This window comes from Pongo pygmaeus, chromosome 6 (assembly GCF_028885625.2).
Source record: "Pongo pygmaeus isolate AG05252 chromosome 6, NHGRI_mPonPyg2-v2.0_pri, whole genome shotgun sequence".
In the NCBI taxonomy this organism is placed as follows: Eukaryota; Metazoa; Chordata; class Mammalia; order Primates; family Hominidae; genus Pongo; species Pongo pygmaeus.
In genome coordinates this window covers 83,622,809-83,694,897 of record NC_072379.2, presented here as the reverse complement: position 1 = coordinate 83,694,897, position 72,089 = coordinate 83,622,809, and the positions used below count along the sequence as shown (strand labels likewise).

The 72,089-nt window shown below is 38.0% G+C and overlaps 1 long non-coding RNA gene across 1 annotated transcript; it reads right to left on the bottom strand.

The window, feature by feature from the left end:
- Window positions 1-39,025: 39,025 nt before the first annotated feature.
- LOC134739935 (uncharacterized) lies at window positions 39,026-70,203 on the bottom strand. Its single transcript, XR_010127107.1, has 3 exons — window positions 70,123-70,203; window positions 41,297-41,358; window positions 39,026-40,973 (listed from the first exon to the last, which is right to left on the bottom strand). It is a non-coding gene; the product is annotated as an uncharacterized LOC134739935 (long non-coding RNA).
- Between the last annotated feature and the right edge of the window lie 1,886 nt (window positions 70,204-72,089).

Genomic DNA, 72,089 nt, shown 5'->3' with positions numbered 1-72,089 from the left:
AAGTCATATTGAACCACTCACAGGCAGCCAACCATGCAAACCTTGTTAAAATAAGGCAAACCCAGAGCTGTAACCAGTCCAGCGTTTCTGTACCTCACTTCTGTTTTCTGTACATCACTCTCCTTTTTCTGTCCATAAATCTTTTCTGACCATGCCACAGCCTTGGAGTCTCTCCAAATCTGTCTTAATTCTTAGAGCAGCCCAAATCATAAACTTTCCTTTTCCTTGCTTAGATAAACTGTTAAATTCAATTTGTCTAAAGTTTTTATTTTAACCAATGCCTCCACAAAATCAATATTCCATCTGCATGTCTAGGTAGAAAATGGAAAGAACAGAAATAGTTTTAACCAGAAATCATTTGATTTTTAAAAAGGTCTAATAAACATGGCCATAGAACAGTATCTATAAATTATAAGGGATGGTTTTACATAACAGAAAATTATATAAGGTTGGCTTGATGCAAGCAATTTGGCAGACTGGTTCAAATTCGTCATCTGCACTTTCTAGTTTTAGTGGTTCTCGAATGTATATTCTTATATCCACAATCAAATAAATATTAAGGGTCATCAACAGCTTCTTTGTAATCTACAGTATTTTTTCTTTAGCTTAAGAACAGGGTCTGAAGATTCAGCAAAATCCTAACTATTAACTAACCGATACCATATCGATATCTCACAGCTCTTTTACTCAAGTGACAATCTTTTCATTTCAATTCAATATCTAGTGTCTGAAACAATTATCTATGAAAACTCAGAAGTGGTGTGTCCAAAAATTAAACAATACTTTTTAAAAGCTCTCAGGTTAAAAGGAAATTAATTCATTGCACTTTTTATGGAGTTTGAATCCACATTCCCAAGAAAGGGCAGGGATTCCTTTGGAGTCCTCAGCAAATACATTTCTTCCAGCCTCTGGCTATAGAGAGCAGTTGTGATTCCCAAGGCAACTCAGCATTGCCAAGAAAAACCTGTGCCTCTCACAAACATACGAGCCCTCATTCGCAACTCAATAATAAATAAGCAACTTTGCCTTGGCTGGGAGAAAGCAAGGCAAATATAGGTGGAATTGAATATCGGAAACAAAAGCTATAAATTTTCATTGTTCTTATTTAAATTATTCAACAATTGATCTTCTTTCACACACTTAATAGAAAAACTATGTTGATAAGGCATAAAACAAAAATTGTTTAAACTTAATACAGTCTTACCAAACATACAAACTCCTATTAGCAGGTATTTTTTCACACTCAATGTATCACACTCCCCCAAGTTTGTTTGAAGAAACTATGTGGCAACAAAGCACTTTTTTTTCTTTTGACAAATCAGTAAATACAATATAACCCAACAATTATAATGTACATGTATATGTTGGATATAAAAGGTTCATGCATATTTTTATTGGCTTTTTTCTTGTCTTCATCTTTTTTTTAATTCATTCTATTTCTTTTAAATTCTATTAACAGGACTGGAGCTCCATTCAACTGGAACTTTGGACCTGGGGTTCCATTTAATTGGGCACCAGCTCTGCACCAAAACACATATGGAACAAATTATTCTACCTTTTAAATCACAGCAATGTATAAATCTGGAAGAAAATGCTGCATTTTCTGACCTAGGAATCCTTTCCCAGAGCTTTAAAAAAAAAAAAAAAAAAAAGCTGCTTTTAAAAAAATTATTATTGAAGAAAATGTTCTAATATGTCTTCAGAATTTTTGAAAACTTATTTCCATAGAATGACAGCTCAATCACATATGGAGATTTCATTAAACTGGTTTAACAAGAATTCCTGTTCAGAAGAGTTTAGTACTGAGCAAGCTGGTTACCAACCTCAAGAGTCTTACACTTTAAAGATACAATAAAATATATTCAAACATATATTCTCTTTTCTGAAATGTGTTGGTAGTATATTAATACAACCAATTATATCTCTAGGATGCCAAGTAATGTCAAGAAAAAATTGCTCTGGACAAAGTTAAATGAGCAAGGAAGACTTTATTCAAGCTATTTTAATAGGGGACAGAGACAATTGTCAAGAAGACAATAACTCTTCTTGAAAGTCTAAAATGTAGCAAAGCTGAGGGGAACTTTAAGGCTGTCTGGGTCGATAAACAAGAAAAGGGAAACTCTAACACTGAAAAAGTTACTTTTGAGCAATATTTTAATAAAAGAAAAGCACACAACTTCCTCGAAAGGAAGGGGAAGCTGTCTGAGGCTGAGGTGGTGCTCTGCCAGGAGCAAGCTGACAAGTCTTACTCAAGTGCTGGCAAACAGAGCTTGGGGGCTGGAGCAGAAGCCTGAGCTGGGAGGAGGCTGGCCATTCATTCCAGGAAACTAGTGGGTGGAGGGCCTTGATGCCTGTGATTAAGAGTGTTAATTTGGATTGAGAGGTAATTGGGCATTGGCACAGGACTCAGAAAGGGGAAATAATGCAATCAAAGAGAGGCCTGAGGAAGATGATTGTGACACCTGTGAGTGAATTGAGGCTACAGAGGCTGAGGCGGGAAGACCAATAAGGAGGTCATTATCCTGCTGCCTGGACTGTTAGAGTGCTCCATCTCCGCACTAATGCCCACTCTGTCCCTTTTTCTTCAGTGAAGCACTTCTCCTGTCTCTCTCCTTAATTATCTTTTCACAATACAGTCCCTATGACCACCTTTTAAAAAATCAAACTGTCCTTCTTATTTCTTTGAAATCTCTCCAGAAAGTACACTTGAACCATAAGATTTAAGATGTAATTAAATCATCAGATCTTCCAGGCAGAAGATGTGAAGCGATAATTAAGACAGTTTCCTAAGTTTGCCTGATCATAAGACCCAAGTAGGGATGTTTAAAACATGTGTTTAATTTTTTTTTTTTTTTTCTGGAGACAGTTTTGCTCTTTGTTGTCCAGGCTGGGGTGCAATGGCATGATCTCAGCTCATTGCAACCTCTGCCTCCGGGGTTCAAGCAATTCTCTTGCCTCAGCCTCCCGAGTAGCTGGGATTACAGGCATGTGCCACCATGCCCAGCTAATTTTGTATTTTTAGTAGAGTCGGGGTTTTGACATGTTGGTCAGGCTGGTCTTGAACTCCTGACCTCAGATGATCCACCCACCTCAGCCTCACAAAGTGCTGAGATTACAGGCATGAGCCCCCGTGCCCGGCCTGAGGTTTCCTTTAAGCATAACTTCCTAGGTTCCATTTCACACTCACTGAAACAGTATTGTCCACTGGAAGGGTATAGCAACTTGTCTTTTCAGGAGAGTACCCCAAATGATAGCTATGATCTGACAGTTAGGCAATGAGTTATGAGGGACAGTTAGTAGCTGGCAATGTCATGAGACTTCATGAACGAGATGAGTTTTTAATGAGTTGATTTTAAACTACTTTCCTCTCCATTTTTGTTCCTGATGGCACTAGCATATCAGGCTAATGGTGAATGCCTAATGAATGACATTGCCTGGAAAACTGGTAAAACCAGATTAAAGTATGCTCCTGCCAACCACTGGCTTAGTTAAATGAATGTAATCGGAGAAGAGGAATCCGCGGAAATGTGAGAAAACTACAAAAAACAATCACATTGGGGGATGAGCCAGAAGCTGACCGTGAAAATGAGGCGCTAGATACATAGTCACTCAAGTGCTTTTTCAAAACTGAACTTCCATATCTCTTTGGCCCTATCCCAATATGGAAGGACTATAGTAGATAAACATCTGAATGAGAAAATGAATATTATGCCATACTGATTCTACCAGGTTTATACAGCTGTGGACCAAGTGAGTCAACAGTGATGTGCCTCTAAAAATTGAACAAACATGAAACAAAATGTCTTCGGGAAATAAGATTTAACCTGAAGGTTTAACTAGCCACATTTTCCCCATGAAAAAGAGCCATTAAAATATGTATCTGGAACCTTCGTGGAAGCAAGTCAAAGGAATTTGAAGGAAAAGCTGAAGGAATTACATGGAGTCATGCATGAAACGATGGGACCACCTAGTGTCATCTGAACTTTTCCACTAAAGGGCTTATCACCCAGTTTCCTCTTGCCTATGATGTACGACTAGTGACTGAGCAGAGGGCTGGGTAGGAAAAAACATCCATTTCTATTTGGGATTTGGAGTTTGGGTGGAAGTAGAACAAGATAACAACTGACACCAGGATCTATTATCTTCTAGTAAGCTCTGGAAGGACCTGGTGCTCATCTGACTGTTCATAGATGCTTTTTATCAAGACTGTTATTCAGCTAATGCACATGTCCTGCTGAAACTGATTATTTTTTTCAACCTAGTGTCTTCTTTTGGTCAAAACCCTTACCGAATTTTCAAACAGAACCAAAATAATAACCAGTCTCTGCAAAACTTTTTGTGTCAAAAGTTCTTATTCTTTAAGCACTTGGGGGAATTATTTACGCAAGGCTTGTGTACAGATCTACATGCCCTAGGCTAACAACAGCTAGAGAGCCTTTAAGATATTTAATTTGCTTTTCAAATGCAATGAAAATAACGTTTTTTAAATATATTTTCTTCTTTTATTGAAAGTATTATTCTGAAAAGAAGACAAAGGAAACTTATAGGTAGAAAAAGCAAACAGTACAGAAAAAAAGAAATGCTAGAGAAGACAGGGTTTCAATACTACAGTCCAGTTAAGACAGTTTGAATATGGATACACCAGAAAGAGAAAAAAACAATAGAATTAGCAAGAATGGTGAAAGAAGAAAAAAAAGTGCATAATATGCTAATTTATCACAATAACTTCTGATCCCTTGTAAGGATTCCATGTCCTCTTTCTTCAATGCCTTGATGCTAATAGATCCTAAATACTAACCTAGATGACTGACTTTACTCAAACCTTTCCTTTTGCTAGTATAATTCTCTATTAAAGCAAATGTAATGTTTGATTATATTTTTAATAAGCCACTATATACCTTGATTTTGAAACATGAAAATGTCACAAGCAAAATTAAAATGCAAGTGACAAACTTGAAAAAATATTTTTTAAATTAATAAATACAGATATCCTTAATATAGAAAGAGTTGATACAAATTACTAAGAAATGTTATTAAGATTCTGGTCAAAATGTGGACATGAGCAGATAATACTCAGAAGAAAACTACCAGTGGCCTGTTCAATCTCATAGTAATTTGCAAATTAAAAAGTGAAATACAATTCTTTACTGATAATGTTCAAGACTGGTCATAATATTCAAGGTGCAGAGATAGGCTATTTCATACCTAGTAAAAGTTTAAATAAGTATAACTTTTGTGAAAAATTATTTGTAATATGCCCTGAAATGTAGAGCTTTCAGCTTAGTAGTTAAACTACTACTAGAATATTATTAAGGACAATAAGGGATATGAAATAATACACTCACAGGTGTAGTTATTAAAGAATTATTTGTAATAATGAAAAACAGAAATAATCTGTTTTTCTTGAGGAAAGTTTTTAAAATGAGTTTGTAGAAGATTTAATAAAATGAGGAAATACATATGATATTGTTTACATAAGTAAATACAATTTTAAATATATGCCCCCATATGGTTATGAATCTAATTATGTGTTTTAAACTGTATTTACCAGGGTCTGTTTCCTTGTAAATATGTACTTTGGAAATCGCCAAGTGTTTGAATATTTCAATGGCATTTAATTTTCCCCCAAATTCAGTTTTTACAGTGCCTGGAACTTATTACGCTGATGTCTGCATAATGTGTGTCTTTGTTTTTGTATTTTTTTTTAACTCATTTAATCACAGGGCCAAGTCACTGCCAGATTCCCCGATCTATTTTTAATTGGTCTAAAACGTTGATTTTCAAATAAACAAGCATTACTTTACCATACCCTTTGAGACAGCCAGGTGGGAGGGGGTCTCAGAAAACCTCCAACCAGCCTGGGCACTGGGTTGGAGCCTCGGGAAGTTCACACCATTTTCAGCCAGGAGGAGTCAGGCCTCTCCTCTTGTCTATGTGGACCTGGGATTCGAATAGCCAGGCAGGAAGCGCTCTACCAGGGACTCTGGCCTAGCAAGAATCCCTGTTTCCCCTTTTTCTTCCTTTTCACCCAATAAAACCCTGTCTTACTCACCATTCAAATTCTCTGCGAGCCTGCATTTTCGTCGGTGTGGGACAAAGAACCCCGTCTTTAACTGAACTAAGGAGAAGTTCTTCAACACCTTCACAATCCCTTCATCTTCCTAGCACCAGATGCTGGTTTTCTTTTCAGGATGACTTACAAATAAACTGAAGTGCTTGTTACTTTATAAGAGTAAGAGATTTGGAGAAAAAAATAGAAAAAAAACTTCTCTCACATGCAGCAAACTTTAAATTATTCCAGAAAAGTGAAATCCTGAGTCTTAAATCAAATGCAGAAGGTCTTCTGAATAGAAATATTCATCAAAAGGGGCTGGGAGGTGCAAATTATGCAGTGGTTATCTGGGTCAAAGGAATACGGAAGATTTAATTATTTATACATTTTTTTAAATTTGATTAACATAATGTTGTATTTATAATTATAATGTAATTAAATTAATTATAATCATAAACCAACCTTTGTTTCTGATTCTAGAGGCAGTAGAGCTTAATGGTCAGACCACTCATTCTAAAGCCCAGTGGGCTGGTTCATATCCTGCCTCCATTGTGACTTCTTGAACAAGTTATTTATCCTCTCTGTGCCTCAATTTTCTCATCTGTAAAACAGGGATAATCACATTACCTACATCAGTGGGTTGTTGTGACAATTACATGAGTAAGTTATGTGAAGCACACAGAACAGTGCTTGCCAAATAACACTGTATAACCAAGTGTGCACTATAATTATTTTGTTCTAAATAAATGTGTTCTAGAATGTTCTAAAAACTAAAACTAAATGATCTAACATTTTAAAGTTAGAACTAATTTTGGAAGATAGACGTTTTCAAGGATTGGTTAAAACTTGTACCACTGTCATTTACGTGGATTTTACATTGTGCTGGAGACTACCCTAATCATTTTATGGACATTTGTTCATTTAATTCTCACAGAAAATTTTGAGTTATATTTTATTACCATCATTTTATAGACAAGGAAACTGGATAAACAGAGGTTTAGAAATCTGCCTAACTAGGTCACAGAAGATGGAAGAAGAATGCCAGAATTCAAACCCAGGTCTTCCTGCCCCCAAGATTAATGTTCCTAATTATTCTGGGCAATTAAGATTTGTGATAAGTATACTACACTAGTCCTAGCTATAACTAAAATGTGTATTCTTCAAAATTTTGTCTGAATATTAGTAATTAGAGATCAATTGATATTCATGCTTTGTTATTTCAATAAAGAGGTCATCTATTAAAATCACTGAATGTGAGTCATGCCTATGAAAAATCTAGTTGTTTACACAATACTGCATAATCCTATCACCACTATTTCCATGGCAACTTTTACCAAAAGGCAATGCCAGGAGAAAATAAACAGTCTCTCATGGCTTAGTTTCACAAGCTTAAACCTATAAAATCATGAGAGGATATAAAAAATCCAGTGATAGAGTTGCTGCTGCAGGTGTGCAAGTTTGTTGCTGTTGCTCCTATATTCTGATGTAACATTTGAAGTATAGTACAGACAATAAACTTGGTTCAGTGACTTGAATACTTAGGCAGTCTGACTCTAGTAAACTGAATGTCTATTGAGTGAGCCCACTGATAAGTGTTCAAGATGAAAAATATTTGAGGGCCTGTTTCTTATTCTGGCAACTGATGAATGGGAAGCTCCACTCCCCATCCCCAAATATGTGTGGATTGATGGGGCTTCAGAATTAAGACGTAGAGAAGGAAAAGTCACCATATACTACTTTAAAGGGTTAACGAGCAGTCCGGGAAAAGATGCTCACCTTAGATGTCAGCAGCACCTCTCAAGGATGTTCCGTGTATTCTAACGAAGATGTTCTTGGAAAACTCTTTACTAAGAAAAGAACTAGCAAAGAATTGACAAAGCCTTGAAATTATCTTGTCCCTCCTACAAATCGCAAGCTCTTCGTTAAAGGCATCAGAACACGTTCTAACAAGGAGTTTTCAGCTTAGAGTGGTTGTTCTGCCATTCTGCCACTCTCCATGTTAAGGCCATTCCAGGGAGGGTAGATTCTATGATTAAGGTGATTAAGGTAATCAGCCAGGCTGACTCAGACACTCAATCTAGCTGCTGTCAGTGGACCTGCTGGTAATCACCAGAAGAGTATGCGCTGGAGGAGAATTTCTCTCTACAAGTACCCTTGTGTTTGTTAAAGTTGAAACTAAGTTGGACAAAGAACTGTGCTTGAAAGTTTCCAGCTCTATAAAATGTAACTTCCATAAAATGTATCCTTAACAGTCCCCTGACCATATACCAGGGGTTATGCTTCTGGAGTCTGTACCCCTTTCTAATAAACTGCTCTGGACACAATGAACCCTGAATTAATTGTTGTAACAGGTTAATGGATAAGGTAACAAAAAAAACTCCATCTTTAACTAATGAAGGTTACTTAAATCTTATTTTTCTATCACCAAGGCCACCATCTTGGTGATATAACTCGAGGGTCGATTAAAGCTACCACCCCTTGAATTTTTTTTTTTTTTTTTTTTTGGTACCAAGTACTGTGCTATTCACTAGCCATATTGAAAAGGTCCCTCTTACTCAAAATTGTTAGTTCTTGTACCCTGCTCTTTTCCTGTCTACCCAGACATTCCTACCTGTGGGAATCCTACAGGTTTGATTTTTAAATTTTAGAGTTGGAAAAAACCTGAGAAATAATTTGATAATTTAGTTTAATTGCCTCACAATGTAGGTCCTTGTTTCCCAGTAGACATGACATGTGGCTATTTACATTTACATTGATTAAATTAATTAAATTTCAAATTCAGTTTTTCAGATGCACCAGCCACATTTCAGGTGCTCAATACTCACCTGCAGCTATTGTCTGCCCTATTGGACAATACAGATATGCAACATTTCCATTATCAGAGAAAGTTCTATTGCATGGCAACTGACACAGACTAGTGAGGGTGCCACTGATGCTATCTAAGATGATTTACATGGACTTTTTAATAGCTATATATTACTTTAATATGTATTAGGTATTATATAATTTACAGGTCAAAGTTCTTGTTTCATAGATATTATTGCTTAGGATAAGGATTGAAGTTTAAAATGAGAGATGGTTCAAAGAAAAATCTGCCAGGGCTACTAAGATATGACAAAATTGTGAAGGTGGCAGGTGAATGAATGAGGCTTGAGAAACTGGAGGTTTTATTTTTAAAATAAAAATGGGAACGAATGAATGGAGCTTCCAGAAGGCCACAAGTGTTATCCTGGAACATTTATCTCCTAACAAAGATTATGAAAAAGTGATGAACATTTAGACAAAGAAGGCATTCGGGGGGTTGGGGCAGAGGAATGCATACAGGGAGAGTAGCCTAAATAAGCTGTGCAGGCCAGGCAGCATGAGGGCAAGGAGTCAGAAAGGCCAAGTGCAGGCATGTCAGGCACTGGGGAAAGCACACACAAAGAGAGACAGTGCACCTCTCCAGCTGGGAAAGTCCAGAGTCTCAGGAAATCATCATATTTATTTACAGAGTTTGAGTAGTCGTGTGTATAGTGAATTTCCAGCAAGAACACATTTCAAAAACTCTTGAAACTGTAATCTTCCTCTCTATTTTCACTGGCTGCAGTAGAAATTTTATTAGAGAAGATTTGGGTGGGAAAGTAGAAGCAGTCACAATAAAAGATTATTTAATCTTCTAAGTAAATTTTCAAGCCTACTGAACCTTGAGTTATTTCGATAAGATGTTCCCATCTTGCCAACACATGTTGGGAAGCTACAGGTGCTGATGGTGCTGCTCCAGTGATCTTTCAAGCAATCACAAGTGTTCATTACAAGGTCAGCATGGTGATAGGAGAGGCTGGAACTCATTCGTTTTATTTCACTTTCCAAATCTAACATCCCTGATAGAATATTCAGTACTTTTTAAGCCAGATTCAAGAGTCCAAAGAGCCCAAGGATCAAACTGATAATGTATACCTAGAGGCAGAAACAGCATCTTCACACAGCAGACGAGAGCCAAAGTGGCAGAGGGGGAGGCATCATCCTGGGGAAACAGACAAATGCCAAAAGCAAGGTAGTCCATGCAGAAGAGGCTGGCAAAGCTGTTTTGAGTTCTGAGAGGACTCCTTGGGAATTTTAGAAATACTTGGGTGGATTACAGGAGGAGAGAAAGTGAAATGTGAGGTATAGCAGTTGTAAAGAAGGAGGTAGCTGGCCAGTAAAATCTGGTTATAAATGCTAATATGACCTCACTTGTCACCAAAGACTATACATTCTTGAGTTGCTTAAGTTGCACTTGACATACGTATCTGCTGTTAATCTCACACAAACCCTGTGCAAATATTATTGCCTGGGAGATACTGTTGCTATTTCACACTGGAGAATCTGGATATTCAGAGGGAGTATTTTATTTGATTTGGTCCACCCAAAGATCTTCCTCACAGATCCAAGTGATTCTGAAGCCCATATCCTGTCCACTGTATTGCACTGCTACTTAAGAAGATGAGCTAGAACTTTCAGTTTCAGGAAGAATATGGAAGGTAAATTAGCCAGCACAGCAGGTAAAAAACCTTGGGTGTTGGGCTTAGGGAGCACTCAGATTGCCTTTTACCTAGAATTGGTTCTGCTTTCTGTGTGCAAGCACATGAAGGCCCCTCTAGGTCTGAGGATTGGTATGAAAGGGCAAACATCCGAAGAACTAGAAGATCTTAATGCTTGCTTCTCCCCTCTGATACTTCCAGGAAATCCTCATCCCTAAAAATGTACATAAACGGAGCTCCTTCAAAGTTGATAGTACCTATTTTAAAGGGACATCAAGCAAGTAGAAGGGCATTCTGTAATATAATCAAAGGGCTTCCCAAAGTTCCAACTTATATCTGCCTAGAAATATTTCCAGACTTGGTCAAGGAAAGGTGTAACCTTCACACCAGAAGGAAACCATTCCTCTTGAGGTAACTTTCTCTTTAAAAAAATAAAATAAAGGATTTTGGCTACAACCACCCATTTGCCTTCTCTAACATTCCCAGATCCCAGATCTCTTTGGGGAAATCCTTTCACTCACTATGGAAACCAAACAGGGTCCTCCTGCCAAAACTTGCTCTCACCATCATACCGCCATTCCTTGCAGCCAAAGAGTAGGCATGTGACCCAAGCTTGGCTATTGAACTTGAGTTGTTTAAGGATGAAAGAAATAGAGTCCATTCTTCCCAGCCACAGTGCCTGGAAAGGACTCTCAAGCAGTTCTAATCACTGGGATCTTTCAAAAACTACCTTTCACCTTTTCAATGAATTCCATTTTTCACTTATGTTGAAGTTTCTCCAATTTGTAACTATAATAGGTTGAATTATGACCTTCCCCTAAATTCTTATGTTGATATTGTAGACCTCAGAATGTGACTTATTTGAAAATAGGATTGTTGCAGATATCATGATTTAAGTTAAGAGGAAGTCATACTACAATAGAGTGAGCCTGTAATCCAATATGTTTGGGATCTTTATGATCAAAGGGATTTTGGGCACAGACACACACAGAACAGCATGTGAAAATGAAGGCAGAGATTTAAGTGATGCTCCTACAAGCCACGGAATGCCAAAGACTGCCAGCAAACCACTAGAGGCTAGGAGATGGGCAGGGAACAGATTCTCCCTCACAGCCCATAGATGGGAACCAACCCCGCTGACACCTTGATCTTGGACTTCTAGCCTCCAGAACTGTAATACAAATTTCTGTTGTTTAAAACATGCAGTTTGTGAAGCTTTGTTACAGTAGCCCTAGCTAATTAACACAGCAATCAAAACACCCAATCTGACTTTTTATTAAGGGTGGATACTCTTGGTGAGTTTAAGGGATCAAATTCTCATAAAGTGATTGTGGTAAGAAAGGTCTGAGCAGCCTGAGGAGAGGAGGAAATCTGTAGAGAAAGTTCACAGGCTGGCTTCTCAATATAGAGTATTAGTCTGTTCTCATACTGCTATGAAGAAATACCCGAGACTGGGTAATTTATCAAGGAAAGAAGCTTAATTGACTCACAGTTCCACATGGCTGGGGAGGCCTCGGGAAAATTACAATCATGGTAGATGGCAAAGGAGAAGCAGGCACCTTCTTCACAGCACGGCAGGATGGAGTAGGTGCAAGCAGGGGAAATGCCAGATGCTTATAAAACCATCAGATCTCGTGAGAACTTAGTCACTATTACGAGAACAGCATGGGGGAAATTGCCCCCATGATCCAATTACCTCCACCTGGCCCCACCCTTGACACATGGGGCTTATGGGGATTACAATTTGAGGTGGGATTTAGGTGGGAACACAGCTAATCCATATCAGTATAACTGAATACTTCACAATTTTGCCTAAGCCTTCCTTGGGTTCACACACACACACATAAAATTGATTAGACCAAGAAGATGATTTTTCAGGTAGCAGACCAAGAAAAGGCTGGGATAAACAATATATAGTTTGGGCAGTTTGAGACTAGGAGAAAGTGTGTGATTCATGGTCATTAGAATAAACTCTGCTGTAAGCACCATTTTTTTTTTTTTTTTGCCTCTGCTTGTTGTCTAAAAAATGATTGATTATATTCACTATTCTCTAGTTGATACCTTGATGTAATGTTAGCATCTGGTCTGAGTCAGAAGTTAATATGGTGTGGGCAGAGGGCCCAGTTTTGATCTCTTTAAGGTAACTAATCTGATCTTTTTAGTGCCCAAGGATTAAATGGTCTCTAATTAACTCTTATTCTTTCAGCAAATATCTATTAAGTATGAACTCTGGGCCAGAAGAGTGCCGTGAGTAAGACAGGCAGGTTTTCACCCCCACACTGGAGGGAGCAGCAAATGTTACAGGAACTAATGGTCAGGTGTATCGTGGGAAGCAACATTTAATCTGCTAAATAAAAGTCAAGTGAGAACTAGCAGGTCCAAAGCAGGCGGGAGGTAAAGGGGACAGTGTTTGAGGAAAGAGCATTCCCAGCAGAGTTGAAGATACTATGAGATCTTAGAAATCAAAGAGAACACTTTGGCAAGGCAGAAGCATTGAAAGCAGCTCATTATGGTCAAGAGATGAGGCTAGAAAGACCAGGAAAGCAGAATTAAAGAGTCTGAATTATCCTAAAGGTAACATGCAGAACTATCAAAGAGTTTTAATCTGGGAAGTGAGATGGCCAGATTCGCCCTCCTTAAGATCATTCTAGTGGCTGTTTGGAGAATGGCTGGGGGAAAACCAGGCTAGACACACAGAAAGCTGTTAAAAATCTATTGGCATGGTAACAGAGATGAAGATAGATTAAACTAGGATAGTGGCCATGTAAAAGGAGAGAATATCATGTCTGGAAGAGGGGAAATGCCATGTCTTCTGACCGGGGAGGCTGCCTTTCCTTACCAGTTGGGCCAAGACTATCATTCTTGCTTGTTGTCTGTGGTTCAGTGAAAATGTGTGGCAGGTCCAACATGCCCCACTGCAGAAGAGCAGTGAGCCCCCAGCAGATTTCCCAGACAGGGTCCATACCCTTGAGATTTGGATGAGAACCCTGTGAATTCTAGCAGATGCCCAACAGATTGCCCATGATAGCTACTTTTCACTGCTTGTGACACAGCAGGTCTTGCAAGACTACAGCACCTCATCTCATCTGCTTATTCCAGACAACTCTGGGAACCAAGAAAATTTGGATTGGGAACAACTAGGGTGTGTGCCTCAGCCCCAGCCATCCCTTTACCTGGAAGGTTTGTCACCTCTCTCTTAAATTGCCTTTTCCTTTTCAGTAGTACAGGGGCATGTGGCAATCAACTGTCTAAGCAGATATCCAACTGGAAAACAAAATGTATGTGGCATGTAGCCATATTCTGTAACATGAACTCCCCAAAATGGAACTCTTTTTCTCTCCCCCAAAGTCCTCTCCTATTGATTGGGAGGGAGAGGACTGTATTTGCAGGGCTTACTTTCTGCAGAAAGTTATTTGGTCCTAGCAACTGTTAGTTCACTGCATTTAGAATTCTAGATACCTAGCACCTTTCCACCACAGATTTGGGACTTACAACTCAGAGAGAGAAAAAAATAAAATCCTGCTCCACTTCTTATTACAGTAACCTAAACATTTTTCTCCTCAAATTCTTTGGGGCACCTGAATATGGGAAAACAAAATTTTAGCAGAATATTTTTTAAATGGAAGAATGAGTTAACAATCTACATTTGAAAGCATTTGACTGAGCCATGTATTCTTAAGTATTGAAATGCTTATTGGTATGGACTTGGTAAGAAGGCACTGTTTTAGGTACTATATTTACAGATTCAGTGATTATTATAGGTACTATATTTATAGATTCTTTTAAAACATATATTTAGAGCTTTCTTGGTAAGATTGACAAAGCAGCAGCAAAATTAATTGAAAGAGTTTTTTTAAAACAATTTCTAATGTCATTTAGGGTACAATCAGGCAGAAAAAAAAATGTTTGATTGCTGTTTCAACCCTCAAATCATCAATCTTAGTATTTTTTAATTGAGTTGCTTATAAGACTAAGCCTGTAGAAAGACAAATTTTAAAGCAATCTTCTAGCTATTCCACACATGATGGCCTTAAATTCACTGAACTTTAAGTTCCAAAACTTTCCACCAGTCAAAGGTAGTTTTTCATTTGTGTGGACACTGAATTCTTAATACATTTAAGGCTGATGCTTCTGGCTGTCTCTCTGAAGTCACCATCCTTACGTGGCTGATTAAATTCCACTCCTGAGAATGGATGCTGAACACATTTCCAGTGACAGCAATTACTTTAAACTCCTTAAAGCCTTCAAACTAGAGAATGTTTAATTTAGAGCTCTTAGTAAAAATAATTAGCAACTAAGACTCAAGGAAATTACATTTAAATCTCTCCTGTAGATTCCTTAAAAACTTAAACACCAATTCAAATTTCCTACATGACAAAAGAGTAAATTGCTCATTGTGAAAAGTGTTTGTACCACCTTTTCCTCTACCTTTTTCTTTATATATATATATATTTTTTTATTATTATACTTTAAGTTCTAGGGTACATGTGCACAACGTGCAGGTTTGTTACATATGTATACATGTGCCATGTTGGTGTGCTGCACCCATTAACTCATTTACATTAGGTATATTTCCTAATGCTATCCCTCCCCACTCCCCCCACCCCACAACAGGCCCTGATGTGTGATGTTCCCCTTCCTGTGCCCAAGTGTTCTCTTTGTTCAGTTCCCACATATGAGAGAGAACATGTGGTGTTTGGTTTTTTGTCCTTGCTTCCTCTACCTTTTTCATGTAACCCTAACATAACTCTAACAGAGGCACAAGGCTTAGGGTAGTTAGGATCCTGTAGTTACAGGATTACTGAAGTGATGAAGGATCACACCTGCTGGGGCATTTCCTTTGGCAGTTTGACAGATGCCTCCTCTTCGATTTCAGCCTAAGATGAGAATACCATCCCTATCACAGATCCAAGGATTTTAAAAATACCCTTTCTAATTACAGAAAAAACATCTAGACACCTTCTGTGTCCAAGCAACTGCTTCATTAACTGAAATGTAAGAGGTGACTCTGGGAGCTGCCCTCATGGAGTGGTGCAGTGCTTGCTTGTCTTTGCTTTTGCACCATATCCCTCTCCACACCCTTTCTCCCTATTCAGGATCCATATTTCCAAGCACACAGTACCCTATGTATCTTTCTTAGAAGTACCGCGCGCTAACCGATTGCGCCACTGGAGCCACTACCCCATGTATCTTTCTAAATGGCGAGGACCCCACTAAGGCAGTGCTTTCCTCTTTCTAACCCCTTCCTACCTCACCTTCTGACCAAAACACACCTTTCCTATTTCCCATAATCGTTCAAGAAGCATGCTAATCTGACCTGCTTATTTTAAAATCCATTTCTGCCAAGACATTAATGAACAATAATGGCGTATCTTTCTCAGAAAACATTGGCTTTCAAATTTTCAGCCTTCATTACCTTAATCCAAAAACAGTGACACTCTGGCAAAGACAGAGGAAGAGATATTGTGAGACTGAGGAGCCCTTTGGCTTCTCCTCAATTCATATATTTCAGTCGCACTTAGTTTTATGACTGACTTCACCTACACACTTCATAAAATTACAAAACCTGAGACCTGGAAAGGATTTAGAGGTAAGTCAACATTTCCATTTTAAAGATAAAGGAACTGCAACACTGAAGAGTTCAGAAAACAGTCATGCCATTAGTAAATAGAGAGAGAAGCCAGGACTCCTGGTTCTAATAACTCTTATTCTCTTACCTCATCAACTCCCTGTTAATGAACTTTTCAAAAAAAAAATGTGTACTACTAATTTTTTGTATCTGTGATTCCTAATTGGCTGGCGTGAGATAAGGTTGGAGGGAGCATATATAAGCATCTCCAAATAACACATTCAATTTAAAGAAGCATAATTAATATCAAAATATATTTCAAATTGGGGAAATGAAAACCCCATTGTTTTGATAACAAAAACCACGAGTAGTAAATTGCAACAAAACACCGGCAGATAACAATTCCTTCCTATGCATATCAGTAATTTTCAAAGAGGGCAGACATTGGAGACTGGAGACATATTCAAACCTCCACAGGAAGAATGAGGCTCTTACCTTCATCTGAAATATATAAAACATCTTGGCCATTTAACTTTTTAAATTTTTGGTTGCAATTATAACATTTCAAACAAATAGAAAAATACAGAAATAATACAGCCCTTACATATCCACCATATTCAAAACCTACTATGTCATTGTTTTATCACATTTGCTTAATATGCCTCTTTGTTGTTTTAATTTTTACAAGAAACAAAAAGTACAGGCACAGGTAAACCTCCACCAGAAGCATGCTTTCCTTCCCCTCTTTGAGTGATAAGCACCCTGATCGAGTATGAATTATCTTTGCCTTTTAAGCTATTCTATTTTATCACTTACGCATGTGTCCATAAATAATGTATGTTATTGGTTGCTGTGTTTCTACATTTTATACAAATGATACAATTATTGCATGTATCTTTTTACAACTTGCTTTTTTCATTAAACATACTCTGTGAGATTTATTCATACTGATATATGTAGATTTAGTGAATTCATTTTAACTGCTGTACAACACTCACTGTATAAATAAACCCAGCTTATCTCTCCAGTTCCCTACCAAGAAGCAGTTAATATTGTCTTCACTTTTTTTATTTTTGTAAACAGTGCTGCAGTGAAAATCCCGGCGGATGGCCCCTTGTGCACATGTGTGAGAGTTTTTCTAAGAAGTGTAACTAGAAATAGAATTTTAGAACTTTAGGATGCATGCATTTCCATCATTACTAATTGATGAAATATTGTTTTCCAAAGTGGTTGTACCAATTTATCCTCTGCTAGCATTACCTGCGTTCTGTTTGCTTACATTTTTACCATTATTTGGTGATAATAGACTTATTGTCTTTCCTATCTCTTGGGATGAAATGGTATTTTGTATTATTCTAATATATATTCTCTATGTATCAGTGCAGTTGAATATCTTTTCGTATATTTATGAAATCTTCTAGTTTCCCCTTCTGTGAATTGCTTCTTCATATCCTTTTCTCACTTTTAAATGGGTTGTTTTCTGTTCCTTACTGATATATGAAAGCTTTTATGTATTCTGAATACCATTCTTTTGCCAATTATATAGATAGAAAATATCTTCTTTCTGTGTAGACTGCTTTTTTGCTCCATTTATGGAATATTTTGCCATGCACAGGTTTTTTATTTAATGAAGCCAAATTTGTCACTGTTTATTTAATAGTTGTCTGTTGTTTAAGAAATATCTCTTACCTGAAGTCATAAAATATTGTTCTTTATCTTTTCTTGAAAATGTTAAAGATTTATTTTTTACATTTATTGTTTAATCTAGCTGCAGTTTATTTTCGTGTATGGTATGAAAGAGAAATCTAGCATTCTTTTTTCTGTGGATAGCCAGTTGTTGTAGCACTGCTTACTGATGAGTGGATTTATAATGCCACTCTACACAAGGTTCTCATAGGGAGATGAGTCTGTTCCTAGGCTTCAGATTCTTCTCCATTGATCTATTTCTGTCCCCATATCAATAACACCATATCATTTAATATGACTGTAAAGTAAGTTTTACCTAGAGTGTGATGAATCTCTTCTTTTTCTTCTCCTTCTCCTCCTACACCTCATTTTCTATTTCTTTCTATAAAAACATTTTAAACCATTCTCAATCATATTTACTTTTGTATAACACTTTGCATTTTCTTATGAAGTCTGTAAAACTAAATTTACTTTATAAATTAATTGGAGAATTGTCACCCTCCAATACTAAGTAAATGTTAGTACATTTACTAAATTTTAGGGAGGGTGTAAAGATATAGTAATGATTTTGTATGTTGCTCTTGCATCCAGGAATTTAGCTTAACTATTGCTGGTATGAACAGTTTATAAATTTTCTTATTAATACATTTTTCCATGTAGACAATTATATCATCAATAATAATGATTATTTTATTTTTTCCTTTCTGATCTTTTCACATTAAAATTTTTTAATTAACTAATTTGTCTTATTCCACTTACTAAAATCTCCAGTACAATATTTAAATGAAATGGTAATTGCAGGCATCATTTACAAGAGACTTAGATGAAGCTTCTAATGTTTCTCTACTAGGTATAATATTTATGAGAGTTTTGAGTTGATATTCTATATCAGGTTAACGAAGTTTTCTCATTTTTCAATTTTATTATGAATTTACAGATTTCTTTGTTTTTTACCCTGAGTGAGTACTAAACTTTATCAAGTAATTTTTCTGAATCTGTTGAGATAATTGATTTGTATCTTCAATCTGTTTATATGGTAAACAAAATTAATAAATGTTGGTCTAATGTTTAATCATTTTGGCATTTCTAAAATGAACCCCATTTGGTCATGCTATATATTTTAATAAATTGTTGGGCTTGTTCTGTTAATATTTTATTTATGATTGATTTTGCATCATTTTCATAAATGAAATCAGCTAGCAGTTTTCCTCTGTGATACTACAGTTCTGACAAATTGTTCCTTTGTGGTACTAGAGCTCTGAAAACCTCAGTTTCACATTTTCATCAACCTCATGGAACAAGTTGTGGAGAATTTCTTTTTTTCTATTATCTAGAGGAGTCTATATTAAAAAGAAATTACATATTTCTCAAATTTGTAGCACTTGCTCGTTTAGCCCTTGGGGTCTGATAAATTTCATCTGGATTTACTTTTACTGCTGAATAAATTTCTTTAACAATTACAAAAGTTCTTTAGTCATTTTGGTAAATTTGGCAATTTTTCTATAATTTTTTTTTTTAACTAAAGCTTTCATGTTTATCACCAAAGTAGCTTCTGGACACACAAACACACACACACACACACACATACACACACACACACACACACAGCAATTGTCTTTTTTTATTCCTAATATAATTTATCTATGTCTAATTTCTTTCTTTTTTCGTTAGTCTTACTCAAATTGTTCCTATTTTATCTTTCCAAAAAATCAATGTTTGGCTTTATTGACACTCAATATTGTTTCCTTTTTTTCTATTTCTTTAACTTTTATTCATTTCCTTTATATTCTCTTCTTTTTACTTTCTTTGGACAAATTGCATATTAATTTCTAGGCTTGGGATTTCCCAAACAAGCAGGAATTGTAAAGTCAAAAAACTCCAAACTCACTGAGGTAATGGCCTGTGATTTCCAGGAGAGACGCCAAACGGCTTCATTTTTCAGAGCGTCTACTTTTCCTTCTCATCACCCCAAGCTGCCTGAGTGGATTTTTTAATGATACCTTTTAACTTACACTGAAAATATCTAAGGTCTTGGCTTTAGGCACGGTCTGTTTTACCTTTCTTTACTTGCCTCGACCCAAGACCTCATTCCCTGGCTCCATCTAGGTTGGAAAAACCCAAGCACCTGGCTTCCTAAGACAAAGTTCTCCACCTAGGCAGGGTTAGCTTCCCTCCGTTGCCGTTCAGGTTTTCAGTTCTTGCCTCAGGTATTAGACATAGGGAGAATTCTATTTCTTTCACAGGGGTTCAGATATCCAGTAATGTTGTTGTTGTTAAATGTTTTCCTGTTTCCTAGGTGTTTGTAGCAAGAGGATGTTTTCATTACACTAGCTAATCATTTTGTTGAAACAGGAAGTTTTCCATTTAGATTTTAAGACACGTGATTCAATATTTAGAAAATTTATACTTCCGCTCTCCTGTTAGATTATGGTAATAATTGCTACCATCTACAGAACATGCAACATAGGTGTAAAGTGCTTCATATATGTTGTATTTAGCTCTCATGACAACTATTTTACAGATGAAGAAGCTGAAGATCGAGGATCAGGGTGATGAGAGAGTGTTAAATAATTTTGGCCAAGATCATGCTGTTATTCATCATCAGTGCTAGGTTGCAACTCACATCATTCTAACCCCAAAACAGATGTGACTGATTCCCCAAACCCTGTCTTTTGGCGTTTCTGCCCTTCAACATCTTCTCTTCTCTTCCCTGTAAAAACCAGCTAGGTCCAGGAATGTCAGTAAATCCCTGAATGGCAAGAAAATCTCTCTGTGGACTTGTACCTTAAAATACCTCTAGGCACTCTGTTCACCCACTAAAAGTTAACAAATATGTTTTGAAAATGATGATTTATAATTATAAATATTATTTAATGCGAGAATTAAGGAAGGAGAAACATGGATTTCAGCAACATTGGTTGGGCCATTTTGGAAGGTGAATGCCAAGCATGCAAATTTATTTCAACCTTCCCTGAGGACTGAGTGCAAAGCAGCTGGCTGGTGCTTTTAAGTCTCTCACAGTTCGGCACAGTGGCTCCTAATGCTGACAGAGCTCCTGTGTCACCAGGATCTACAAAGCATGGCAGGCCAAATGAAAGAGGAAGTTTGCAATTAATTAAAAAATAAATGAAAACAAAAATCTTCCCCCAGTGGCTTGCTTCTCATCTTGGTTGTAATCCATAGTCAACATGTGGAGGTCATGTGGGGCATTTACCAAATGGAAAAGGTATAGGACTGTGTCGAAGAGACCACAGACGTCCGCGCTGGACCACACTAATAATTCTTTTAAATCCTCTCATTCCACCTCGTCAAGAGACACAGCAGCATTTTAAATCTGACTGACCCATATAAATTACCTTTCTACTCATCTGGCTGTGAAATTAACAGTCTAGGAAGACAGGTCCTGTCAGACTTGCTGTGCTGAGCTGCTGAGAAGTTCAGAATAAATAGGGGTGGGGAAAGGAGACCTGGTGCCTGTGAGAAAACAAGGAGCCTGAGCTTGGATCAGCACAGCAGGCTCTGATGTAGATGCCTGCTGTTACTGAGCCTGTGACCAGCATGGAAAGGGTGTTTACCAAGAAAGCACAAGTTGAGTGACACCATCTGTTGGGCTGAAAAGCAAAGTGCTGTGGGCCTGGGGCCCATAGCAAAGGTGGCTGGGACAAAAGCCTCTCTAACAGTTAAGCCACTGGAATTTGATAAAGAGGCCCACAGATACTTTCCATTTGCAATGTTACCTAAACTCACTAGTATCCTGGAGCAGGGTATTTAAACTTTCATGGTCTTTGTGCCCTAAAATTTTAAATAATACTGTTACTAGATATTGAAGAAGAAGAAGCTAATTCATAATGAAGCTACATTAGTAAATCACTAAATCATCATATAATTTTGTATTGTTTGAAAATGTATTTTAGAAGGAGTAGAACCAACCTCGTGCCACTAAGCTCCAATAATTTCTTCCACAGCCTCACCCATCCCTAAATGACAATGTCAATATTTCTTTCCTCTATCCCTACGTGGTTTACAAGCCTGACATTAAGGAGAATTTGGACTTATCTTTTGTTCTGCAGCAGAGAAAGACAGTTTTATCAAGAAATTCTTATATACCAGGAAACGAAAGACAACAGGGTGGGAAATTCACCCAGCCATTCTCCACATGCATGCACACACCCATATACACACACAGATGCACACAGAAATCCAGGCTAAGGTCAAAGTAGCAGCACCTATGCGCTCTGTGGGCTGCACCCTGCATATGAGTTGGCTAAATGCTTTCATTAAAATGTGCAGGCAAGTGTAGCTGTCATTGCATTGCATGCCGGTATACCAGAGAAGCACAAGCAAGAATATTGATTAGCTATTGCTACTAAGAATTTTATTAGTATTATTGGTATGAAGGATTATGTTGTTAACCTTACATTTATTAACTCATGTTTTCCTCAAAATCATTTGGGATAGGTTTTATATCACTCTTTATGACTGTGAATAGATGAGACACTTTGGCTTAGAGACATTATGTAATGTCAAATATCACAGCTTAAAAGGCAAAAACAAAATTTGAACCAAGGACTGGCTCTAAAATGTCACAATGACTGTCAACTCCATAGTCCACTGAAACTCAGAAGGAAGAAAGAAGACTAACACTGAAACAAGTTTTTAAAATGATAAGACATTATAGTTGCCCCTCTTCTCCCTTTCCCAAAGTCCCTACTTTTAAAAGACAAAATAAAAAGAAACACATTCTAGAAAGGCTTGTTCTTCTCAGACTACTAAACTGAGAGATCATACTCCTCTTTTACACACAGGAAACCTGAGGTTCAAGAAACTACTTGAAAATGGTCTCAGTCTTTAATGGCAGAGCCAGGACTAGAAATAAGCAATGTGAATTCCCAGAACAGTGTTCTTAATTTTATACCAAAAAAAAAGAGAATTCATTTTCAAGATCAGGAAATCATTTTTTCTCATTTTTCACTGGTCTTAGTGATTCTCAATCCAGAAAACCCTGGAAAGATTTGGAGAAGGGCAAAGGTTTCTTTTCCTTGCATACTCAATGTATGAATTTACAGCAAATGCTTTCCTTCACTATGAAGGAGAAAATCAAGACTGTTAAGTAAAAAGGTGTTTTTTTCACTTTTCTTCAATGGGAGAAGGCAGTATTTCAACATCAATACTTTTTTTCTTTATCCTTGCCATTCTGACAAGGAAAGTATTGAATGAAGTCTGTGTTATTAATTTTACTTCAATTTAACTTCCCTAGCGAGCTAGTCTGTAGCTTTTCTATTTTGGTAATTTGAGTTTTAGTAGTTACGTTGTACTCATATTCTCTATTTCATGAAGTTAGACACTAGAAGAAATACATTTGAGACAGGAAGAAGTCTCCAAAGAAGAAATTCATAATCTTCAAGCTAGAGAAAATTTGATTTGCACGAAAGTTAAACTAAAAATAATATTTTTAAAAAACAAGTAAATAGTAATGACTAGAGCAACCTTCCTATGTGGTTACACATGAATACATAGGCAAAAATTCATATTAGGAATTTAATCCTTCTTTGAAAATATAATTGAAATTGAAACTCAAAACTCTGAGTTTCTCACCAAAAGACTTTTAAAATGAATTTTAAAAAGTAATTTTCTAGGCTACTTCTCTCCGTTCCAAACCCATCTTTCTTTACTCAGCTGCGGGAAGCCGTGGTTGGAGATCGGCACAATGCATTTCTCCTCTGCCAGTTGACTTCCTCTTAGCCATAGGAGGCACTAGAGAAGGGAAAGTTACTCTTTTTCCTGTTGGGTCCAGCCACTTTAGGCAATCTCAGAACCAAGGTCTTCTCCTTCTCCCTAGGGATAAAATCACCAGGCAGGCAGCTCCCCACACTCAAAGAATGAGCCCCAGCTTAACAGAGGCCCTCCTCCAAGCTGCTATGGTGCCAAAACCAGCAACTGCCATCCCCTTCCCAGCATTACAGGGCTCCTTGAGCTTCTGAGGTGTGGCCACAACTTAGCACTCCTGAGAGGTCTGAGGAGCAGCTCCACAAACAACAACTTTCTGCACCAAAAACAATTAGTTACAATAAAGGAAAGGAAAAAAATTATACATTTCACCATCTTGTCACTCCTTTTTTCTCCCATCTTTTAAAATCCTTCTCTAACTGCTGTTATTCCCTGGAAGCAGTTGAGAATATGTGCCCATGATGAGATTTTTATTTCAATTTTGAGAAGCATTTCTACTCCCTCAAAACCTGTTGGGAAGTTTCTGTTTTCATATTCAGTCAGAAACTAATGGGACAAAGAAGAAAACCAAAAACAATGCAAAAGAGTTAAAGTTTAACTCAAATCCCAGAGCCTGAAGATAAAGTTCTGTGATATTTTATCCAGATTCTCCACCCAATACATATTTACAAATGCAAATAAGACAAGACCCATCCCAAGAACCAGCATTTTAGTGTCGTAGCTGAACAGCTGTTTCTTAACATACCATGTGTTATAAAGAGGTCTCACATATTTTTGCATCTTTTAGAAAACACATTTTTCTACATCTCTGTAATTACAATGACAAAATACAGTTCTTTGTAGTTTTTTTTTTTTTTCTTACAACAGGTTTTAACACAAAGGGTTTCAAATTTGACTTTCTCTTGATCATGTTCAGAGCACCCAATTCTGGTTTTGGGGGATCTGCAGTCAAGAAGTCAGGTCTGCACACCTAAACAGGAGCATAGCTACGTGCAAAAGGAAGGAATTTAATTAGTATCTGAACAAATTTTTTAAGAACATGGGTCACTAGTTACATCTGTTTATTTAAGTAAAAAATGGAATCTAGTGTGATTAGCTGACGAATTCAAAGCCAGCCTAAAATTGACCTTCTGAAGAGCAATTACTGTTTTCCCTAAAAGTTCTAGATCACCAGTAACATTGCCTAAAACTTCTAGGCTACTGTTTTCCCTAAAACATTAGGCCACCAGGAACACTCAGGACACCCACAGGTCCATGAACCTGGAGTTGGTCTCACACAAGGGCACAGGCCAAAAACAATCACAGGAGTTCTTAATCTGATAGGGATGTGACACAAACAATCATGTAGATAAGCTTATTATTACTAATGGCATTACAATCAACAATATTGTTCCATCCTCACAACAATGCTGAGCTGAGGTTCAGAAGGATTGAGTGACTTTCCAAAAATTCTACATCTGTGAGTGGCAAGGTTGAGGTGCAGACTCAAATCTGACTCTGAATATTTGGCTCTTTCTATTAAGACTGTGGCACAGCACCCTAAGGATAATTTTATCTACAAAAGGATAAAATTAACTTTGTTTATCTTCACCTTCGTGAATCTTTCTCATTCTTTAAGACTCAGCTCACGTCCTACCTCCTTCAATAAGTCTACTTAATTACACTCAATCCATGTTCTCTCTATCCTCTGACGTCTATAAAACATATTCCTCGCCTGGATTGGCAATCATCTTGTCACAGGGATATTGTCACTTCCACAACCAGGTATTACACTTCTTTATAGTTTCTAAAATGCCTAGCACGTAAAGACATAGTAAAAACTCAAAAATGCTTTACTAACTGGCTCACTGATTCATTGCCAGTTTTATCCAAAATCATTTTAAATGTCTCCTCCCACCTTGAGCCCTTTTTTTTTTATTAGAGAGAGCCTGGATTTTTTTTTGTTTTACCATTTTGGCATTCTAATTTACCAGTTGGTTTTGCAAAATTCTACCTTGTTTGCATGTGTAGACTTAACCCACGGGTAATAGTCAAAAAGTTTGAAATTATTACTTTGAGATACTAACCAATCAGAATGAAGGAGGGCACTAGAGGCCATTTATGGTGTCAAGTTGATAGTTTGTAGGTGAGGCCAAGGAATTTAAGAAGATGGCCAGGATGTCCAGAATGACTAGGAGGTACTGCCGGTCTAAGGGGGTGTAAGGCAAGTCTTCTCTACTAAATACTTCTAATGAAAACATTTCAATAGTTTAACAACTGATATGACTGGACTGGTGAAAATTATTCGTTATCAACCTTGGCCTGGCTCCATAATCTTCAAATGCAGCAATTGCCAATAGGAAAAATTAAACAGCTACCAGGCACAGTCTGAAGCAGACTAAATCCCCACTCTTTTGTATGTAGGTTTTTTAAAAACAAATAGGATTCCCATCTCTTCTCCCAGCCTTGTGTAGCTAGGACTTACATATACTTTAGAATTAATTGAACAAAAAACTAGCAGGATTTTGTTTCTAAACTGCAGCTTGAAGTAATTTATTTGAGGATTACCTAATGGCACTTGGCTTTTGAATATTAATAGTTACCATTTCCTATCTTTCATTAATCACACAAACAGTATTATGAATAGTATTTATTTGTACTATATCTTATTTCAAGAAAAATACTTAAGAAAATTCAAAAAAGATGTAACGCAACAAGGTAGAATATATTTGTTATAAGTGAGATGAATCAAATGAAGTCAAATAAGAGAAGATAGAATTAGGAGTGATATTAGTATACAAAGCACTTGCTATAAAGTCTGATAAATTTGCAAAAAGTGAACTATGTGTATGGCGTGAATCTTTCTAGCAGATAAAATGCAGAGGGAAGCATCTGTTATAAAATACTGAGAATCTGCTAGGTAAAAACAAACAAACCAATTGCTCAAAGAAACCCACTGATTCATTCTCCTGAGACTGCTATCAAAAATGACGCTGTTTGCTTAAAATGGAATTCTACACAACTATTTTCTTTAATAGAAAATTTTATGTATAAAGCTAATAAACAAAGTGCCTTACTTTTGTGGGTTTTCTACTTAAGTTGAACTTAGTTTATTCAGGCCTCTCTTCTCCCAAAAAGTTCCACAAATGATCCAAACTCTTCTCAGTAAATACCAGTTTTGCAATATTTAATACTAGGCTAAGCAGTCTGAGTAAAATGACCACATTAGAAGTATTTGTTAAATTGTTAAAATCTGAGTAAAATAGACATGAATTTATATAACATGTCTTGGATACCCTAAAAGAAAACAATAGTCAAAATGTCAAGGACAAGCTCAGACCTTGTAAACATACTGCAGCATTGACAACCTGAGACTTAGAATCCCATTTTGAACAATTATTATACTAATAGGCCCATTTGATTTGAAATTCAATTTATGTAGCTCTTAATTCTAAGCAACTCCACTATGGAAGAGCCTTTTATACTATACATTTGGGATATGTTCCTTTGTGTTTCTGTAAGAGAAGAGATGCATTTTAGAACATTTTTATGATAAATTGATGTAATTGGCTTTAGTGATTCAGAGACAGCACTCTTCTGAGGCATTTATGAAAAATGCATATTAAAAAGCAGAATTGCTCTCTCCATGTCCCAAGAGGCTTCTCAGGGGAAATTGGAAGGTGTGATTTCTTTCAGCCATCCATTCATGTTCTCTTTTCTCATTCAATATGTTAAGCCAGGGAAACACAAAGAGTGATAATGGGGACAAGGTTGGAAAAAGACATGGGCTTACGGCATCACCATCACCACAGCCCCTGAGAGGTCAGTGCATAGCAACCAAAGGCCAGTGACTGGTATTGCAATGCCTGGAAGACATGCAGTTAATGTGAGATCATGGTGCTGGGAATGAGAGCAAAATGTGTATTATTTTAATCTTTTTGCTATCGACCTACCATGTCATCGAACCCTATGTGGCTCAGTGGATTTTGTATGGTAACTTTCACAATACATAATAAGGTTGAATTAGGTAGAGTTTCAACTTTTCCTAAAATTCAGAATACGTAATTAGTATTATGTCATTTATTTTAAAAGTAAAATACACTGTTCTGAAAATGCAGAAGACTTGAGGAACTATGCAAAATAATTTAGTTTAATGAACTCAGTTAACTTATCTAAGTCTCTAATCTTATTTCTTTTAATAAACCCATGAACAAAACTCTCCTGGCTTATTAATCCTGAAATCAGATGTCAACTCCAACGGGGAAAGAACTTAATATATTTAAAATGTTGAACACTTTTACAATCCTTTCTTATTAACAAAATCTTATTTAAACCCATCTTATGAGAAAATTTTTTTTAGCATTGAGAATTTTTCCCTGAACACTGGTGTCCTTAATGAGCACAGAATAGACCCTTAATAAGTCTAAGTTAGGAAAGAAGGAAGGAAGGAAGGTCTCACATATAAGAAAATTAAAAGAAGTTAGTGATTTGTGAAGGTATATTGTGTCGGTGGAGTTCAAACCCCCAAGTCTTTAAATGTATCATTCTTTATGACTCAAAGCCGCTTTTGCTCTGCCTAGAAAATAAAATATTGGATTTTCTAAAAAATTACAGTATCATTATTTGTGATCTCCAAATAATTGTTCACTGCTAACATTTTATTTTTATTCTCATTGTAATAAAATCTTAACTCTAGCTGCAAACATATCCCAAAATTAGATCAACATTGTCAAATGTTACCAGCAGCTTTAAGGCATGACTTTGGTATTTAACTTTTTATGCTGATTTTTTATTTGGTTCCAAGACTTTGGGCAGAAATTTCTCATTCGTAACTCATACTAGCAGAATGTGATTCCTTATTTGTTTCTTGTTGCCAATTCTACCATGCTACTCACTTTAGCATCTAAGCAAATAGCTGAATTTTTCATTCAAACCTCTCAGAGACATCACACTAAAAATTTAAAATTCATAAGGGTGTAAGATAATGTGGTTTCCTCAGGCTTGGAAAAGAATAATAAATGTGTGTGATTATACAATTAGTTCTCACACTGTTGTTGATTGCACAATCACACTGCTATGGACTGACTTGTCTCCCTGCCAAATTCATATGTTGAAATCCTAACCCTTAACGTGATGGTACTTGGAAAAGCGGCCTTTCGGAGGTAACTAGTGTTAGATGAGGTCATGAGGGCAGGGTTCTCAAGATGGGATTAGTGGCTTTATAAGAAGAGAGAGAGATAGAGAGGTCACTCTGCCACATGAGGACAGAGAGAAGGCAGCCGTCTGTGAGCCAGGAAGACAGCCCACATCGGGAATTGAATCTGCTGGCACCTTGATCTTGGACATCTCAGCCTCCGGAACTGTGAGAAAATAAATTTCTGTTGTTTGAGCCACTCAGTCTGTGGTATTTCGTTATAGCAATTCAAGTGGACTAATATAAAAATTTGACCTTAAACTCTGAAATTGTATTTAATCTGTGATTAATGAGATAATTAAGACTGTGTTTTGGGGCTTTTAACATTTAGCAAATGCTTTCTGATCATTTTCATTATTAACCCTTACCATTGCCCCATGTGTCATGTCAACAATCTTACTTACTTATTGAAATAGCTCTGCCTGCATCAAGTTTCTTCATGGAAAGGAAGAAAAAGCCAGGCTAATTGTTGAGTCAGCCACAGAGACCAACATCAACTTGAGATTCACGGCTTGTTTCTTCAGGCCCACCCAAACTTATCTTCTATGACTCATAGATTTCTAGAAAGGGTATTAAATGGGAAGAAATCAGGCTGGTGCAGTGGCTTATGCTTGTAATCCCAGCACTTTGGGAGGCCAAAGTAGGCAAATCACTTGAAACCAGGAGTTCAAGACCAGTCTGGCCAACATGGTGAAACCCCGTCTCTACTAACAGTACAAAAATTAGTCGGGCATGGTGGTGGGCACCTGTAGCCCCAGCTACTCCACAAGAATCTCTTGAACCCGGGAAGTGGAGGCTGCAGTGAGCCAAGATTGCCCCACTGCACTCCAGCCTGGATAATGGAGTGAAACTGTGTCTCAAAAAAAAAAAAAATGCTAAAACATCAGTGATATAAACTAAATTGTCCCCACTTGACCTGATACATTTTTCTATCAAAGTCCTATAACACTCATTGTGTTATATTTTTACATATAAAATTTCCCCTCCTCAACCAAAGACCATATCTTATTTCTTCTTGTTTTTTTTTTTTTTTTTTTTTTTCCTAGCACCTAGCATGGAGCCTGGAACAAAATGGGACCTTCACAATTATTTGGTGAATAAATAAAGTATTAAATGAGACTGAACTAACATATAAAAGCTACATGATAAAGTGATTAGGAGTGTGGGCTTTGAAGTCTGGCAACATATATTTGCAGTCTAATGCTCTAACACTGAGCTATACCCCCTCTAGCAACATATATTTGAATCCTGGATATGTCGCATCCCAGATGGGTAACCTCAACCTCACTAAAATTTCTTTTCTTCATGTGCAAAACCGGGCTACTAATAGCCGGGCTACTCACTCAAGCAAGGATAAAACAAGATAATGCACATAAAGGCCATAACATAGTCTCTGGCGTGAAAGATGTAACCGTGATGAGTTGTGCCATATCTGTAACTATCTATGATGCTTTGGGATATTTTAATCTTTTTTTGCCCTAGTTCCTAATGGGTAAAAAAAAGGATCATGAGGCTTACCTCCGAGGATTGTTAAGAGAATCCAGTCACAGAATATAATGGACTTTAAAATATAATACAAATGAAAGGCAAGATTATTATTATTTCACTGTCCAGAAAAAATTATCTCTTTGGAAATCAGTCATGATAATGTAACTGCCCAAGGGGTTCACCTTGCCCACTGCCTAGACAGAGCCAATTCATCAAGACAGGGGAGTGGCAATAGAGAAAGAGTAATTCACACAGAGCCGGCTGTGCGGGAGACCGGAGTTTTATTATTACTCAAATCAGTCTCCCCTAGCATTCAGGGAGCAGAGTTTTTAAGGATAACTTGGTGAGTAGAGGGGAGCCAGTGAGCCAGGAGTGCTGATTGGTCAGGGCTGAAATCATAGAGAGTTGAAGTTGTCTTCCTGGGTCAGTTCCTGGGTGGGGGCCACAAGATCAGATGAGCCAGTTTATTGATCTGGGTGGTGTCAGCTGATCCATCAAGTGAAGGGTCTGCAAAAGATCTCAAGCACTGATCTTAGGAGCAGTTTAGGGAGGGTCAGATCTTGTAGCCTCTAGTGCATGACACCTAAACCATAATTTCTAATCTTGTGGCTAATGTTAGTCTAGTCCCCAGGCAACAAGGAGATCTGCTTTCGGAAAGGCTGTCTTTGTTTAAACTATAAACTACAAACTAAGTTTCTCCCAAAGTTAGTATAGCCTATGCCCAGGAATGAACAAGGACAGCTTGGAGGTTAGAAGCAAGATGCAGTTGGCAAAGTCTTACACTGTCTCAGTCATAATTTTGCAAAGGTGGTTTCAATAACATAGAATGAGCATGAGACTAGGATTTGAGAACCAGGTTCTAATCTTGGTTCTACCCTTAAATTCCGTGGGCCTCAGTCATCTTTTCTATAAAATACAGTTGATAGCCTAGATAATTTCTAAAACCTATTCTACCTCTAAAATTGTATAAGCCTAAATCGGTGTCATTTAGATAAGTCTGCATTTTTATGGCTTGCCTAATATATGGCTATGACACATTACCATAAGCCTTGAAGAGAGATGAGTAACAAACAGACATTTTAGAGATAGACAAATTGAAATGCTGCGTGACCTGTCGTCCCCCATCAAGCCAAGGTAGGGGAAGGGGACACAGGTTCAGAAAAAGAAATGCTCATGCCTCATTCAGGAAAATGCTTTTCCACTGTGTTTCAACTGACTCCACATTTTTAAAGTCTCCTATTTAAACATATTGCTGTATATGTATAAGAATACAGTGGACCCATTAAAATGATATGGTAGAAAATGTTTAGTGAGGTCCAAAGATACTGGTGAAAAATTAGGGTACAAGATGAACATAATATATCCAGTATGTACTCTCTCTCTCTCTCTCTAATAATTGATAATATTGACATTTTCTGAGGATGAAAAGACATGAAGAATCATAGGGTAGGGGATAAATAGGGAATTGAAAGGAAATTAAAAGCTTCAGGGAATTCGACCCAACAATTCCATTACTGGGTACATACCCAAAGGGTTATAAACCTACTATACAAACCCAAAGGATTATAAACCTACTATAAAAACACATGCACACGTATGTTTACTGCAGCACTGTTTACAATAGCAAAGACTTGGAACCAACCCAAATGCCCATCAATGATAGACTGGTTAAAGAAAATGTGGCACACATATACCATGGAATACTATGCAGCCATAAAAAGGGTGAGTTCATGTCCTTTGCAGGGACATGGATGAAGCTGGAAACCATGATTCTCAGGAAACTAACACAAGAACAGAAAACCAAACACCGTGTGTTCTCACTCATAAGCGGGAGTTGAACAATGAGAACACATGGACACAGGGAAGGGAACATCACACATCGGGGTCTGTCGGGGAGTTGGGGGCTAAAGGAGGGAGAGCATTAGGAGAAATACCTAACGTAAATGATGGGTTGATGGGTGCAGCAAACCACCATGGTACGGTATACCTATGCAACAAACCTGCACATTCGGCACATGTATCCCAGAACTTAAAGTATATTTAAAAAAAAAAAAAAAAAAAGCTCCAAGGATCAGGTTAAAGGATAAGTGTCTCTCCACATATGCAAGATTCCCAAATACTTCAGATTTTATGCCTTATTTGGAATGTTAAATGTGTATGCCATTATTTGCTCACCATTTTTTTTTTGGAAAAAGTAAATGAGAAAACTTGTATAAAGTCTCAAGCTCAGGGTGTATCCACACAAAGTGTTGGAAAAATGTTAGTTCCCTTCTACTCCCTGTGTGCACCTATACTTAGTAAGGGCCAGAAAAATGTAATCCTGCATTTTTTCTCCATAATCTAATCCCATTTCTCAAAATGGCCTCTCAAAGTCTCTTTCCTAAATAAATCTCTCTCTTATTTTACTTACAACCAGTGTCCTCCTGTTTTTACAGTTTGGGAAAAAATAGTTTACCCTTTCATTGCTATCTTCTTTCATTGTAGTTTAACTCTACACATGACTGTGTGTATTTGGCGAGAAAAATTGTATAAAAGGCAATGAAAGCAAAGCACTACTTTTCAGCTGTACCTACAGTAAAATTGCTGAATATATTGATTTTGTAACTACTTTTTTATCAGTATTTTTTATGTCATTAATTTTTTCTGAGTCCACTATAATCACTTTTCATTGCTAAACTTTCTTCATTTCTGGAACCTTTCCTCAGCCTGGTCTATCCACACATTTATTTCTACCCTTTTTTTTTCTCTTTTTAACTGATCTCATATAAACATAAAAATGAAAGGAATGTTTCAGAGATACAGTGAATTAAACTGAAATGACTTAATAAATGAGTTACAACATACCCTTGTATATAAAATATATCAGAAGTCTTTGATTAACTTTATTGTCTTAATTATTTTATTTAACCAGGGTATTGTGTTTCTATTTCTCCCCCAGAGAACTACCATTCTTTCTGCCAAGGTATAGCCAATCATTTCTGATGACCACGTGACCACATCTTCCATTTCATTTTCCAACACTAGCTTGTATGGGCATACTAATAGGATGTGTAACAGCTAAATCAGATGCAATTGCAATTTGCATGTTCCCTCAAATAGTAAGATTTTGTTTTTTGTAACATCTAGTCCTCTAAAAGGACTTATGTATCAAACCATAAGCAACAAATTCGCTTAAAAGAGATAATCACACACACTGTTTTAGATTAGAGAAGTGCAGAGGGATGCGGGGAGGGAAAGCAAAGATTTGAGAGATTCATTTACTACTATGAAAACCTTCCATTTCCCTATAGTACTAAAGTCTAAAATAGTATGCTAAGCTTTATTCTCAGTTAAAGAAAAATAAATTGAGATAATTATAAGGAAGTGGTTCTGAAGTTTTAGAGTGCTTAAGAATTGCCTTGAAAACTTGTTCAACCTTGGGATTTTCAAATCCTACCTCAAGATATGCTTTGAGTAGACCTGCAAGAAAGCCAGATTTCTGACATTTTAAACAAACATCCTAAGTGATTCTGCTGTAGAAGTTTCATGTACTGCAATTTGTTTAATTGTCCAGAAACATGCCTGATAAGTTAGCAAAATAAGTAAAAATTATAAAACCCAAAGTTGGTGGAAGCATGAAGAAACAGAGACATTACTAACTGCACTATTAGTGTCTATATATAATCCATATATATAATATATAATATATATAAAATCCATAGATTTGCTATAAATTAGAAAATAATGCAAAGCAAAAGCTTTTAAAACAACCAGAGCCTTTTGCCTGGTATTTCTATTTGAAGAATCATATGCCAAGGAAGTAGCCTAGAATCTTTATTTTAATTTAATATTTAAAGACAGTGAGGTATTATTTATAATACAAAAATATTAAGCAAGAAAAATTACCAACAATAAGACAGTTTATCTATTTAACAAATGTTTATTTAGCACTTATTATGAGACATATAGTACTAAGCCCTTCATAAATACTGCCATTTAATCCTCATTTTAAGAAAACCTTGTGACGGCTAAGCAAATAAGATTTGTTAACAAGAATATACACTATGCAGATTTTTAAATCACACATGTGGGCCATGATGACTCAGGGAGATAAATGAAATAATATGAGGTGAAAATAAGAAAAATAGAATATAGTAATAACCTAATTATAACTTTTTAATAGAGATATAGGAATTATCAAAGATTATCAAAGAGATTAGTGACATAAAATATTATTTATTTTAGATTCTTAAATTAAATTTACTTTTTTAGGAATACACAATTCTGGATATTTTCAGGCTAAGACAGGTAGTGAAGTAATTTCTATATGTTAACAATACAAGGATCAAAGGGTGGAAATTGTAAAAACAACCAACACATTTAAAGAATTGGTGGTATTACATACAAAAAGAAAAAAATCCTTTTACTTGATTTTGATTAAGATTTGAAATTTTGAATAATTCGAATGGATTTTTTGAAACAAAATACTTTCTAAAAGATGTAGGTAAATTTTAGAATTTTAGTGAAAGAAACACTAGTCTTCACTGTCTTCCCTTAGTTTCTTCTGTCAGTTTTGGCAAATCTTGGTCAAGTTTCTCTTGCCATCAGCAAAACCATCTAGATTCTATCTCCTAGACTCCCTTATTTCAGTAATGAATCATTTTTTTCAGTTATTCCCATATAGTATGTCAAAGAAAAGCTACAAAGACAGCAGTAAAGAGAATTCCTATTATGGCTTAGATCCAAAATTGCATTCTATGTGAATCAGTCATTCTTTGAAAATTGTTTAAGTTCCTTTGAAGTGGCACATTGTCAGAGATGGTTGACATCTTTGGTCACTTGTTTCAGCCTAAAATACACACATACACACACACACACCCCACACACAAATTTGCACTAACATAAAAGTCCCTAAAAAGACAAGTTATTTCCAGTTTATTGACATTTAAGCACTTGGAGGAAAACTGGTGCATCCATTTCAAAATAATTAATTTTTGCTGAAAACACACAGAGGTCTGTTTTCCCAAAGCAGCCCTGTAAGCCATGTGCACCACTGTAAGGGCATACTTCATTGGACACCATCATTGCTTTCCCATCTGGCAACAGGTGGCCATAATATGAAATATTAAACTAACACTGAAATGAAATCCGTGCATAAACAGCAATTTTGGAGAATGCAGAAGTGTTTGAAAATCTGAAAACTGCTCATTTCTCTAAATAAGCAAGCCTTCATGTCAAACTCCTCACCAAGAACAAATGAGCCACTGACATCAGCCTATAAAAAAGTGGTTTCCAAACCATTTGCTTTTGTAGACATGAATTTACTTGAAAAAGTGATGTGTGGAATTGGAATCCTTCTGGCTATAAGCAGGGTAAGTGCTGTGATAGCCCACAATGACCACAGGGGTCCCAGTGGAGGCTCTAAGGGGCACATTTTATCAACTAATGTTACAGAGAAATCTTTGAGCACATTAGGCTTCTAAATGTGGTGGCAATGGAAATGAAGCAGAGAGCAATTCACACCCTCAACTCACCATGACCAAGAGGCTTTGACTAACTGTGGCTTCAGATCATGTGTCCACGTGTCTGGCATACTCATCCACCATAGTTGGAGTTCAAAATGGCTTGGGGCACAAGTCAAATTCAAGAGTTATCACAAAGAACCTAGATCTATGCCTTAGTTGAATTCTTTTTTAATATTATTGTTACTGAAACATCAGGGGTTTGGCCTGGGTCCTCCTGCTCTCCACACAGAAAGCCAATCACTGAGACAATGAGGATTGCCAGGAAAGAAGGCTTTCATCAGGCGCTGCAGCCAAGGAGATGGGAGATCAGTCTCAGATTTGTCTCCCTGCAGAGGAAAATTGGGGGTTTATATAAGAAAAAAGGAATGTAACTACATGTGGGTAAGCAGGAATTTGAGAGGGGTAAGGAAATCATGGGGGATGAGGGGTCTAGCTTCTTGTCTGGATGTGATGATCTGGTGAGTTCCAGTTCCTTGATACTGTCTGGGAGACCTGAGGGTTGGTTTCCTGAGGCAGAAACTCAGACAAGATAAATGTAAGTTTCAATTTATATGTTTATTTTTAAAAGACTGTAAACATCAGTTCTATGGGACAATTGAGCTGGTTTCATTATGCTCTTGTTTTTATCAATTGTCTATATAAGAAACAACTTTATAAGAAAAACTCTAATTTTTGTAAAATTTCTAGCAAAGATTCTGAAAATTATATAGTTCAGTATGAGTTATACAAAAACCCTCAAGGAGACTTCCTTTTGGTGCTCTTGAGGAACTGAAATGCTTATTCACATAAGATTATGAGATTAGGTAACCTACAATGATCTCCTAGAAACCTTGACCGCTAGAAAGTTTTTATATATTCTAGCATAAGTATTGTCCTATGTCACTCTTCTTATCTATTTGCCCTTTTCTCAAAGATTTTAAGACTCTTCAAATGATTTTGGAGATAATTAAGATATGGGTAAAACATGTAGGTAACCAATACCTTGATGTTTACTTACATATACTGCTTCTATGAAAAACAGATAGCTGTAGCAGAGAAAATTTAGATAAATTTTATAGAGATTTGATGGAATGTACTTTTTAATTTTTTGGTTCCAAGTATTCAATGAGAGTGTATGTCTTAAGCATTTGTGAAAACCTTCAGTTTACTTTTCTGGTTCCCATTGTTAACTGGAAATTACGTTTGCCACGACAATCATATAAGCAACTCCACTCACATAAAGGAACACTTCTTCTGATGACTTTACCACATCAAAGGCACTGGTGGGTTGGACTGATCCCTCAGATTACCATTTCATTGTGTGTGTCATTCACTGTGACAACCTAAGCTCATTTTGAGATTCATGCATTAGTATCTCCAAATGTGTTCCCATTTTCATATTTTTTGATAGTGGGTAATGGGAACACTAATGGCTAATTTCCAGTTTTAATCATCACTCAAGGAGCACAAACAGAATGTATTTTCAAAAAAATGTTTGTCATCATTAATGGTGTTTTTAAAATAAGTGCCACTAAAGGCAACTCTAAAATTGAAGTTTTAAAAGTATTCCAAGCAAAGTAAAATCACTGGATTAAGTGGTCACTCTCTCAAGTTGGCCACTTTAAAATATGTCACGTTCATTTGGATATTGAACCCAAAGATGTTTCTTTAAGGAAATCTCAATGTCTTAGAGGTACCTCCTATGAAGAACATAAATTCAGGAATCAGATGCCTAAATTTTTGATATTCCTAAATAGTTATGCGTGTGCATGTGTATGTGTGTGTGTGTTTGACCATGCATTAGCATGCCACGCTTATACCACTACAGCAGATCACACATATATTTGACTTGTATGTCCAATAAAACACAAATTAAAACTTGAGAGAAACTTGTGAGATGTCTGCAGCACTTTAGGCTGGTTGGGACTATGAAGAAGAAATGTGGCAATTTTCTAAGCCTGTAAAGCAGTATATTCGGTGAACCCTAAAATGAAAAATATTTCACCCTTATGAAATGTCTTGTGAAGAACTGGGTTTACTAAAATTATGTTCTTCCATTTCACCACGTCCCTTTGAAGCAAAGGAGCCCAGTTGTCTCTTCTCACCAGGATGCTTGCTGCTCATTTATGTTATGTTTGTATCAAGTTTTAGAACTTTGCCTAGATCACAAGCTGCTAGAGCAACTTTCCTTTTCTTAATTTCCTTATTTCCCAACTAAATACTTAATTATAAAAATACATATATATTAAAATGGAGATAATCTCTCACTGCAGCGTTTGTGAAAATTAGAGTCCTCAATGATTTCAGATGTGACTGGGACCAGCTGCTGACAGGAACTCAGATAACAATGCATTTCAAACAGCTAATCTTGTGAGGCTTTCTAAAAATATTAATAATAAAATCCAAGTGATTTAATTTCTCTACATAAGTACAACGCAAGCTCACTGACTCCGTGCGTCACAGGGCTCTGGTTGCTAGGAAATCCATGAATAGAACTTAATATGCATTCAGCAACAGGCTGCAGGCACAATTTATCTCCATGGATGCTCCCTCAATTGCCTTTGAAATGACATTAAGATAACTTTGACGCATTCAAGACAAGCCAGTGAACACAAAGGAAACAGGTCATTTTTGGACAACCATCTGGACTTCCGGCAGAGCCCTTTGAAGTTCACACTCCTTGAGCTGTGCATATCTTAATACATATCTTCTGAAGATAGGGATTATAGAGCAATGGCCATATTATGAAGGGCAGATGAAAGACAAAATGTGATGCAAAAGTGTGAGCTTTGGAGGCAGATGCATCTAAGATCAAATTCCAAGTCAGCAATTTACTTGTGTGGATACATCAATCTTTCTGAACTTCAGTTTCCTCTTCTATAAAGTAAGAATAATATTACACACCTCACAGAATGACTATAAGCGTTAAACATCGTGTATCAAAAGCCCTGACACACAAAACCTGCACAATTAGTGATATAACAATAATAGGAGTAGCTGAAGTAAAAGTACTAGGATTCATAGAATCCTAGCAGCAGAAGAGTCGTTTTTGCTACCAGTACTATTACCACTAGAATATCTATTATTCATACTACTGGAAATAACTATATAAGAGAGGAATCCTTTAGCTGTAAAGCCTTGCACCTATTATCATAATCTAAAAATAAACTAAAAGAGATGTACTTCTGGTGCAACAGTTTATAAAGAGCCCCCAAAGCAGTCAGTTTCACTAAATTTCACTGAATGTAGCCTTATTATCAGTATTGCCTTGGGGAACAAAGGATGTGCATAACGGTGCCACCAACTGGTAGGACAGTTTGTTGGTGATGAAACTTTTTTTTGTTTGGCTTATACTGTGAAGCCTGAGTTCCTTAATCCACATTAGGAAGAATTTCTAGTTTTTATACCTGAGTCATCTGCATGACAGAAATAACAAAGACTTAAGATATATCCACTCCTTTCCTCTGCACTGGTAGGCATCTCTCTCTTCTTTCATTGACAGGTTCAGAAAACATGTTAGAGGACTTCACTACTAATCTATCTTAAGGGACTGTACAAGGTCTAGTCAGGGTCACCTTCCACACAATGGGTAACTTCCACACAGCCAGCCAATGGGATGACAGCTTAAACAATCCTCATGATTCTGAAGAGCTAACTTCTCCAAAGTGTTGCCAGTGCAACTTGAAACTCACGCATATATTTATTCGTACATTCTTGGGAAACTTCTAGTCCTATCTTCATTTTGGTCCTGAGCCAATGTAAGCCTTCCCAAACCCTAGATAAAGACTGACTTGATTTTAAATCATGGAAATAAACACTTAGTTTTCTCAAAGGACCACAGCAGATGATGCTGCAACGGAATTGCCTTATATGCACAATTCTAAGAATTTTCTCCAATTCTTCTGTTTCTCTACGTGGAAATTCCTTCTTATAGCTGCACTTAGCAGAGCAAAACATTAAAAATGTCTTAGGTGTGCAGTGCTCCGCATAAAAGAAACATTCCTTAAGGACTGATAGATTGTGAAGCTCACAGGGATGACTCTAGGAAAACTTGTGAGGCTTCTAAAGTTTGCTCCTTTCTTTCTTTCTGCACTGCTCTACTCATATTCAATGCCATGCCTGTACCTCAACTCCATGTATATTCTGGGACACACAGCATCCATCCACTCAAGTGTCTCCACTGGTCATGCCCTTCTTGGCAGTGCCCTGGCAAAGATTCTGGCCCCATCCTCTGTCCTGTGCCATTTTTGGACCAGGCTGCATAACTTTTAATAAGATAGTTTATACTGAGGCATTAAAGAATGATTGTTATTTCATTGATTCGAAAATAGTTATTAATTGTATGGAAGCAGAAGTTGCAGGGGAAGGAGCATTGGATCAAATTAAAGAAAGCCACAATTCTAACCCCCTCTTCTTGCAACCTTGGGGAGGGGAGGTGGGGCAAGGACCACAAACTTTCTTCCACATTGAAAGCCAAGGAATTCCAGGCAGCTAAAATGTAAGGAAGGAAGGAAAGTAGAATGCATGTTAAATGTATACAACACAGTTGGGGTTTCATTCTGAGATCATAGAGTGTCCCCTGCAAGTTTGGTTGAGAAAAGTTACACCATCAGAGTTGTGATATAAGAAAGGTATCCAGGAGTAGAGTAAAAAATCAGTTGTATTTGGGAGAATGAAAGTAGAAAGACAAGTTAACTCTGCCTCTTTCCTCTCCATCTGGCTCAAGGCAAACATTGAAGGATAACATCCAGTATCTATGGAAGATGGGAGAACTGAGTGCAATGTAGCCATCTGACTCCAGGCCATCAGGGCACTTGGCAGCTACTGCTGCTGCTATCTCTACTGATCCACACACATTTTTGCCTTGGAAGGTATTTCCTCAGTTATAAGTACAACAAAAATACTTGTGAGTAAGTGTAAGAAAAGATAGGCAGCATGGGGATGCCATCTCCAAAAAAGAAGCCATGGTTTTACTTTTTTTTTTTTTTTTTTTTTTACTATTTACTAGTTTTTACTGTCAGTGACATCATTGGATTTAACAAATGAAAAAGACAAAATGGAAAGCAATAGACCCCTAAGCAAAGTACAGAAGAGGTAACTGAGTCACAGAGCCATTAACACGCTTGTCCAAAGTCACACGCTGATAATAGTGGAGCCCTGGTCCCCTGGCATCCCTTTCAGGGCCATTTTCAGGCCTCCATCAGGAGCTTCCTGCCATCAAGTTGTGCTCTTCTGGTGAGAAAGTTTCCAAGACCTCTCTAGGGCAGAAATTCCCATCTAGAGAAAGAAGGAACTAGGGAGTATCAAGAGGCAATCCATCAGTATCTCAGTTGCAGCAAGGATTTTTCTGATAATCATAAAATTCCCACCATTCCTGGTTATCCTACGCTAACATCATTTAATAGTTATTTCAATATTGAGAGGCACTCATCTTTCTCCTATATCTGTAAAAATTGTCCTTGGATGGTTGACTGTTGTTGGAAATGGCAGAGGTCACACAGGCCAGCTGAGTTCATGCTCAGCCCCATGAAACAGGAGTGTGTTTTCCAAACTCACAATCAGGTTGGCTTCTAATCTCACCACTGAAAATGAGGATTTTTGAAAAATACCACTTACTTCTTGAGTAAGGTTGATAAGTCAGGGAGTTTCACTTGCTTGTTGTTTTTATTTTCCATCGTCTGCAAAGAGAAGAGCACAAAGCATATCAAAGAAGTATGAAGGGTATCAAAGAAGATTTGACTTACTCAAACAGCATTTAGCAGTTCAAGGGCGGCAACTTCTGCTTCAGTACATTTAGAAGTATTCACATGCTATATTGATCCAGGAAATAAAAAATCATAAGTGACACCTAGACAGCTGGTTTTTAAAAAGTGGTTTGGCTTGAAAAATTTCAATTTGAACAGGAAATTGTAGAGCAGTGGAGTGAAATGGCACTGAGAGAGGACTGGGTTTGGTCCCAGCTCTGGCCTCCGCTCACTGGGTGGCCGTCTGGTGGGCATGCAGTTCTGCCAAGCTTCAATTCCTCATCTGAGAAATGAGAAAATTCAACCTGCCTTCACAACCTTCAGAGATAGTTGATGTATGCTACAGACAAGAAAACTGACTCTCAGAAACTTCCAAGAACTCCAAGTTCACAAAACTAGCAAGAGGACGAGCCAAAATTCAAACCCAGGTGTGCTCACTCCGAGGAGGATACCTTACCAACTGCACTCGCGATCTTCAACCTCTGCTCTCTGATGACCTGTAGGGTTTGGGCATGGGATTGAGGGGCTAGAATAGGTGGTAAATGAGCAAGGATCCAGAACCTTCCACTTTGACATTAGCAAGAGAAGCTCCATAACTATCATTTGTATGTATTGAGTTTCTATATACAATTTTGTTCAAGAAATTATTCCCTTAGCTAGAAAATACTTTGAAAACTCTCTTGTACCATGCTGTCTTCCAATTCATGCCTTTAGTTTCTAGAGCAGTACAATCCCAACAGAATTTTCAGTGATGATGCATGCGCCCCATGTCTATGCTTTCCAATACAGTGGCCAGTAGCTATTTGTGGCTATTGAACACTTAAAATGGTGATGATGTCTAAGCAAATAAGTTTTAAATTTTAATTAATTTAAATTAAAATAGCCACATGTGGCTGCTGGCTACCATACCAGACAGTGCAGTAATCTACAGCAATAGATGAGGAAGGGAGGATCAAAGGTCAACCAAAATTAACCCACGATAATGACAAAACTTTCATTTTAAAGTTAAACACCATTTGGTGAGACTAATTAGAAGCTGAAGGGCTTTTACTTCAAACATGAAATAAGCAAACAGTGTGGCTTTTGTTACTGTTTTGGTTTTGTTGTTGTTTTTTCCCAGAGCAGATGAAATGACTTTCCTGTCGGTATATATGCAGATGAGAAAGTTAGAGTTGAGGATACAGGTGATCTCTGTGCATCAGTTTGCTTACACTAAAACAGGATCTCTGTCTTTTTAGTTATTTTACATTCATTTTGCCATTTATAAACGGGTCATTTTTTAATGCAGTAACATTTGTTCTTTCAATGAGGTAACTGAAAGACAGGTTTCAATATGCTGGCTCTTGCTTTAAAAAAAAAAAAAATCCACCTCTTCTTTTGGACTGTGTTCCTCTCCCACCTCCCCTGGTGAAAATTCAGGCACCCTAGGTTTTATTCTTTGCTGGAAAACTGACCCCACTCCAACGGGACAAGAGCCTGAGTCCAGAGGCAGGCCAGGAAGTAGTCCCCACTTCAAATCACAGCTCACAGAAGTGAGAAAGTATTCAAGTCAAATGTCTGTCCTTCATGGATTATTATTACAGCTGTGTTCTTTCGCAGTAGCTGAATAAACACAAAATCAAATTTTATTTTTTTACTTGATTCCAGAAGGACCAGTGCATTCATAGTTCAATTCTCTCTCCATAGGTGCACCCCTCCCCACCCCCTCTATATCTCAATGAATCAGACCACCTGACAGCAAAGGCAGGAAAAATCATTTCTCACATTGTCATCCAATGAATGACTGAACAATGCATCGTTTAAACAAAATCAGAGTCTTGCAGTTTCAAAATGCCAGTACCGTTTCTCCAAGCAGTTCCACGCTGGGTCTGTATTAATTCATCCAGACACACTAGGGGTAGACATTAAAATGAAAATAGTCTGAACCAGATTAGTCTCTCTATTGGAATAAAAAGGGGTCAATGGATCAAACTTGGAAGATATAATGTAGCATCCAGACAGAAATAAGCCTTGTTAAGGTAGGATTTTTTAAGGATACTGCTTACTTAGTTTTACCCTCCAGAATCCTTACTGTGATCATTTTCCGCAGCCTGTTAAACTTAGGGCATCTATATTCTTTCTCTCTTGCACCAATATTTACAGTTAATGTAGGATTCCTCCCATATGGCAGGCATCCTGACAGATCCTCAGGGGAACCACAGTGAACAACGCAAGTCCCTGATCACACAAGCCAAGATTTAATAAACAATTAAATATGAGATCCTTTGAGATTTTGTGAATATGAAGAAAATTAATATTAAGAAAGTTAATATTAAGAGATATGAAGGAAGCAGGGTAATGTTGAGAAGGGTGCAACTACTTTTGTATTAGGTGGCCTGGGAAGATCTTTCTCAGTCAAGAGTGCCAATATTAGGACCTATAGCAGGAGCAGGAGCAGAAACAAGCCATGTGGTTTGCTGATGAGGAGGGTCTGAAAAGCATCAGGAAGCAAAAGGAGGAATCAGAGGAAATTGCCCTGGTGAAGGAAATGCAATGGAGGAAGAGAAGGTGACCCCGGTCCAAGATGAGCTTGGGAGGTGGCAGGAACTTGTTTCTCCAGGACCCTAAGGGACATGGGAAGGAATGAGATACTCTTCCAAGTGCCCTGAAAGAAGCTGTAAAGGTTTTTATAAGCATGAGGCAGTAACAACCTCAGGACTTCCTGAAAATGACAAGAGGACTTTTTGAGATGACAGAGTCAGAACTCTGTAAGAGATCAAGTCCTCGCCATGAGGCAGGGGATATTCGGCCAGCATGGCTAAGAAGAGACATCTGGTTGTTTCGTACTGTGCCTCTGTGAGTCCCACATTACAGGTTGCTGCTGCCACCCCCTCCCCGCTGTCCCCTCCACCCACACCATCAGCCACTAGCCATGCCAGCCTCCCACAGAGTGTCATCTGTGCACCTGCTGGTTGGACAGTGCCTAAGTTCCTAGCCTTCATTAAGTCTCTTGCTTTCCTGGAATGAGCTTCTTCCTTGACCCACATGCTCCTCACTTCCTTGCTTTCTTCATGTCTCTGTGCAAATTTCACATCATCAGAGTGGATTTCTCAATCCAAAATAGCACTGCTTCTCCTTTTCTCTCTCATTCCCCCTTACTCTGCTTTACACAGCTTCTTTTTCTTCATAACAATAATCAGTACACGAGCTATTTATCTCTCTACTTATTGTCTGTAATAGAATACAGGTTGAGAATCTCTAATAAAAAAAAATTTGAAATCCAAAATGCTCCAAAATCCAAAACATTTTGAGCACCAACATGATACCACAGTGGAAAATTCCACACTTGGTCTTATTTGATAAGTTGAAATCAAAATGCAATCCAAACCTTGTTTCATGCACAAATTTATTTTGAAATATTACATAAGGTTACTTCCAGGCTCTGTATATAAGGTGCATAAGAAACATAGATGAATTTCGTATTTAGACTTGGGTCCCATTTCTAAGGCATTTCATTAGGTATATGCAAATATTCCAAAATTCTAAAGAATTTGAAATCCCAAACACTCCTGGTCCCAAGCATTTCAGATAAGGTATACTCAACCTATATAAGCTTGTGGAGGGCAGAGCCTGTGCCATTGTTTTGCATCCTCCATGTCTGTCTTAGTGCCTTGCACATAGTAGGTGACTGATAAATGTGTGTTAAATGAAAAGGAGCAGTCATCCCTTGTTCTTCTATACCTAAGAGCCCAGAATCTGCTGCAAGTGAAGCTTCTCAACAATCAGCATCTTCTACAGTGGAAGGCGGAGGAGAAGCCCTTTCTGGAAGGAAATTCATCTCCTACTTAGACAATAAATTTAAAATAGGCTCATCCTGTGCACACCCCGCAGATGCTCCTTATAACTCCTCAACTTTCCCCACCAAGCAGCACCTCAGGAGCCTTACTGGCCAAGTGATTTTTGCCAGTATCTTCCATATATCAACCTAAAAAGACATTTTTCTTGAAGACAGGGAAAAATTGACATATAGCTTAGCAAGAAGTGGAAATTTTTACGATAGTTGAGTTAAAAGCAAAAAAAAATAAAATAAAAAAAAAATAAGAAGCATACCAGCCAACCTCTGTCTATTATACTATGATTTTTCTCAAAGGCAGACACCAAACAGTTCACAAGGGCACCCATAGTGCCAGGCCACTTAGTAGGCTCTAAACATGTCTGTTGAATAACAAACATGGCAGTTGAAGGGATATAATTTATACCCATAAAAAATTAATTAGAGAGAAAGCCCAGTGTAATAAAAGTTTAAAGCCAGAGAGTTTCCACTTTATCAAAGCAAGCCCTCCAAACAAAAGTTACACTCAAAGAAATAAGAGTTTGCAATGTATAAGGCCTGCCTCCTCCAGGAAGCCTTTCCTAACTGCTTCAGTCTAAACTAGATTTCTACTGCTTTCAAAATTGCTGCCACACCTTATATTAGCACTTTTCCAATGCTTTAAAACAAGGACAGCTTCTCTCCAAAACTGTATCATATTTGAGAGTTAGGGCTGTATCAAATATTTCTTCTGCCAGCCCAGCTCCTGAAACCATGCTGGGAAAGCAAATGGTAGAGAGAATATTTTCTAGGCATGCTCTGGTTAATTAACAAACAACCTTTTTCCATTTTCATTTCTCTACTCCATAAGCAACTTAACTATGTTTTTCTATTCTTATTTGCATATTTACTTACAATGTCATCATGTTTCACATGTATATGTTCATTTTGCTTACACAAAATGAAGCTATTTTTCTGCAATCACAAGAATACTGTTAACACCCAGAGCCTGGAATTTCCCATCTGTTAGCAAATCTCACAACAAAGAGCCTTTTTGGAAGCGTAGTTAATCCTTTAAAGAGATGTATTTCACAACTCAACTCTTATCTGATGTCAACAGAAACATATTTTTGCAAAACGTGGCTCAGATGCAAGCATGCTAAATTACTAGTTTAAAATACAGAAAGATGGAAAGTGTTGTGGGTAAATTTTACAAGGGAGAGTAGTCTAATTATCCAAAGCCTTTGAAACAGCCTTGAACCACTGACCACCCCCCATGCCCAGATTTGAAAGAGAAGAGCTTCCAATTAATTAATGCAGCCAACATTTTTCAAGACCCTTCTCTAGGGAAAAGCCTCTGCTGGAAGTTCAGTGAAGGGAGTTCAGTGGGAAAGATAGAATTGAAAAGAAATAGAAGAATACAAGGAAGATGAATTCTCTCTCTTCCTAGATCATTATTTCACTCTTTCTGTTCTCTCCCCAAACCTCTAAGCCTTTTCCCTGTCTCTCACTCTCAGCTGAACTGGCTTTTTACTTCACTCTGGAAAAAAGAAAAAAAAAATGAGAATTTCCACAACCACTACCACCATTTTTACTACCAAATCTACCAAGATATTAGCATGTGGGCCCACCTACTCTGCATTCCCCACAATTAAAATGGATCAGTGGTCAGTGCTCCTATCTAAGGACAACCCTTTTCTTACCTATTGAAGGACACTGCTGTTGCAATTGTCGTTGGTCTCATACATGTCATGACATTTTCCATTTCTACCGGGTCAGTCCATCATCATGCAAATGAATTTGGGATCTCCCATTCCTCCAGCCACTAACTGCCTGACTTCTCTACCTCCTTGACACTACAACACTGGAAATAATTGTCTATACTTGCTGTCTCTGCTTCCTCTCTTTTCTTTCTCTCCTCTACTCACTCCTGTTGAACTTTTGACCCCACAAATTGACCATTGGTAGAGTCTCCAGTGACCAGCTCATTACCAATCCAAAGATAAATTCTTAGTCTTCATCTTCTTCAGATCATGAGCAACATTGACACAGTTGGGCACAACCTTCCTTCTTGAAACACCTTCTTCATTTATCACTGTCTTTTGAGTCTCCTCCCATCTCACTGGTTGCTCCCCTGATCTCCTGTGCTGGCTCTCCTTTGTCTTTCCAGCATTCAAGTGACCCCTGGTTTAGTCCTCGGATCTCTTCTCTTCTCATTCTCCCAGGAGATCTCATTCATCTAATGACTTTAAGAAGCCTTCTAGACATATATTTGACAATTCCCAAATACATACCTTTTCCCCTGCATGTTAGACTCATTCATTCATCTACCCACATTGTGCCTCTATGTGTATATCCAATAGTGTTTCACAATCAGGTCAAAAACTGCATTCTTTAAAAAAAATTACTTACATGAAAATTATATACATATATTCATTGTGTACAACTGCTTGTTTTGAAATATGTATACATTGTAGAATGGCTCAATCAAACTAATTAATATATGCATTACATCATATACATATCATTTTTGTGGTGAATACATTTAAAATCTTCTTTCTTGGCAATTTTTAAAAATACAATACATTAGTAGTAACTATAGTCACCATATTGTACAATAGATCTTTTGAACGTATTCCAAAAACTGAATTCTTGATTTTACCCCCACCCCTGTTTCCCCTTATGGCCTTTCTCAAGTAAATGACAAATCTATCATTGTAGTTTCTCAGGCCAAAATAAAAGAAGATGAGCTCCTTGTGGACAGGGTCACTGCCTGTGTCATTCATCCTCCACATCTATCATAGTGCTTGGCACATAGCTGATGATGGAAATATGTGCTAGATGAAGGACTGCAGTAAAGTTATCAGTGAAAAACACAGAAAAGAGCCACTAATCCTACTTTTAAGGTGAATGAGACTAGCAATTGGGAAATACTTCATGAAAAAAAAGTTTAAATTTGGTCTTGAAGGACTAGCAAGCATTTGACAGGAAAACAAGGGGGAAGACACTCCTGGCAGAGGAAACAGCTTGGAAAAACATAAAATGATGTGGAAATGCGTGCTACATTCAGAGAACCATGTTACTGAGGCATAGCATATAAGATGCAGCATACTAGGAGATATTCTAGGAGAGCAGCTTACTGGGTCTATTTGGACTTTATTATATAGGCAAAAGAAAGCTGTAAAGATTTTTAAGCAAGGGAATAACACCACATAGCACAATGTTGAAGACAGAATATATTATTAATTAATGTTCTGTTGGAGGAGAAAAAAATCAAGAGCAGTATAGATGAAAAACTGGAGATTGGGAAAGGAGAGTATGGAAGTATGAAATCTCCAACAGTAGTTGTAGCAAGAGCTGGAAAAGCCTGTGCTAAATTGGGTTACTAAGAATGACCAGTAGAAGGCAGCCGTAGGAGAGACTGCGGAAACAGAATTGCAGACGGTAAGTTAAGGGTGAAAAAGAAAACAAAAAAAAAAAAAAAAAAAAAAGAAAAAAGGAAAAAGCTATACAGATGGCATTTTCTAAGTTTTCAAATAAAAGCACATTTATATACAATAACCATTTCAAGTGTACAAACATAGAAGTAAAATTACCGGTCCCCCATAACATACGACAGGTACTACATATTTGCAAATTTTACATATATGTATGTATATGTAATTCATATTTCTATCAATGCTTTTTTTGTCATTATTTGTTGTTCTTTCTTTAAATTTTTGTTGATATGTAATAATTGTACATATTTGTGGGCACATGTGATATTTCGTTACATGTATAGTATGTGTAGTGATCAAGTCAGCATATCAGAAGTATCCATCACTTTAAGTATTTATTAATTCTGTGTTGGGAACATTTCAAGCCCTCTCTTCTAGCTATTTTGAAATATACAACACATTGTTGTTAACTATGGTCACCATACTCTACTATGGAACATTAGAATGTATTCATTCTATCTGACTGTTTGTTTATACCCATTAACCAACCTCTCTTCACTCACTTCCCCCACACCTTTCCTAGTCATTTCCATGTTATTCATAATAATAATAAATTACTTTTGAAATAGAGAAAAAAAAAAAAAGAAAAAGAGGTCGGGCACGGTGGCTCACGCCTGTAATCCCAGCACTTTGGGAGGCCGAGGAGGGTGGATTACGAGGTCAGGAGTTCAAGATCAGCCTGGCCAACATGGTGAAACCCTGTCTCTACTAAAAACTACAAAAATTAGCCGGGCGTGGTGGCATGCGCCTGTGGTTCCGCCTACTCGGGAAGCTGAGGCAGAAGAATCGCTTGAACCCGGGAGGTGGAGGTTGCAGTGAGCCGCGATCGTGTCACTGCACTCCAGCCTGGACGACAGGGCAAGACTCCGTCTCAAAAAAAAAAAAAAAAAGTGAAGAATAGAGGCGCAAAAGCTGCTAACCTCCAGATTTCTTCCGTGACGCCCCAAACTCTTTTACAACAGAAGTGTATCCCAAACTCTTGGCACTCTCAAATGCTGAGAGCCAGGTAAGGAAGAAAACAGCTGCAGGTAAGGACAAGCCCCCGACATGTGGGTGGAAGCCTCTTTCCAAGGTTTGCGTTCATTTCCTCTGCTCAGTGATCCTAAGTGGAAATAAAATAGCCATTTTCCCACCATCCTGGCATAACTTAGGTGAGATTCCACTGTAGTGAACTAGAACTGGAGGTGAGAGAAAATTGCACTATTATTAAACTTTGCCTATCATCAGCCTAGATTCCAAGAAAGAAAAGAAAATTTCTTTCTCTTTCTCCCTCCTTCTCTGTATGGCTTCATGCTGACCTAGATGCCCAATCCAATTCTTGCTTGTCCTATTAGTTTTATATTAATCTGTATTATAGTTTAAATAGATTTTGAAGCAGAAGCTCACTTGGAAGACTCAACATTATTCATAAAACTGTTAGTATTGAGAAGAATGTGTTGAGTTTCAAACTCTAAGTTTATAAGTAAATTTTGGTACTTACTCCATTAGTACGGGGAACGGGATTTCTTATTCTGTGCTTCGTGATTCATATTTCCACTTCTTTGTCAATTATTCATTATTATGCAGCTTATAAGAAGGCATGAAGTTAACAATAACAATTATATTAATGATAGAGTGAGTTATTAAAATTTAGTTTAATAGCCACTATATTTGTGATGATAATTATAGTTATGACTAACTATGATTATAGCAGCCATTGTAATCATAATAAGCTCAGGAAGGTTTAATGCTAATTGCTTCATCATAAAGAAATTAGAATATAGAACTGTAAGTGGATGTGGTTGTGATTATACGGCAAAAGAATGTATGCAGATATTAGTTACTAGTTATTAACCTTCTCCATGAAACCAGACCAAAGAAAAAATTTTGATAAACCCAGACTTGGTTCAGATCTGCGTCAGGCCCCCTGAGAAAAAATGGGTATCATTCTTAAAACAAAATGCCTTAAATTGAAACTAATTTGAAATTTAGAAAATGTGCTGATATGATACTGGGAACTTCTTTAATACCAAATGAGCTAGAGATAAAGAGGAATAGCATGGACACAGTCCTTGAAGCACACTAATGAAAGAAACTGCCAACCCATCAAGTTCATATGAAAATACCTACAAATGGAACTTCCTGGGGACTTTCCTATTGAAAAAGCCTGTGGAATGTTCTCCTGTCTTCATATTCCTTCATACGGCAGATGGTCACTCTGGGAAATATGTCAGTCATGACAACAACAAACTATGTGTGCCTGACAATTACAGAGAGGGATGGATGAAATTTTGCAATTCATAAATCTTCTAAAAGTCACTATATTTGCCCAGTGATTATTTGTCCTTAACTCTACCCCACCTTACTTCTCCTCCTGTCCCAGAGAGATACCACTTTGCAAGATTTCACGAGTAGTATGGTAAAGCCAATAATTTGGGGTGTTAGCTAACCGACAGAAATCCGAAATAGGAGAAGCCAAGCTGAGCCAGCGTGGTCTGTATGAGACAGAAGAAAATGTCAAGTACCATATTTTTCTAATAAATACAAGATACATTCATTTTCACACATATTTGCTACAGATGGAAATTTCATTTAACGATGGCTGGTTGTGGACCCCAGCCAAGGGTGTATAAATACCAAGAAGACATCAATTTATGAGATGGGCTCCCTAATAAAGCAGCTACATAGAGAACCCAAGAACACTGCAATAGCTGGTTTCTAATGAAATATTTAATGATAATGATGACATCAATTTGCTCTCATTGAACCAACATATATTGTTATGGAACCATAATAAAAATTTTGCATCATGAGAATTTCCGAGGGATTTAAGAATAAGAGCAATTCTTTACTGTTAGGAAAGTCCTGGGGGAGGAGAAAAAAAAAGGATAGGAAGATTTATTACTGATTTTCAATGTTGTGAAGTTAACTAAGTTTCAGTTATATCATGAGCGATAATCATTAGAAATCTTGAATTGATTTCCAATCTGTAGGGAATATGCTAGCTAATAATTTTCCAAAGCTTTGTTGACTCTCGACACTCAGGCTTCTGAAGCCTCAGAGACCTTCTCACCAGCAGAGGATGCTGTTTTTCCGTGGATGGCATAACAACCCCCAACCACCTCCAATCCCAGTTCCACCAGGGAACAGTTCACACAGAGAAAAGATTCCTATTGGGCCATTTTGCAAGTGTGGTTTTGCACTTGAAACAAAGAGAAGGGACTCTTTCATTCAGCTCAAGTTAATTTAAATATTTTAGTGGTGATTTCTAAATCTATCATTTTTAAGGAAGTAAAAATATTGGAGTGTAGTGGGAATGAGCAAAACGCTGTTGTTTAAAATATAAATATCAGTCACTGTTTTCTGTGATTTTATAGCTCCCCTTTAGTGCATCTGAAAACAATGCTTTTCAATTAGGAGAAAGTGCTTATCTAAATGATCAGATTTTTCTCGCCTGTGAATAATGAAGCCAAAGTAAAGGCTGTGGTTTTTAGGACAAATGAAAACAAGAAAGTCATTCAAATTAATAATAATTTTAGAAAACTAAAGGGGGAAATTTTTATCACAATGGGAAAATGAAAAATAAAAAGGAGAAGAAGATAGGATTTGCTGGGAAATAAGCAGAGATAAAACACAAAGCCCAAGAAAATGAGTATAATAAAAAGAAAAATAAGGAAAAAAAAACTCATTCCTCTGAAAAGAAGAGCTTGTAAAAATACAAGCAGGATAAAATTAGACAGGGGCCCTTTCTTCCCCAGTAAGTAGCCTTTCACTCATTTTTCAAGCGTGTCTTGAGAGCCCAACGCACACAGAGAACACTAGAGGTGCAAGGCATAAAGCTGAATGACACCCAGTTTCTGTTTATGATCATCTTGGGATCTAAAAGCAAAGATAAGCTATATAGAAACTATAATGGAAAGAAGAAAGTAATAAATGTCATGAGAAAAATAGGTATAAAGTATTATGACTGATAGGAAGAGAGGGGGCGTCACCCCTGTGTTGATGGATGAGTCAAGGAAGACTTCATAAAAGAAACAGGTTTTCAGTTCGACCATTAAAGGATGAGTAGGATTTTTCAATAAGAGGATTTGGACATTCCTTATAAAAAAAAGAAATGACATGATTAAAGCTTCAGAGTTTGGAAAGTAATTTGTTCTTCAACTGCGAGTGTTTGAAGAAAGAAGAATGAGATACAAGACCAGTGAGAGGCTCTTAGAAATCCAATCACAAAGGTCCTTGCAAGTCAGGCTAAGAAGTGTGAACTTTATTTTTTAAGAAAAGGGGTTCTTAATATGGATTTGTGCATAATTTTCAAAGGATTCATGAAACTCCTTATGTATTTTTTGTAATTGAGTATTTTTTCTGGGAAAGATCCATGACACAAAACAATTCAGGGCATATAGAACACCGTTCCCATGGGGTATCTGTCCAACTCCCAAAGACCCCTCTTTAGTTAGAGGCTGACCTTGAACACAAGGATATGGCCTCTAGTGGTCAGAGTTGTACAGTCTGACCTTGCTCCTATAGTCTCAGCTGAATGAAGCTGAGCAAACAACTGGCTCACTTAGGCCCAATCGGACCCCAAATGTGTACAGATTTGAACTGAGAGCCTAGGCTTGTGGGAATTCATTTACTTCAATAATTGAATTCTAGAGAAAATATTCATGAATTCCTTATTCTGAGATACCTGTCACTACTTTGATTTCTGCCCTTCATGATGCTGGATTGTTCAAGCCTTTCTTGACCTTTGTGAGAAACCACAGTATCCATCTAAATATTCTTTTTTTTTTTTTCTCGGACTGATTAGGCAGAGTCAATTTCTTTTGCTTATAACCAAAAGAATGTTGACTGATACAGAAACTCTATTTCAAACACTGCAAAGAGACAGTGAGAAAGTATTAAAACATTTGCACAGGGGCACGACAGCTCCTAAAAATTATTTCAGAAATGCGGGAGTTATATTTAAATTGTTTTTCTCTATCCCCAATTCTCAACATCAAATCAACACTATCTTTTATCCATTTTTCCTGCAGAAGCTGTCTAGTACTCTTTCCCACCACAGCTATCTGGTTCAGGTCCTAATCATTTCTCTCCTAGACCATTGAAATGAGCTTCTAAATGGTCCCCCAACTCCAGTCCATTCCCCACACTGCTGACAAGTGTCTTTTGCAACTCATGTAAGATTATGTGAATCTTCTCAAAAATCTTAACCCACACATTTCTAGTGAAAAAGTCTAAACTCTAGTCCAGCATTCAAAGCTCTTCAGAGTCTGGCCACAGTCTACATTTCAACATTGTCTTGCACAGACAATACTCTCAAAGTCACCAAACTCCATATCGGATTTTATAACTCCAGGTCTCTATACATCCCATTCTCCATGTTTGAAATAACTTCTCTCTTCTTATCATGGTCACTCAACATAGATATCACTATCTTGTCCTTTTCTGTTACAACCAGGCAAAATTATCCCTTCTTCCTGTATATCCTTGTAGCAGATTTTATTATAATTCGGCCACATTATAGCGCTCTGGGCACCTCTGCCTCCTCTACTATCCTATGAGCTGCTCAAGGGCGTGTCTTATTTATCTTTATATTTGGTACCTAAAGCAATGCCTTCCAAGTGGGTACTTGATATATATTTAATGGACATGCAGAGGGAATTGATGGATGTAAGAATTAATGAAGGTGATAAAGAATACATATTCAAAGAGGTAAAGAGAGGATGTGATTATGTATCATGGCTAATCTCAAAGCAGTTTGGGAAGGAAGGATTGGTCAAGAGTGTCCAAGTCTAGAGAGAAGTCAAGGGGAGGATCTTGGGTGGGGACAGGCTAACTCTGTCATGATCAGTAGAGAACAATTGCCTACCCGTCAGGTAGGCAATTGATAATGTAGAGAAGATATATTGATAACATAGAGAAGAGTGGCTGGAGATGTGAGAATGCTGATGTATGGAGGAGATGGGGAAGAAGCAGAATCAGGGGAAACAGTTTACTTCTTTGGGAAGTAGGGAAATAAAATGAAGCTAACCAGAGGAACAGCATAATCCAGTGAGGGAAGGAGAGCAATCAGAAAGGTCCTAGAGAAAAAGGCAGAAGTTGGAGGAGTCAGCATTGCCAAGGAAGAAAAGACCTCCTCCTTGAAACTTATACAGTGATTATTTTGGAAGAAAAATGAGATATATTAACTCCGAGAAAAAAACAAATAGAACGAACTGGTCCCTGGTGTTGTCGCTTATCACTCAGTGGTACAAAGAAAGAGTATTTCTGCTGCCTCTATCAAGAACTCTCCCCCAAGCAAAGTTCTTCCAATATAGAGCCAAGACAAAAGTAGAATAACTATAATTCTATAAAATGGGGGTAAAGTTAGGACATAAAGACAGCAAAGATCACTTAAATTGTATCCGTTTCACATCAAGGGCACCCTTATAAACACATTTAGTTACACATGGGTAGGCTGTGGAAACAGCTGGGTGGACCTTAATTTAATTTAACTAATTGATTTATTGGTTTCATTAATTGCTGTCAAAGGATACAAATACTGTCCCCAAGGGCCACAGTTTAGTTGGTCATCACTACAGCTTCTAGAAAAGTAATTGGATTTCTTAGTTTAGCCCTCGAGGTCAGCTATCAAAGAGCTAGCAGGATTTCACAATATAGCACCGTAGAAAATAAAGACAGAGAACTACCTATTGATGTAAGCAGTGCCTCCTTCTTTCTCATTTTCCTCAGTGACAAGGTCTTTTTCCATTAGTCTTTTTAGATTCCTTTTTATCAGAGTAAATTACTTTTATTTCTTCCTTGAGCACTCTTTCTACTCTCCTTTTCTTTGGGCTTTATCTTTCACTTCTAACCTTGGCTTTTTTCTAATTATCATAGATGCCATCAAACCCTTTTATGTATAAATGGGGTACAAATCAATAATTGATAAAATTGTTAACTCAGAATGGTAAACTGACTTTGGTTTTCCCTGTTAAATTTTAGTTTGGGGACATCTTACTCAAGCTCAGAACCCTAAGTTGCAGATGTTTTCCTTTCTTAAGTAAAATTTAATACCTACTCAAAACTTTTAATGAAAATTTTAAGTATTGAGAAGAAAATAAAAATAACTTTGAATCCCAAATTTACCTTTTGATATTTTTTTCTATGCATATAGACAATGTTGAGTCTCAGTGAGAAAGAGCTGTATGTAAAACCTTCAAAGAATGTTTTACTACGTAACACGCCAAGGCATAAACAGCACTGTCAACCATGAAACAAAATCAGGGAGAAAAATTTTTCCTTCCCTCCTCCCTGTCTCCCTCCCTTCCTTCTTTCTCTTCCCAGATTTGGCATCTCAAGGATTCTAAAGAACCTGTGTCAATATCCAGTAAAAATCAGCAGTGTCAGGCACAGTAGCTAATATACCTAGGAAAGCATTAGCATCACTGGATGGGGAGCTAAAATGCAGGGAAAAGCAGAGAGAAAGAGACCCTGCAGTGTGCAGGAATACAGCTGCAGGTCAAGGGAAGTTGCTTATTCCTTCACACATGGGAGACATCCCCTGGAGACAGTTTTTAAAATGTCTGGTAGAAGATGAGCATTTTGGAAGTTCTCAAGTCCAACATCATTGATGAAAATAAAATCAGCCAATGAAATTTGGGCCATGGACTCATTTACCTGCAAAGGATGTAGATCCCTGGGAAATTCAAGTGTAAGCCATCCTTAGATTTCAAGAGCATAATGAACTTGTGCCCTGTCTCACGATGTATATTCTCTCATTCTCTGTACCCCTTCTATAATTAGTATATATCCCCACTACAAAATGCAGATCTCCTTTTAAATATGTAAATTTTGATTCCCAGATTCATTTAGGATCCATTTGTTCTGAGAGCATGTATAAAAATTATCTTACACTGGAAGGATGAATGAAACAATCTTCACTGTGATGAATGCAGGAGTGAAGAGGCTAAAGAGAGAAGGGCAATCTCAAGATACCGATGGGAACTCACAGCCTAGAAGAAAGGTTTTACAAGAGAAATTCTGATGTCCAAAGAACTGTGAGAACTAGAAATGAGCATGACCAATTTAAATCTGTAGTTCTCAATTCTCCTATTTAATATGTGTTTCAGCACGCCTCTTATGGCATTTTACACTTGAGTGATTTCATTAGATGGATACTCTGGTGCCTTTGCCATTAAAACATGTTTTGTTGTAAGATTAGGGAGCTATTGAAATGCTAAAGTTAAGTCTCAATAAAACAATAATAATAATACTTTAACTGCCTATAAGATCTTTTTTTTACTACGTTGACATTCATGCTGAATTACAACACAATTTTTGCCTTCTACATTTTAAAGACCTTTAATATGCTTTTAACTTTTATGACTATGAATTGGTTTTGATGGTACATGTAAACTGTAAATATAATAACTGCAGATGACATTAATCTTACTTATGAACCAAATGATCTGAATGTGTAAAACTATAGCCCAAGAGAGTCCGAGTTAAAAGTCTTTGAAAACTGCCTCAATGTCTTCCAGCCAGTGAACTTTCATATCAGTGTCACTGTTCATATTATCTTGTCAGTTGGGGGTCTTTTTTTATACAAGACTTGTTAGGCAACGCCTGGTGGAAATATCAGTGTGGTAGGATCTCAAGTGGCTGTGTGGTTACCTAGACTCTCTGGGGCAATCAATCCTTTGAATAATAATTCTGAAAATCGACTCATGGACTCTTAGAACTGGAAGGGCTCTTAGAAATCATCAAACAGAGCCCTGACTCCCTCAATCAGGACTGCTTTTAGCTGCACAACGAATTTGGTTCTACTCTGACTATTTCACTTAGTTTTGCTTTCTCAGTTCCTCTTTCTGCTCCAAATTATAGCAGCAGTCCAAATATCGATCCCTATGATGCTTCCACATTTTGTGTTCATTAAACTGTACAGTGACATTTCTATAGTGTAGCTCTTTTTACTTAATATGAAGGGTAGAAGCTACTAGAAGAGACACTGGACTAATTATGAGGTGGTTTGCAGGAGGAGCTAAGGCTGCACAGCTGCCCACTATGCCACAGCTCTCTCTAAAAACTGGACCCAATCAAGCTGTTAGTTAGAGATGCCAAATCATCAATCATCTCCAATCTGAGAATTCTCTCTGTCATTCTTCAAAACCCAGTTTAAATATCTCATCCCCCTTACTAAATGATATCAATAATTAATATCATTTCCCTGTCCCAAGCTCTTTGCATACATCTCTATTGTAGTTAGAAGTTATCTCCCATGAGATTATGTAGTTTATTGAGAGAAGTGAGTCTCTCTTATCATTTTTGTATCTTCAGTGCCTGGAATAGAATAGCTGTTTAATAAATGTCTGAATGTAGAAGAAAATGTCAAAGAAAAACATAAAGAAGATAGCATACTCTTTTTATTGGACATTGGGGAACATCAGAAACGGAATGTAGAAATATATAAAATCTCTTCTTCTCTGTTTATGACCAGAAAAAGCCTATGAATATAGTCAGACAATCCTAACCAGTGGAGTAAATTCATTTCTGAAAACGAGGCAAGTTTACATTGCCTCTGTACCTCTGATAACTCTGGCCAATGTTATTTAAATTGTTTATTATCTGTTCAGATAATTCTCAATGCCACACATTCTCCCATAAAGGTGGCCAATTGCATGCCTGCAATACATATATGAATTGTTTAAAAGTGCCAACATTTTCTTTTGTCAATACTCTATGCAGCAAACAAAATTGTCATTGCAAATCATTTTATTAATGTCATTTAAAAAACAAATTAACTTTCGGAGCTGTTGTTTGTGGCATTGTGCTACTGTTTCCCTCCCTTCAGCATTCTGTACTGTAGTCTTCACAAAAGAACACTAGAGGGATCAGCTTCATATTTTTCAGAGGCCTTTGTGTCAACCAAGCCAAGTACAATTATGGCTCTAGAAGAAGGAAAGAATAATGTTGGCAATGGGGCGTTACCACTCAGAACCACAGAAAAAGCTGCAAATGTAACCAAAATGGCTTTCTCAGCCTTTATAAATCCAGAAACCTACGTGGCATTTTCTATGGCTAGAGGCAGCACTTTGGGAAATTACCTTTAGAAAACTGGTTAGAGGTCTATCAGAGCTTTGAAAAGAGCCTGCAACCTGGGGAGGGATTGAAGAAAGAAATAAGCAGACTTGATGTTTAATAAAGCTGCTTTTTTTTCTTTTTTTTTTTTTCTTTACTTCCAAGGGACAAAATCAAGTAAATGTCAAATTTTTTCCCAGCTGGTAAGCACATTCAGATTTCAGACTAAAATGCCCCAAAAAGACTAGGGCTGACGATGAGAAAGAAAACCATGAATTCCTTCTTTTCAAAATAAGACAGAGAAAGAATTCAGTCACCTTTAGTCTAGACATTTTTCTCTTCACTTTGCCTAAACCATAGCCATATATAAAGGCATACATTGATAAAATGGTATAATTTTGATGTTTTGGTGTTTCTGGACAAATAAGAGGGAACTAATCAAGCTAGCAATCCAAGTCTGTTAGAACTAACAAGTTAACTGAATCAGATAAAATTAATAATAATAACAGTAAAAACCTCTTGTTATAATGTCAGACAACACTGTAGCTTTAATTCGTCCATTTCAGAAAGACCTCTTTGGCTCCTAAACTTATTTGGTTAGTGAATTACCTCACTAGCTGATCCTCTCATCTCTCTCATCCCTGTGGTCTTTCCTAATTAAAATGAAAACCGCATTGCTCTAATTATTTGATCATACCATTTCTCTTCTCAAAACCTTGCAGTAGCTTTTAATTGCAGCAAAACCTGGAATTCAATTTAAAATCAATACTGGGGCCTAAGTCCATGCCTCCAATGTTCTCCTGCCTCTGACCCAATCGCTGGCCTTTACTCTGCACGGCCAGGGCTTTCACTTCAGGCAGTCAATCTGCTTGACTCCAATAACATCCTGACATGATTCCCCCTTTTCTTGATTGTACCTTTCTCTTCGCCAATAAATAAACACTCAGCCAGAGCACAGCTGCAATGGCCTATTTTTGTTGGCCGTGCTGGATTGTCGTTTATAGGATTTGATGTGCAATATGTCTTGTCCTGTTTCTTCTGAAATCATAAACTTCATGCTTTTTGATGCCTTGATTAGTCCATAGCTCTAGTATAGCACTGGGGGCTCCATAAAAGTGGTCAACACTGGAGGAGATCAGCAAGGAAGCTCAAATCTTCATCTTTATAAGCTAAGAGTGATCATATACATGCAAAAACTTCAGGAAAAGAGGTGCGGTTCCCCTCAGCCATCCCCTTTCATCTCTCACCCCGACTTGTTCCCTCCCTGTTCTGTAAAAAATAGAAAAAGAACCCTGGCTTTCCTCTATGGTGGAACTTTCCAGCAATGGCCTTCCATAAAAGGGATAGGTCTTGTTTCAGCACCAAGGAATCTGCCTCTAACAGTTTGGGCTGGGTGGTGGAGACTTTTTTTTTTTTTTTTTTTTTTTGCTTATAGACAACGTGGAAGTGTCTGGAATGATGCCTCCAGTCCCAGCCATCATAGGAATTACTCAGTGTTTCAGGGCCCTGAGCCAGTAACCACCTCCCAGCCAGCTCTGCCACGTTAGCTTCGAAAGGGAGGTGAGTGAGCTCTGAGTTCAGAGAGGCCAGAGTGATGGAGTCTCCTGGCTGAGAAATCCTCCACAAGATCAATAGCAATTCTCACAGGGAAGAAAAGCACCCCCATTCTAGTTCCTACTCCCTACCCTTACAGAATTGTAGAAAGTGAGAGTGAGTTGTTCAGATCTCACTCCCATCTGGCTCCTTAAAGTATTAGGGACCAGGAACCTAAGCAGTGGTGCAGCCCACCCATCCAAGAAACCTGACCCAGGGCTGCCTGATAGGGCTCCTTTTCTAATTTGACAGTCAAATGGGGAGACTTTTGGAGGGAGGCTTTTACAAATTTCCTTCAGAGATGGATACTTTAGTCTAACAATTCCACCTAAAAGGACTGCCTTTGCTAATTCTCTCCAAGGAGCTATACAGAAGGGGCACAGCTGAATTGACCTTTCTCAATAAAGTGAATCTTCACACACCTATATGATAAACTCTTTTCTTTTTTAATTTTTGGAGGTGGCATGCTTGTCCCCAGCTCCAGTGTTTCTGCATCTCCTCTGCAGCTACCAGAGTGGTAGATATTCCCTAACATCACAGATTCCCTGACCTGGAGCTGAAGAACTTGAACCAAATGCTCATCCATGAGTTTGACTTTCTAAAGAAATTAAGCATGAAGAAAAAGGTAGGAGGCTTCTTCTGGCTGTCTAGGTTCTGCCAAAAAATGGGTATCTCTGGTTCCAGGAAATCTGACAATCTAACTAGACACCTTGCTCCAACCAGATTTATTGATTCATGTTAAGAGCTACTCCCTAACCAGGAGGTTGTGATGTCCTTCTTACTCTCTTACTCCTTTCTGTCTCTCTCTTTCTTTCTACTGTGAAGGTTTGAATCTTGTGTCTAACATTTATGAATTAGACATGTTATTTAATGCCACTGAATATTAGTGAATTCATCTATAAAATGGAGTAGAATGTATATAAAGCCTCTCCCCTTCCCCTGCCCATAGCCCATCCCACTTTCTAATATTTTAATGTGGGTGTTCCACTTAGTTGTCTATTCAAATGTCAAATCACTGTTCTGGTCATGGTGTAATCTTCCTACCAGCAGGGACCTGATCTGTCTTGTTATTTCTCTTTAATACCTAAAAAAGTGCTTGGGACAATAAATGTTGGTGGAATTAATGAATGTCAGGAAAACCCACTTCATCTCCAGTCTTCCTTCTGCCATTAGCAAGCTGTAAGTAACCTTCACAAACTCATCTGAGCTGCTTTGGCTACAGTTTCTCCACCTGTAAAACAAGATGTTTGCAGTACAAAGTCTTTGGTTCTCTAAGACATGCTTTCTCTGTTAGGAGATTATTATGACCTTCAGTTCTTTTCTCTGCTTAGCTTCCATCATTTCAGGCACATTTCACATCCAAAAGGCATCCATGGTGATTCAGAATGCAAGCTCCCAAGCGAGACAGCTGTGATCTGTATCCCAGCCCTCCACCATCTAGCTCCAGGTTTGGGGCAAACTTCTTAAACTTGCTGGGCCCGTTTCACTGTCCATTACCTCAAGGAGCTGTTGGGATGTATAAGTGACTAAATTCAGGTAAAGAAACAGAAAAGTGTGGGACAAACAGTAGGCAGTCAATAAAAGTTCACTATATGACAGTCTTTCCTTCCTATATTTTGAGTTTAGATAAATTACAGTGGCTGCCATTTGGGACTTTGAATGGCATTGCAGCTTTTATTTCAAACTTTTCTCTCTTTGATCAATGGTAGTCTAAATTCTACATATAGCAATCTAAGTGGGTATCAAGTATAAGGATAATAGAAAATATCTTGCATACAGTGTCCATGCTATAGGTAAAGAATATTATTACTCATAGCAGCTTTTTAAAAATTGTGGTGTAATATGTGTCCTTACGTTAATCTTAAACCACAACTTAAAGAACTTCAACCAGTCTCAGCCCTTCCTGCCCTCCATGCATTTATCTTCATGATGAAGCTTTCAATTTCTCCACATTTAAGATCAGTTTTATTATTTTTCTTTATTAAAGATATTAGGAATGAAGAAACATTGGCAAAATTATGTTGCTTGTTCTTAATTTTTTTACTGTTACTATTATTAATCTTGTTCCGGCCATGGTACTGGAGTACAATATTTCCTTTTGTGGAACATGGTCATTTTGCTATTCCAAACAAAGTTTGTGAAGATTGAAGTTGGAAGAGTTGTGAACTATGAATAACCCACAGAGTCCTAAATGGTTGTTACATTATTATTTTTCTCACAATTATCCTACCAAAAAAACACACAGATTTATTTGGAAAGGCTCGGAACAATGAAATAAATACAGTACTGATTTCAAATGCAAATGTCACGTCATTTCTAAATGAGTCAACCTTCAAAAGACAATGATAAATCAAGCAGAAAATTTCTGCATGTCAAAGAGTTTTAAAGGTGATAGCTAGTAAATTGAAGTACACATCAAAGTTTCTCCAATAAAAATGTTAAATATAAGTCACTTCTTCATACATATCTAAAACCTGTCAAGTACAGGAGAAAATAATCTCTCCCACCCCCACCCATAAACTGAACAGATCACAGAAATAACTGGCATCTTTCCGCTTCCGAGGAGTGGCCGCAGGTTAGTGACAGTATAATAGTTCCTGTGTGGGAGTGTCCTCGAGTTCTAGCTCCTCCAACGCTAATCACGGCAGTGGCAGTATGTCCAAATCCTGGTAGCAATGCCCAGGATGCATGCAGTCAGAATGGCAAGTGCAAAAGGCATTTCTGGGTCTGTCAAGGCCCTAGGCTGCTGGGTAACTTAGGGGTCATCTCAGCAAGAAAGGACAAGAAAGGATTTACGAGTATACATACACACTCCCTGGAAATGCATCTAGAGTAGGATTCTCTAACACATTGGACTTCCTGCAGCCAGGCAAGCAGAGTCTTGGACTTCAAGATGTGGGTGTTCAAGTTAATGACAACACCCGTTCTCACCAGCTGGTGAAACCTGAAGAGCCCCCCCGGCCATCAAGGTTACAAGTGTCTTACATATTTTGAAGAGAGATTGATGCTACCTGTTGTTAATTTATGAGGTGAGTGGGTTGAAAATTAAGGAGGTGGAAAAAATTGTGACATGCAAATGATTTTCCTCCCCCTATGGATCAGAACTTTAATCACACAATAAATATTCTTGTTCTCCATGTGGATGATGCAGGTGACCTCAATTTCACAAAGGCTTGTAAAATCCAGTATGTGTTTCTCTGTTCTGTACAGGGAAATTTGAGTAAACGATTGACTTTTCACTGAAATTTAGGTTTCCTAATGACCCCCACATAAATAATGCAGCTAGAAATTACTGAGGACTAGCACAGTCGCTTGGTGGCTAGCACCTTCCCCTCCCTTCAGCGGTATCCCTGCGTTGTGCCTTTAAGGCAGCAGGGGCTCACTAGCTCAGGCTGAACTCTGCCCTCCCTGGGCAGTGACTCACACTCCGCAGGCTCAGACAAATGGAATCTCCCCCTGTGAGAGCCCCGCAGCCTTCCACTGTGAAAAGTCATCAGAGTGCCTGAAGGGAATATTTCCCCCACTTCCAACCTCTGAGCTCTGAGGCCACAAGTGTTTTTTACTGAGAGGGCCAGAATGTTCTAAAAGCCTGTGGAAATTAAAAGCGTAATTCATGACACAGGAAAACTTTTTCTTCCCCCCATCATCTAAGACCACCTGGGGAAAAGAGAGAAATGGGCTAATGCCAGATTGAGGCCTGGAGGAGAAGCCCCAGTCAACTCTCTTTTCAGTCCTTCCACGGCACAGACCAAACACACACACACATACACAGGTTCGTGCACACACTTCCATACTATACATCATCGTATTGTTGTCTCAGGTTTGGGGAAAACGAAATGTTTCAAGACCGATGAGAAGGGAAATTGTGTGAGGAACTGCAGCTCTCCTCCAAAAATGTGTGTGTGTGTGTGTGTGTGTGTGTGTGAGAGAGAGAGAGAGAGAGAGAGGAGGAGGAGAAGGAGGAGGAGAAAGCAGAGGAAGAGAGGGAGGAATGGGGAAGAGGGACAGAGATAGGCGGTGTGGAGGGAGAGCCAGACAATGAAGTAAAAGAACAATCAAAACAAAGTTCCTTCTCCCTCCCCCAGTTCCAGATTTTTGGGTAGCTTCCAAACTTGCTAACATTCCCAAGGACAAGTTTTAAAGAAATGTTCAAAAAGCCAACAAAACTAAATGTAGATACATTTGAAACTTCTTAGATAACAGTTACAGACAGCAGTAGCAACCCAACTCTAAAACTGGGCCATTGAAAAGGAGGAGGAGAAGGAGGAGTCTGTGTCCCTGACTGCCACAATTGAAAAGAACTCTAGCTCTGAGGAGTTGATCCTTCTTCCCAATCCCTCATCCACCCAAGCCCAAAAACTCAGACTTTTCAATGGAATCCACCCTCCTATGCTTACCTGGTGTGGGAAAACCATCACATACTTTTATTTCTAAATGTTTCTGTCCTGTTTGTTTAAATATGCATAATGTATCAGAATGAAACGAAAAAAACGAGTAGCATGTTTAAATACAAAGAAACGGTGTTAATGAAAACTAAGTGAAGCATAACCTTAATTTATACGCCAAATCTAGTATGACATGAATTGATAGATTAGTTACATAAGTAAAAAGTTTTCCTGAAAGCAGCAATTAAAGTTTAGTTGTTTTGCTTCATAACAGTTTAGTGCAATACAAACTTGTAAACTGACATTAATATTTACTTGGTTCATGTTCTGTTCCCTATTTTAAGGTTGAAACACTAAGACAACAAAGATCTGCTAATAATTTATTCTTAATTAAAAAATGCAATCTAAGAAGTAACTTCTAACAACTTTCTAGTTTTTTTTATAACAGTGTAAACTTCTTCAGTTAATCTTGTGAACCTTGCAACAAATTTACCCACAGATGAAAGTATGAGATAATATGAAAAGATTCAGAAGCCATTGCAATGTAGTATTGATTTCTTTTCCCTCCTGAAGATATTTCCAAGGGTTTGCTTTCTCCAACCAACTCTTTAACCTGGAAGTCAGCCTTTAGTGATCTGGTTACAACCTTTCTTGTTTGTGTTTGTTTTTTTCTCATACTTAAATGTTCTTATGAACTTGGAGCCAGCTAAATACATCTATTTACTTCCCATAACTTCTCTCATGCTATGTTCCTCTTTCTGAAATGACTCCCTACTCCCCCACCCTACTCATCCTCTAAAAGCTAGCAAATAATGACATCTGCATAAGTTCCTTCATCTGAACTTTCTTATATAGATGGCCTTGCCAATGTCTGACCTCCATTGTGACTGCTTGTATTTCTTATGTCCCTCAGTGGGGACAGTTTCCTATCCTTTTCATTACCATATCCCCCAACTATATCTAGTATGGCCCCATGTTTTAAAATGCACCATCCCCCACCTCCAAAATAAGCAAGAGAGAAAGCACCGGAGCAAACATTTTAAATGTTTATTCTCAATCATCTGCTAACATCATTTAGCAGATGAAGTTTCCCTTAGCATATACAAATATACAGTGTAAACAAAGCAAAATGTCAGGCCTGAATTACACAGATCCGTCAAGTAAAACGAGCAACTTGAATAATTATATCAAGCCAGATTCCCAGAAATCCTCTTCACCCTGGGTCTCTAGATCACCACCATTTGCAAGTCACCTTGCAACTCTGGTGACGTGCTTTCGAAAATTGAATTGACCAAGTATGCCCATTTGTCTGATTTGGTTTGCTTAGTCAATATAAAACAGGTTTACTACAAAGACCAAAAATGTTTCTGTCCATTCCTCTAAAAATCCTAGACCTTAATCTATTTTCATCGGATCAGCTACTGGGGGTCTTTATTTTCCAGAGTCTTCCATTTGGCTTAGGAAACACTCCACTAAGTTGCCTAAAGGTGGAAATTAATTTACTCACAGGAACTGAACCGTTTTTCCCTTAATTAAACATTGCATTCTCAACTCCTTTATATGCTTTTCAGAAGAAAGAAGACAAAACAAAACAAAAACCTTGCATTTGATGAAAGGGTTGAGGACTTTTATGAAACATTTCAACTGATTTGTCAGAAAGCAATATGCGGTACAGCTGCTCTCTACCCCTGAAGCTGGCCTCTCAGATTTCTTCTAGCATCTTTCTTCCAGCCTCTCTCCCCGCCTTTAGGCATACTTTCCGTCTTGGTTATTGCTCTTTCTTGCTTCCTCTCTGCCTGCACCCTTTCCCTCCCAGCTCCTTATTCATGTGTCCAAGAGGAGGAGGCAGGCACGCAATGGGGAGCACAGTCACTCTGGCACACACTCGTATCCTTAATGGACATGGGAAGAATTCACTAATACTCAAAAGCAACCAAAGTGTTAAAAGAGAGAGGGAGAAAGAGAGACAGAGAGATAAACATATTTTCCAAACAACTTAAAATGGCAATGCAAATTATCCTGCCCTTCATGAGATTAAAAAAAAAAAGTACACTGCTTGGGGAAAATAACACACTCCTCAGAAGCTCCTACCAGATATAAATCAATGTATTCAGAAGTGTAGATTTTTCTGCATAATATTCAGAATTTGGAGTTCAATGCCATATTCCTAACCAAAACAGCCATCAAGTCCAGGAGAAATGTACTAAAAATCAGAACATTTCATGAATTAAGAGATTCTTCCTCATCAGTATTAACATGTTTGTGTTCTTTCTCAGGAGAAAACTAAGAAAACAAAGACAATCCTCAACCTTTCAAAAGTGAAAAAATAAAATGCTTAATCTAGAAATATAAGTCAGTCCCTTTGGATCAAAGTAGAAAGGCCTGGGGTCAGAATGAAGTGATGATGGCCTCCCCTGAGAGTTTGTAGGTCTCAGTAGTTCCCACAAGTATCAACGGAATCACAGAACTGGTATTCAAAGCTGAGGAACAGAGCCAGGAAACTAGTCTGGTGTCTTCTTCATAAAATGCAATCCATCTATTTATCCATCTGTCTTCCATGCTTTTATGTACTCATTCAACTCAATATTTACCTTTAGGCACTTTCTCAAGACATGGCAAAGAACAAAATGAAAACGAAGGCCCTGCCCTCTTCAACCTTACCTTCTAGTGGGGGAAGAAAAACAAGGGAAAAATAAACAAGTAGTTAGATGGTCTGGCAGATGTTGATCAATATTAAGAGGTTGCAAGCAATTGCTCCTCTGTGTAGATTAGTCAAAGAGACCTCTCAGAGATGACATTTGAGCAGAGACCTAAAAGGAGTAAGTGAGTGAGTCATGTAGGTAACTGGGAGGACTATCTCAGGAGAAGGAAACAGCAAGTGCAAAGGCCCTGAGGTGTATCTAGTATGTTTCAGAAACAGCAAGGCACCAATGAGATTAGAGCAGAATGAGTGAGGGGAGGAGTAGCATAAGGTCAGAAAAGCCAAAGGGAAAACTCCACATCTTGCAGAGGCCTACGAGTGATTGAATTGACTTTGGGCTTCAATCTAGATGACATAGGAAAGTTTTGGATGGCTTTGAGCAAAGAACTGACATGATCAAAAAACATTTTCAAAGGATCATCTGGCTGTTGTGTATAAGATAGACTAAAACAGTAGTGGCAAAAGTGGTAAGCAGGTCAGGAGCAGTGACTCACGGCTGTAATCCTAACACTCTGGGAGGCTGAGGCAGGAGGATCACTTGAGCTCAGGAGTTCAAGGCCCACCTGGGCAACGTGGTGAAACCCTGTCTCTACAAAGAATACAAAAATTAGCTGGGCATGGTGGCACATGCCTGTAGTCCCAGCTATGGGGGAGGCTAAAGTGGGAGGATGGTTTGAGCCTGGGAGGTCAAAGCTACAGCCAGCCACGATCATGTCACTGCACTCCTGCCTGGATAACAAAGCGAGACCCTGTCTCAAAAAAAAAAACAAAAACAAAACAAACAAACAAAAAAACTGGTAAGAAGTAGTGAGATTCTCGATGATGTACCTTCAAGACAGAGCTGCCAAGATTCAATCAACAGAATGATGCAGAGAATGGAAAGGGCGGGGGCAGTAGTGAGAGAAAAAAAGACAGAAAAATGATTCCAAAGTTTGTGGTCTGAACAACAGGAAAGATAGAGTTACTATTTGTTATCACAGAGTCAGAAGACAATAAAATGGAATCAAGAAAGGGGCTTCTTTCATTCTTTCTATCTCTTTTTAAAATGTGAGAAAACTAAACCATGACTGAATGCTGGTGGGAATGATACAATTGAGAAAGAAAAAATATATGATGCTAAAGAATGAGGAAACAACTGCTAGCATGATGTCCTTGAGTAGGGGAGAGGGCACGGGACTGGTCTTCCTTGACAAGCATGGTGAGCTCATCTATGGTAACAGGAGGGAAGGTAGACCTATGGATGCATTATTAGTAGAGGTGTTGGTGGTAGCTTGGGGAAATTTTCTTTCATTTCTTTATATTTTCTCAGATCTTCAACTGAGAGTTAGATAGGAGATGCTTCCCATTATTCTTCACACATTTCCCCTGGCCCAGTGAATACCTCTACATAATAGTCCAAACCCTTCCCTGTACCCTCTGGAATAGCTTATCCATAATCAGCAAGCCCTTCCTCTGCCAGTTACTCAGCATTTTCTTTCAGCCCACACCTTGCTTTCTCCCCTTGGATCTACATTGCTGGGACTGGAAAATTGCAAACATCTTTTCTCAAAACCCCTATCAACTGGCTTCCTTCTGCCAATAGAAGACAATGGTAGGAGATCAGAAGGTGAGAGAGAGGGGTCAGTTTCCTGCTTCTGGTTGTAGGCAATTGTACTGAAAGCAAGAGTCAGGGAATTCTGGACTCCAGCAGCCCATCCAGGGCAGCACATTGTTAGTGGTTCTAGCCCTGGCAGAGATGGGTCCAGGACTGCCTATGACAGTTTCCTCGGCAGCATAGTATAATAGCAAGGGCTGGTTTATGGGCACGAGCACCTTCCAATCACTGAGAATCAACCCTTCCCTTTATAATTCTTCAGCCATTTCAGTTCTCACCTTTTGATCTTCCAGTCCTGCCAAAATCTTTATAACCAATGTCTTGAATTAAATTCCCATGGTATGAAAGACTTGGAATCATTCCCATTTTCTTGACCACCAGTCCCTGATTGATACACTCAGTACACTCAACCTCCTTTTCAAGGGCTTCCTCCTCCTTCCTGCATTAATTAAAATGTATCACCTGGTGAATGCAACACACTCTTGGGTCATTGTCTAGCTCAGGTTTCAACTATTCTAGAGCCAGGAGATAATGTTAATGCTCTCCTGTGTTTTTTGTTTTGTTTTTTATTTTTATTTTTTTGAGACGCAGCCTTGCTCTGTCGCCCAGGCTGGAGTGCAGTGGCATGATCTCAGCTCACTGCAAGCTCTGCCTCCCGGGTTCACGACATTCTCCTGCCTCAGCCTCCCGAGTAACTGGGACTCCAGGCGCCCACCACCACGCCCAGCTAATTTTTTGTATTTTTAGTAGAGAGGAGGTTTCACCATGTTGGCCAGGATGGTCTCCATCTCTTGACCTCGTGATCCACCCGCCTCGGCCTCCCAAAGTGCTTGGATTACAGGCATGAGCCACCGCGCCCGGCCCGATACTCCCTGTTACTTCAATATTCTTCCAACCTGTCTTCTCAAATACTGCTCATCAGACCCATTCCATCTGGCTTTACTACTCTTTAACCATCTCACTTGCACCCAAACCACCACTTTGTTATTCCCTCTCTTTAGCCAAAGGCTTTGGCATCCAGCTCCCAACTTGGTTACTACCAAAGTCCTGTCAAAAGGCTGAATGAAACCAATATCTTCACAGATAACCCTCTGACTCACCCGACATCCGGAGCCTTCAGTTTTTTTACCTCTTCCGGGTTCTTCTTCATTCCAATGTAGTCCCTCATTCATGTCATCTCCTCTACTTCACCTGTTCCCATGAACAAAATCATTAATTCTTGCATCACCTTCTTATAATATCTTCTATTTTTAGCATAGTTGATTGGGTACCCCTTGGCCTTTATTCAACCTTATCTGCACTTCCAATGCATTGATCCCTCTATTTTCTCTTAATCAACCATTTCTTTCTTTCCCTCATTTCCCTCCTGAGATAACCTAATTGCGTGACTCATTGTTTCAGTAGCCCTCTTGTCAATTATCTTAACTCTCTTGCTATACTATCTTTAGTTACATGAGTCCAGCAAAGCCCCAATCCTGGGTTATCCAGCTCTTTCTTCATGCCTGCACCTGAGTAGCTAAACATAGTTGTGTGTGGGTGGGGGCATAGAGGATCACATAAAATGGCAGTTTGGTAAATTCCTTTGTAACTTCAAAAGCCCAATATCAAGCAGACTCTGAGCCTAACAAGTTCTTAATACTTATCTCTGGTCTATACTTTCTCACTCTCTCCAATAACTTTTTCAGAAAAAAAAATTTAAAATTGTCCTTAAATCTTTAACTCATTCTGCAGCCCCTCTTCTCTCAGCACATGGTGATCTCACACATTAAAAAATTCACAGAGAAAATACATGCTATAATATGGGCTCTCCTCAACTTCTCAATAGCAAATGCACGAACTCATCTATATCTGCCCATCTTTCTTTTTTCGTTCCTTCCCGTTACAATAAAGGAGCTATCCCACACTTATTTTAGGCAAATCTCTCCACTTTTACTTTAATTCTATTTCTTCAGAAGTTATCAGAAACTTGTCACTTTTTATTAACACTGCTCTCTGCTTTTCACCCAGAATATTCCCAGCAGCTTTTTTTTAAATGTCATAAAATTTATAGAAAATAAATTTAACCAGTTTGAAATGTATAATTCAGTGGCATTTATTACATTTATGATGCTGGGCAACAATCACCTCCACCTAGTTCCATGAAAAACATTTTTATCACCCAAAATGAAACCCCAGATTCATTAAGCAATCATTTCCCTCTAACTTCCCTACAGCATCTAGCAGCCACTAATCTGCTTTCTGTCCCCGTGAATTTACCTATTCTGGATATGTCATATAACTGGAATCCTGCAATATGTGACCTTTTATGTCTGGCTTCTTTCACTTAGCATATTCTCAAGGTCCACTCATGTTGTAGCATGTATCGATACTTCACTCTTTTCTTTTTTTTTTTTTGAAACAGAGTCTCACTCTGTTGCCCAGGCTGGAGTGCAGTGGTGCGATCTCAGCTCACTACAACCTCCGCCTCCCGGGTTCAAGTGATTCTCCTGCCTCAGCCTCCTGAGTAGCTGGGACTACAGGCGCACACCACCACGCCTGGCTAATTTTTGTGTTTTTAGTAGAGACAGGGTTTCACCATGTTGGCCAGGCTGGTCTCAAACTCCTGACCTCAGATGATCCACCCACCTTGTCCTCCCAAAGAGCTGGGATTACAGGCATGAGCCACTGCACCCAGCCCACTTCATTCATTTTTTATGACTGAATACTATTCATTGTATGGATATACCACATTTTATTTGCTCATCAGCTAAAGGACATTTGGGTTGTTTCTGTCTTTTGGCTACTGTGAACAGTGCTACTTTTGTTCAAATCCTTATTTTCAATTCTTTTGGGTGGATACCTAGAAGTAAAATTCCTGGGTCTTCTGGCAATTTATGTTTAATTTTTTGAGGAACCACCAAGCTATTTTCCATAGCAGCTGCCTGTCAACTTTTAAACATGTTCATGCCTCTCCAATAAAAAAATTAAAAACCTGACCCCATGCCCTCCTCCAGCTACTGATCTTTTTCTTATCTCCTTCTCAGGGCTGCTTCTTGGAAACCATTAGCAGGCTCATTCTTCCTTCCCC